Source organism: Hypanus sabinus, chromosome 1, assembly GCF_030144855.1.
Source record: "Hypanus sabinus isolate sHypSab1 chromosome 1, sHypSab1.hap1, whole genome shotgun sequence".
NCBI classification, from domain to species: Eukaryota; Metazoa; Chordata; class Chondrichthyes; order Myliobatiformes; family Dasyatidae; genus Hypanus; species Hypanus sabinus.
In genome coordinates, this window is record NC_082706.1 from 54045448 (window position 1) to 54117536 (window position 72089).

The 72089-nt window shown below is 44.1% G+C and overlaps 1 protein-coding gene across 7 annotated transcripts; it reads left to right on the forward strand.

Annotated features, from left to right (window-relative positions):
• Positions 1 to 5130: 5130 nt before the first annotated feature.
• Positions 5131 to 58543, forward strand: LOC132393843 (uncharacterized). 7 transcript variants are annotated; one of them, XM_059969238.1, is made up of 18 exons: positions 5131 to 5282; positions 5764 to 5916; positions 10430 to 10678; positions 10922 to 11047; positions 20475 to 20627; positions 21341 to 21592; positions 22136 to 22261; positions 23628 to 23753; positions 26895 to 27047; positions 27702 to 27953; positions 29878 to 30024; positions 33059 to 33205; positions 36245 to 36391; positions 37959 to 37976; positions 39421 to 39567; positions 42595 to 42741; positions 55885 to 56037; positions 56589 to 58542. In XM_059969238.1, the coding sequence occupies exons 1-18, from the start codon at positions 5264 to 5266 to the stop codon at positions 56837 to 56839; spliced, it is 2766 nt and encodes a 921-aa protein (XP_059825221.1). In that variant the 5' UTR covers positions 5131 to 5263; the 3' UTR covers positions 56840 to 58542. The 7 variants fall into 7 exon arrangements, with proteins under 7 accessions (XP_059825221.1, XP_059825231.1, XP_059825239.1 ...); XM_059969248.1 differs by having other exon boundaries at positions 22139 to 22261; XM_059969256.1 differs by lacking the exon at positions 23628 to 23753 and having other exon boundaries at positions 56589 to 58543.
• Positions 58544 to 72089: the final 13546 nt, after the last annotated feature.

Genomic DNA, 72089 nt, shown 5'->3' on the forward strand with positions numbered 1-72089 from the left:
TCGTGGCTGCAGAATCACATTTGGGAAATCCATTGTTTGATGTATCATGTTCTCCATGTTACTTGTTCATTTTTTTTGTTTGCTGGATTTGTTATTTTTTTTCAGGTGACTGTTATGTCGGGTTACTTTAAACGGGGTCTGTGGTCTCTCTTTGCTTTATGGCTGCTTGCAGGAAGATGAATATCAATGTCGTATGCTGCATGCATACTTTGAACTTTCATCAGCTGCATGGAGAGGGGGAGACTGATACATGGGCACAGTTTGCTCTCCATGTCTTACTGCCTTGCGTATCATGCAGACAGCTGCAATGTAACTTCTATGGTCGACTGCGAACAACAAAGGGGCTCAAGGACTCCATGGTGGAATGGGGTGGGTGGACATGAGTGTGGGGTGCCTGTTGAGATGTGTGCTGCCACAGCGATTCCTGTATGGCCTGGGGTGTTTACAAGATGAAGCACCTCTATCTAGTGAAACGAGCGAGCTTACTGAGTAAATCACAAAGCACTGGAAGAGCTCGGTGGGTCAGACAAAGCTTCAGTAAGGTCATCTCTGCATCGTTCTGCTTACCACCCCACCCCACTACTGTCTTTGTCTTCTGGTGTTTCCCATCTTGGCAACATTGGTTTTGTCAACAGATGTGACAGAGTCGAACAGAAAGTTTCCACAAGGGATACAACCAATACCTCACGCACAATAGTTAGCCTGGAATTAGTTTGCTTCTGTTGTACCTCATGTGGACCTTCTCCGGTACGTAACAGTAGATTAGGGCCAGAGATCCTCGCAGTGTTTCCAAGTCTAATCCACTTCACACCACCAGAGGATACAGAAGAGAATCACAGAAGCTCCAGCTGACTGGCGCTTCCATTGGATTGCTTACATGCCAATCAGGACTGACCAACCAATGGTGTCACGTATCATGAAAAGACCAAAAATTTTGATAGTGATGATTGGATCATATACTCATCTATCATTTGTTATTTGGCCAGCGAAGCCTGTTGCTGCCAATTGGATGATCATCCATTGGAGGGCGGGGCTTCACCTGGAGGCACGCTTACAGGTTCAAGGGCTACACACAAAATCCTAGCAGATCTCAGTTCTGGTTTTGAGAGTAATGTGACAGAGGTGTTACTGCCTCTCCCTACTGATTGTGATCTGTTAGTCAAGAAGTTACCGATCTAACAGAGGTGTTTATAACCAGCTCTGTTTGGAGATACATTTGATTGGAATTATGGTATTGAGAACAGAACTGTAATGACAACCAGTCTCTACAGTTGGTGTTCTTACCGTCCCGATGCTCCAGGGATGAGTACAGGACCGGGGAGATGGTGTTTACCAGAGAACATTTATGGTGGTAGGTAGGTGAGTTGCAGTCCGTTGAGGTTGTCTGGGAGACTGGAGACTGGAGTTAATGTGCATCATGACAAACCTCTCTCATAACGGTGGATGTCAGAGGCATGGGATGACAGTCCCAAATGTGTACAGAGAGTAGAGTAGGGGGCTGAGCATGCAGCCCTGTGAAGAACCAATGTTCTGAATAATCGTGGTGTCCGTGTTGCTGCCTGTCCTTCCTGAGTGTGGTTTGTTAGTCAGGAAGTCGAAGACCCAGTTGCTGAGGGAGGCATTGAATCCCAGATCTCCGAGATTGGTTAGGAGCTTGTTTGGAATTCTGGTACTGAAGACAGAATGGTAGACAACAAACAACAGTCTGGCATGGGTGTCTGTACTGTTAAAATGCCCCGGAATTGAGCATAGAATGGGGGGAGGAGGTTGGAGGGGGTGTTGTTACGGATTCAGCAACAATAAATATATAAATGAGGCAGGGTTTTTTTTTATAACAAATAGAACATTTATTAAACACTGAAAAACAAACAATCCACTAACGTAACCGGAAATCAGCTGCTGTGCGGCAGCTTAAACAGTTCTTAAAGGAATAAAGCGAAAACAGTTCTTAAAGCGATGTTGCAAAAACAGTTCTTCAAAGTAGTACTGAAGAAGTTCAAAATGCTTACAGTCCATTAAAGGAGAGGCTTTTTAGACGATTTAAATTCTCTTTCACGTTGTGTTGCTGCGGTTCCCAGTTGAACTATACTTTTCCCGGAGAATTTACAAAGATGAAAATGAAACGGCTTAAAGGCGCTGACCTTTCCTTTACAAAACTGTACCCAGCTGTTTCTGCTATTATTCGCAGGGGTTACCGGGGACAGCCAACAAATTCCTTCCGAATGAGGATCAAACAAGGTCGAACCTGTTTCACTGTCGAAATCGACTTTCCTTGATCTTTTAACTCCCGAACTTCGATCTTCACTCTCCACTGACATTTAACTGGCAGTATTATAAAGAAACTGCTGGCAATGTCCTTTTAAACTTTAAGCATTAAATAAAACTCCACCTTTCAACCAAACTGCATCATAATATTGGACCACGGAGTGGCATGGAGTCAAAATGGCAAATCCAGCCACGAACTGGGAGGGGTCCTCCTTTTATACCCTGTAAAAAAAACCTGTCACATGACCTCTACTAGCGGGAAAATGACATCACTCCACCATAACAAGACCACTACCTTAAGTTCAGTACAGCTTCAACACCACTGTCACATGACAAGTACAAGATACCCACGGGTACGTAACAGTGTAGACGTACACCATGGACATATGCATATGTTGCAGTGGTAGGCAAATCACAATGGGTTGAGATTGTCTGGAAAACTAGATTAGATTGAACCATGTCCAACACCATGAAGCGATTCATGATGATAATGTCAGAGCTACCAATAAGGGGCACATGACCTTGTTTTTCTTCGATACCAGTGGTCTTCCTAAAGTGGGTGAAAACATCAAATTGCAGCAGGAAGTGGTTAAAAATACCTCCAAATAACCCTGCCAGCTGATCCACACAGGATCTCAGGATATGGGCAGGAACACCATCCAGGCCGGACGCTTTCCGTGAGTTCACCCTCTGGAATACTGATCTTACGTGTACAATGGTGACTGTAGATTCAGGTACTCTGGAGTCTGTCAGTTGGGTGGTGACTTCTGTTCAAAGTGTGTATGGAGCATGTTAAACTCATCTGCAATGGAGGTGCTCTTGACACGATGCTGCCCACATTCATTTTGAAGTCTGTTCTAGTACGTAGGCCCTGATATAACAGACATCATGTCTGGAACTTGATTTTACACTGGCATTGTCTCATGGCATCACTGATTACTTTCCTGAGGTCATATCTCGGTTTCTTGTCAAGGTCAGGGTCACCTGCTTTGTAGTGTGTAATGGATCTCGAGGTTGATCCAATGGTTTCTGGTTTGGGAACACCAGATTGGCAAAAGGCTGTCCTGCCAAGAAAGACTAAAGAGTTTGTGTCTGCATTGCTAGACTTTAGAAGAATGAGGGGTGACCTTATTCAAAGGTCTAAGACTCTGTTTTGACAGGGGAGATGTTGGATGATTTCATCAGGGTCTGGAACAAGGGACATAACTATAGATAATGGGCTGATGGTTTCAAACTGATGTGTCAGAGCTTCTTTAGGCAGAGGGTAGTGAAGGTCTGGGTGTGGAGACTTGGATCATGGGGGGGGGGGAAGGATAAAGTGGAGGGAGAAGTGAACATTTGATGCTGGAGAAGTAGAGAAGATGGAGAAAGGTGAAAGAAGAGGAATGAAGACCAGCAGAGATCAATCCTGACCCAAATCTGCTGATATGACGGTGGTGGGGCTCATCACCAACAACAATGAGATGGCTACAGAGAGGAGGTGGAAGAGCTCGAGGCCTGGTGCCAGGCAAATAACCTCTTCGTCAATGTCAACAAGTCAAAAGAGATGGTTATTGAGGAAAACTCACACCTTCTTTATATTGGTTACACTCTGGTAGAAACTTGAGCAGTTTCAGAGTCCTGGGAATGCACATGTCACCTGGTCCCAGAACACATCCTCCACAGGAAAGCTCACCAATGCCTCCACTTTCTGAGAGGCTGAAGAGAGCTGGTCTGTGCTCATCTTACTCACATCCCTCTGCAGATGCACAGTAGAGATACACCAATTCTTCAATAGGTTTAACAATTGCCTTCTTGTCACACCAGCCCAAGGCACCCAATGCTCCCACAGCACCAATACCTCCCCTCCGCCTTCCTCCCCCCTATATTTCAACATATGAATGATCAACACAGGTTACCGCTGTCTACACCCCTCCTTCCCCTGCACCTCCCACCCACACCTCCACATACCACATGTCTTGTTCATTCGTCCATCCCCACTCATCTCCCTCCTGGCATTTATCCTTGCAAACGGGACAAGTGCTACACCTACCCCTACACCTCCTCCCTCACTACCATTCAGGGCCCCAAACAGTCCTTCCAGGTGAGACTACACTTCACCTATAAGTCTGTACTGTGTCTGGTGCTCCCGGTATGGCCTCCTGTTTATCAGTGAGACCCGACGTAGATTGTGTGACCGCTTCACTGATCATCTGCGCTCTGTCCACCGCAGGAACACCCATTTTTAATCCACTTCCCATTCCCATTCTGTCTCCACCACAGGTACACCCATTTTAATTCCACTTCCCATTCCCATTCTGTCTCCACCACAGGAACACCCATTTTAATTCCGGACACGTCCATCCACGCCTTACACTCCGCTTGGGTAGCCTCCAACCTGATGGCATGAACATCAATTTCTCAAACTTATGGTGATGCTCCCTCTCACCATTTCCCAACCCCTTTTCCCTCTCTCTCCTTATCTCCTTGCCCGCCCATCGGCTCCCTCTGGTGCTCCTCCCCGCTTTTTCCTTCTACCCCGGACTTTCACCAATCAACTTCCCAGCTCTTTATTCATCCTTCCCCCTCCAGGTTTCGCCTGTCGCCTGGGGTTTCTCTCTCCTGTCCCGCTGAAGGGTCTCGGCCTGAAACGTCGATCGTACTTTTGTCCACCGATGCTGCCTGGCCTGCCGAGTTCCTCCAGCATTTTGTGAGTTTCTCTCATTTGTGCCGAGACAACTCTCGTCCTGGACTCGATCACGTGCCGCTGTAACAGAACGCCTCGCGTCACGGGGCGGGGCTGTGACACACATCCGCCCTCTACGCATGACAGGCGGTCGGATCGACCAATGATAGGTGGTGGACGTTCAAAGTGTTGCTGTCCATTCCAGAGAGCTGTTGCGCTGACTGCCAGCTCCTCAGACGAATAGAATGAGAGTATGGTGGAAGGCCCCGCCCCTGTGTCCAAGTCCGGAAACACGGAAACGACTGAGCAGAAAGTGGAAGAACTTTGTGCAGGATGGAGAATCGGTGCAACGGTGGGTGAGGCTGATTTGTGGGGGTGACAGGGCGGCGGGTGAGGGGTAAAGGAGTCGGTGACTGTGGGAGAACAAGGCGGAGGGACGGGAAGAGGGGTTGGATGGGGTGGGGGAGAGGCGTTCGGGGAAGGAGAGGGAGGGCGGTGTGATGGAAATGGGATGGGGCGAGATAAGGATATTTGAAAGAGGGAGAGGGCTGAGACTGAGTAAGGACAGAGTTTGTGGAGAGAGCGTTGGGTGAGTGACAGCTGGGAGGGGGATGGGGGAGACTTGCCCTCACAACCCACATACCTCCATTCCCACGCTCCTCACCTCTCCATCCCAATCTCTACCATTCCCTTCTGCCCCCACACTTTCCACTCTTTTAACCCCACTCTCCTCCAATTACCCCAGTACACTCTCATCTACCCTTCTGTAACATCCTACCCCACATGTGGGAGAAGTGAGCCTGGGAGATGAACTCGCACTCTGTGTTTCACAGTGCAGTGTTACGGTCGGGGAGAGATCCATGAGAAGATTGTGAAGGAGCTGGACATCTCCTATTGTGAAGAGCCAGGGGTTCCCTGTGTTCTCTTTGTCTACAAAGTGTCTCATGAAATTCAGGATATTCGAAATGCCCTTCACTGGGTCACAGGTAAACGCTTAATAAGACACTTAATAGGAGCAGAATTAGGCCATTTGGCCCATCAAGTCTGCTCCACCATTTCATCATACCTGACTAATTTTTCCTCTCAGCCCCAATCTCCTGCCATCTTCCCGTGTATCACAATGCCCTGACTAATCAAGAACCTTAAATATACCCAATGACTTGACCCACAGCCACCTGTGACAATGAATTCTACAGATTCACCACTCTCTGGCTAAAGACAAGGTACCACACGGTAGACTTATTCAGAAAGTCAGAAGGCATGGGATCCAGTGAAGTTTGGCCAGGTGGATTCAGAATTGGCTTGCCTGCAGAAAGCAGGGGGTCATGGTGGAGGGAGCACATTCGGAGTGGTGTCCTACAAGGAGCACTTCTGGGACTTCTTCGTGATTTTTATTAACGACCTGGATGTGGGGGTAGAAGGGTGGGTTGGCAAGTTTGCAGACAATACAAAGGTTGGTGGTGTTGTAGATAGTGTTGAGGGTTGTCAAAGATTGCAGAGAGACATTGATAGGATGCAGAAGTGGGCTGAGAAGTGGCAGATGGAGTTCAACCTGGAGAAGTGGGAAGTGGTACACTTTGGAAGGACGAACTCCAAGGCAGAGTACAAAGTAAATGGCAGGATACTTGGTAGTGTGGAGGAGCAGAGGGATATGGGGGTACATGTCCACAGATCCCTGAAAGTTGCCTCACAGGTAGATAGGGTAGTTAAGAAAGCTTATGGGGTGTTAGCTTTCATAAGTCGAGGGACAGAGTTTAAGAGATGCGATGTAATAATGCAGCTCTATGAAACCCTAGTTAGGCCACACTTGAAGTACTGTGTCCAGTTCTGGTTGCCTCACTATAGGAAGGATATGGAAGCATTGGAAAGGGTACAGAGGAGATTTACCAGGATGCTGCCTGGTTTAGAGAGTATGGATTATGATCAGAGTTTAAGGGAGCTAGGGCTTTACTCTTTGGAGAGGAGGAGGATGTGAGGAGACATGATAGAGATGTACAAGATATTAAAAGGAATAGACAGAGTGGACAGCCAGCGCCTCTTCCCCAGGGCACCGCTGCTCAGTACAAGAGGACATGGCTTTAAGGTAAGAGATGTTAATACATTTAGAAATTTATAATTACTAAAAAATATAAAGATCTTTATAAAGCTAATATTGTTCCTTGAATATTGTTCCATGAAACAACTATTTTTTAGATGGAATCCACTTACTCTTTCTTTAATAGGTTGTATCCATGCGGTGAAAATGATGATTTTACCTAGATTTTTATATATTTTCCAAAATATACCTATCTTTTTAAGTAAAACATTTTTCGATCAAATTGACACTCTTATTTCTTCTTTATTTGGAACAATAAGAGACCAAGAATTAACAAGTATCATTTACAAAAATCCAAAAAAGATGGTGGACTTGCCCTTCCTAATTTCAGACTGTGTTATTGGGCTGTGAATATTAGACCATTGTGTTTTTGGTCATACTGGCTTGATAAGAGCCAAAAACCACTATGGGTTGATTTGGAATTAAAAGTTGTTAAACAATTTCATTTAACTTCAATTTTAGGAGCTCCATTACCTTTACAGCTCTCTAAAATTCCAAATTTAAATCTTTACCCAGTTTTTAATCAATCCTTACTGATTTGGGTTCAGTTTCACAATTTTTTAAAATTTTAAACAATTTAAGTTGTCTAGTTTTTAATATCAAAACTTTTCATTTAAACCATCAATAACTGACCCCATTTTTCTCCAATGGAGATTTATTTTGTGATGTCGATTGATGACTTTTGAAGAGTTAATTAACAAATATTCTCTCGCTCATGCACATTTTTTGCAATATTTTCAGGTTAGACATTTTTTACAATATTTACCCAAGTTTTCATATTTACAAGAATCTGATTTGTTGGATACCATTTTGAAATTGAATCCCTTAGTGAAAGGTTCCATTAGCAGAATTTATAATTTACTCTTGTTGCAAAAAGAGAACCTATCACTAACGATTAAACAAGATTGGGAGAGAGAACTTAATATGACCGTTGTGAATGAAGATTGGGTTCGAATTTTGAAAATCGTAAATTCTTCTTCTATTTGTGCCAATCACTGTCTAATTCAATTTAAAATTGCTCATCATTATTATTTAACAAAGGAGAGACTATTTAAAATATTTCCTAATATAGACTACTGCTGCGATAGATGTAAAGCTGAAGTAGCTACTTTGTGACATACGTTCGGGTCGTCCTTCATTAAAATTGTTTGGAAATCTTTATTTTCTGCAATTTCTAAACTCTGAGAATTAACTTGCAACCTAATAGATTGACTGTTCTACTTGGAATAGTTCCGCATCATATTCAGGGTATCAACATGTAATTGCATTTGTTACATTATTGGCAAGAAGGGCTATTCTATTAACATGGAAAGATATCTCTTCCCCTACATTAATTGAATGGTTTTCTCAAGTAATGTTATGTCTCAGTTTGGAAAAAATCAGAAGTAGAACTTTTGAACCCTGATTCGATTTTGAGAGAAGATGGGGTTCTTTTGCCAAGTATTACCATTTAATTTTAATTACCTTATATGGTTTCCATCCAATTTTATTTTTTTCAAATTTGAATTGGTGTTGATGACTCTTTTTCTTTATATATTTAGATGATGGTTAAACATATTGCTCCAGGGGGGTTGATTCCTAATGGGTTCTTTTTCTTTGTAGTTAGTGGGTTTTTTCCTAGTGAGATGGGGTTCTTTTTTTCCTTCCTTTTCCTTTTTTTTCCCATTTTTTCCCCATTTTTATATATTACGATCAGCTTTTTTTCCTTCAGCTCTATTAATTGTATACATATTAATTTGTTGAAGTTTTGTATCATTCTACAGCTGTAGAAGATTATGTACCAATAAAACATTTCTAAAAATGAAAATGGAAAGTTCAAGGGGGATATTAGAAGAAGGTTTTGCATGGAATGCACTGCCTGAGTCAGTGGTGGAGACAGATACACTAGTGAAATTTAAGAGACTACTAGACAGGTATATGGAGGAAATTAAGGTGGGGGGTTATATGGGGGGCAGGGTTTAAGGGTCGGCACAACATTGTGGGCCGAAGGGCCTGTACTGTGCTGTATTGTTCTATGTTCAACTCCATTCCACAAGGACACCCCTCAATTTTGTGGCTGTGTCCTTTGGTCTTAGACTCCCCCACCATAGGACACATACTCTCCACATCGACTCAATCAAGGCCTTTCAACATTCTGCAGGTTTCAATGAGGTCACCTCTCATCCTTTCGAATTCCAGTAAGTTCAGGCCCAGAGCCGTCAACTCTCTTCATATGAGAACCCTCAATCCTGGAATTGTTTTCATGAACATCCTCTGCAATGTCAGCACATCCCTTCTGATAAAAAGGCCCAAAACCATTCATAATTCTTCAAGTGAGGCCTCATGAGTGCTGTATAAAGCCTCAACATTACATCCATGTTTTTATATTCGAGTTCTCTTGAAATGAATGCTAACATTGCACCTGCCTTCCTCACCGATGACTCAACCTGCAAATTAACCTGCACAAGGACTAATTATGATTGGACCAAGTCCTCAGATTTTTTAATTTTCTCACTAGTTAGAAAATAGTTTACCTGTTTATTTCTACCAGCACAGGTGAAGTCATTGAGTGATAACATTTCCCTGAAAACCCTTCCCTTTGGGGGACTTCTGATCTCTGCTGGCCCTCCCCTACCTGAGGAGCACACTGACACTGTGTCTGTTCCTCAGGATTGATTCCTTTATGAGTCAGGGACCAGCACTGATGCAATGACTTTCTGAAGATGATAATATCCCGCCCAGTTGTATCTGTTGAGGGGACAGAGGTTACTATTGTGATGGGAGATGTGTATTGGTGCACAACAAGCTCCCACAGACAGCAGTGGGGCAATCTACCAGGTATTCTGATACAACATTGTCCGGGACACACTTGGGCTCCCTCGCTCTGTGTGAAATGGTGTATGTGGATCTTTCTGTGCACCTGACTGGGGAGCTGGTGGTTGGGCTGAAAATCCCTGTGCTGTTCCTCCTGTGGGACGTGTAGTGGGGGTGTGAGGACTGTCTTGTACACAGACAGCATCACCACAACACCACCCGGGCACATGGGGGGGCAGGAAGGTGGGCACAGCCCCAGGTGGAAGGTGCTGATGTACCCTGAGGGCTCCTGCAGTGGGTGGGACACACAGCATCACCCAGATCACTCTGTCACTCTGTGTTTCAGGAGGAGGGACGGTGTGGACACACAGCCCTCCCACAGCATCACCCAGATCACTCTGTCACTCTGTTTCAGGAGGAGGGACGGTGCGGACACACAGCCCTCCCACAGCATCACCCAGATCACTCTGTGTTTCAGGAGGAGGGACGGTGCGGACACACCCCCCTCCCACAGCATCATCCAGATCACTCTGTCACTCTGTGTTTCAGGAGGAGGGACGGTGCGGACACACCCCCCTCCCACAGCATCACTCTGTCACTCTGTGTTTCAGGAGGAGGGAGAGTGCGGAAGGAAGACATTTGTGCCGTGATTCTATTGCAGAAATCCCGAGCTGTCGGAGAGGAGAAGATAACAACAGATCCAGGGTTATTCCATAAGGGAACTAAAGTTTTTCGTGTATTTTGGATGGATTCCAGTAGCTGGTGGAGTATATCGAAGACGTACCAGTGCCCCACAGTGATTCAGACTGTCAAGCAGAGTCTCATCGACAGGACCCGATCCAGGGGAGGTTCCTGCTCTGGTGGGTAAAACCTGCTTCTTTATTGTCACACCTCATTTTGCAATGTAAACTTCCCACTAAAAACATAAGGGAGTGTCGGATGTGTGTCTGGGGTGGTGGGATGAGAGTGATGGGTCTGTACCCTAGTCAGTCAAAAGACACAATGGGACGGCGGGTGGGTCAGAGAAGGAATCCCCCATGGGTCCTGAGGTCAATTCAGTCCCAATCCCCAGTTAACAATATACTGTTTGTGTTGTGCAATAGGGTGGAGCGAGGGTTCACAGGACAGTGAGACCCTATCAGTGCCAAATGAAGAGTCGGATTCTCGGATTTCTTCAAGCTGGAGCCCAGAGACGAACAACAGTAGCTCGGAAAAGCTTAACTGTAATGGTGAGAGGGCAGGCTTGGGGCAGGACTGGGAGCTATTGAGAGTTAAGGGGCAATATGTTCCTATGAGGTGAATGGTAAACCTGGCAAGTGTGGGGAATTCTGGGTGATGAGAGATAGTCAAGTTCTGATCAGAAAAAAAGAATGAAACACACAGAGTGTTTTGGTCTGGGACTTGTGAATCCCTTGGATTAGAACGGCTCAGAATACTCTCAAGAGGAGGATCAGCAGAGAAAAGAGAGAGTAAAAGATGAATCTGGCGGGTGAGGTTAAGAAAATCCCAAGATGTTGAATCAAGAGTAAAAGAGGCTGGCGAGAGAGTAGGTCCCCTTAGATATCAGCAAGGCTGCCTCTGTCTTCTGCAGCTGGAGATGGGTGTGGTTTTAACATGTATTATGTTATGAGGAATATTAGTGGAGATTCTGCCAGAGATTGCAATGTCCTTCACCACATTGGTGACGTTGTGTAAGACTTGAGTGGGCTGAATTTGTTTGGTTGTTTAAGGTGAACAACAAGGACGAGCCAGGAGCTACAGACCGGTCAGACTGATATCCTCAGTAGAGAAGTGACTGGGGGGAATTCTGAGCGACTGGATCTAGCAGGAATTGGAATTGTGTGGACAGAGTCTGATCACAATCAGTCAGCATGGATTTGCGGTGCTTCTTAAATTTTCCTAGAGGTTTTTGAAGCAGTGATCTAAAAGGACGATGTGCGTAGGGCTGTGGCTAATGTCTATGTGGAGTTTAAAAGGCCTTTGACAAGGTCCTGCATGGTACGTTGGTCTGGAAGTTTACATCTCATGGAATCTAGGGTGAGATAGTTCAGTGGATACACGATTGGTTTGGACGTAGGAAGCAGAGGGTGGTGTTTGAAGGTTGTTTCTTGGAATGGAGACTGGTGATAAGTGGAGTTCTGCAGGGATCAGTGTTGGGTCTATTTTTGATTACTGTTTATAGAAATTATTCGAATGCCAATGCACAAGGGTCAATCAGTAAGTTCATGGATGACAGACAATTAAAGGTGCTGTTGATAATGAAGAGTTTGCCATGGAAACTTTTTGATTTGGAACAAGAAGGCAGCGGGAGAGCACTTAATGATTTCCAGCAGGAAGACGTTTTGAATTCTCGGGGTAAGAGAGAGGGCAGACTGCGCAGGCGCGTGACATGCCAGTTGAGCACGAACACTTTAAAAAGAAGGCAGCCATATCCAGCGGGCAGTGGAGTGAGAGGCAGCTGAGTGAAAGGGCTTTGGCTTCACGGGCTTCGGCGGCAAGGGGACGAGGTGAGGCAGTTGTTGATTGCAAAGGGAGGTAGTATGTGTGCGAGGCCTGTTTTCTGTGGTCAGTGTCAGATGTGGGAGGTCCTGGAGCTCCCGGCATCCCGGACAGCCAAATCTGCACCCGGTGCATCGAGATGCAACTCCTATGGGACCATGTTAGGGAACTGGAGCTGCAGTTTGATGACCTTTGTCTGGTCAGGGAGAGTGAGGAGGTGATAGAGAGGAGTTACATGCAGGTGGTCACTCCGGGGCCACGGGGGACAGAGAAATGGGTCACAGTCAGGAGAGGGAAGGGGAATAGTCAGGTACTAGAGAGTACCCCTGTGGCTGTACCCTGGACAATAAATACTCCTGCTTGAGTGCTGTTGGGGGGACAGCCGACCTGGGAGAAGCGACAGTGGCCATGCCTCTGGCACAGAGTCTGGCCCTGTGGCTCAGAAGACAATAGACAATAGGTGCAGAAGTAGACCATTCAGCCCCTCGAGTCTGCACCGCCATTCTGAGATCATGGCTGATCATTCACTATCAATACCCAGTCCCTGCCTTGTCCCCATATCCCTTGATTCCCCTATTCATCAGATATCTATCTAGCTCCTTCTTGAAAGCATCCAGAGAATTGGCCTCCACCGTCTTCCGAGGCAGTGCATTCCACACCTCCACAACTCCCTGGGAGAAGAAGCTCTTCCTCAACTCTGTTTTAAATAACTGACCTCTTATTCTCAATCCATGCCCTCTGGTACTGGACTCTCCCAACATCTGGAACATATTTCCTGCCTCTATCCTATCAAATCCTTTAATTATCTTAAACGTTTCAATCAGATCCCCTCTCAATCTCCTCAATTCCAGCATGTACAAGCCCAATCTCTCCAATCTCTCTGCGTAAGACAGCCCTGCCATCCCAGGAATCAACCTAGTGAATCTACGCTGCAGTTCCTCAACTGCCAGAATGTCCTTCCTTAAACCTGGAGACCAAAACTGTACACAATATTCCAGGTGTGGTCTCACCAGGGCCCTGTACAAATGCAAAAGGACATCCTTGCTCTTGTACTCAATTCCCCTTGTAACAAAGGCCAACATTCCATTTGCCCTCTTCACTGCCTGTTGCACTTGCTCATTCACCTTCATTGACTGATGAACTAGGACTCCTAGGTCTCTTTGCATTTCTCGCTTACCTAACTCTACACCGTTCAGACAATACTCTGCCCTCTTGTTCCTGCTTCCAAAGTGGATAACTTCACATTTATTCACATTGAATGACATCTGTCAAGTATCTGCCCAGTCACCCAGCCTATCCAAGTCTCCCTGTATTCTCCTAACGTCCTCTTCGCATGTCAAGAGTAGGGAAAGGAAGAGGAAGGCAGTAGTGATAGGGAACTCTATAGTCAGGGGTTCAGACAGGTGATTCTGTGGATGCGGGAAAGAAACTCGGATGGTAGTTTGCCTCCCAGGTGCCAGGGTCCGGGATGTTTCTGGTCGTGTCCAAGATATCCTGCAGTGGGAGGGAGAACAGCCAGAGGTCGTGGTACATATTGGTACCGATGACATAGGTAGGAAAAAGAAACAGGTTCTGAATGAAGACTACAGGTAGCTAGAAAGGAAGTTGAAAAGCAGGACCTCAAAGGTAGTAATCTCACGATTACTGCCTGTGCCACGCGACAGTGAGAACAGGAATAGAATGAGGTGGAGGATAAATGCGTGGCTGAGGGGTTGGAGCAGGGGGCAGGGATTCAGATTTCTGGATCATTGGGGCGGGTGTGACCTGTACAAAAAGGACGTGTTGCACTTGATTCCTAGTGGGACCAATATCCTGGCGGGCAGGTTTGATAGAGCTGTTGGGGATGGTTTAAACTAGTTTGGCAGGGGGGAGGGAATCAGACTGTGAGTGCAGGGATTAAGGTAGAAGGACAAGGGCATGATGCTAAGAGTTCTGAGTTGATGAGGAAGGACAGGCGGGGGACAGAACATGATTGTAGCCAGATAAAGGGGTTGAAATGTGTCTATTTCAATTGCAGGAGTATTAGGAACAAGGAGGATGAACTTAGAGCATGCATAGCACATGGAACTACGATGTTGTGGCCGTTACTGAAACTTGGTTGGAGGAAGGGCAGGATTGAATGATGCAGGTCCCGGGGTTCAGGCGTTTTAAAGGGAATAGGATGGGAGGTAGAAAAGTGGGGTGAGTGGCATTGCTGGTCAGGGATAGTATCTCGGCTACAGAAAGGGAGGGCGCTGCAGAAGGAGAGTCCATGGAGTCAGTCTGGGTGGAAGTCAGAAATAGGATGGGATCAATCACTGTGCTGCGAGTAGTCTATAGGCCCCAAAATAGCCCTCGGGACACCGAAGAGCAGATAAGCAGGCAGGTTTTAGAATGGTACAGGAAATACAAGGCAGTAGTTATGGGTGATTTCAACCTCCCTCATATTGACTGGCACCTCCTGGGTGCAAGGGGGATAGATGGGGCTGAATTTGTCAGGTGTGTTCAAGAAGGATTCCTGACACAGTACGTGGACCGGCCAACGAGAGGAGAGGCTATACTGGATCTAGTTCTGGGTAATGAACCTGGTCAGGTGACAGACCTCTTGGTGGAGGAGCATTTTGGTGAGAGTGACCACAACTCACTTGGCTTCAGTATAGCTATGGAAAGAGATAAAAACAGACCAAATGGTAAAGTGCTTAACTGGGGAAGGGCTGACTTTGAAGGGATGAGGCAGGAACTAGCGAGAGTAAATTAGAAACAGATGTTCAAAGGGGAAAGCACAGAAGTAATGTGAGAGAAGTTTAGGGACCACTTGAGCTGGGTTCAGGATAGGTTTGTCCCACTGAGGCAAGGAAAAAATGTTTTGGAATGGAGGGATCTCAGATTCATTTATTTATCATATGCACAGTGGCATGCAAAAGTTTGGGCACCCCGGTCAAAATTTCTGTTACTGTGAATAGCTAAGCGAGTAAAAGATGACCTGATTTCCAAAAGGCATTAAGTTAAAGATGACACATTTCTTTAATATTTTAAGCAAGTCTTCTAGTTCTGTGAGATTCTTGGGCTATCTTGCATGCTCTTCTCTTTTGAGGTCTATCCACAGATTTTCGATGATGTTCAGATCGGGCGACTGTGATGGCAAAACCTTCAGCTTGTGCCTCTTGAGGTAGCCAATTGTGGATTTTTTGGTGTGTTTAGGATCATTATCCTGTTGTAGAAGCCATCCTCTTTTTATCTTCATCTTTTTTTTTTACAGACGGTGTGATGTTTGCTTCCAGAATTTGATGGTATTTGATTGAATTCATTCTTCCCTCTACCAGTGGAATGTTCCTCATGCCACTGGCTGTAACAAAAGCCCAAAATATCGTCAATCCAACCCCGTGCTTAACAGTTGGAGAAGTGTTCTTTTCATGAAATTATGCACCCTTTTATCTCCAAACATACCTTTGCTCAATGCAGCCAAGACGTTCTGTTTTAACTTCATCAGTCCTCAGGACATGTTTCCAAAATGTATCAGGCTTGTTTAGATGTTCCTTTGCAAACTTCTGACACTGAATTTTGTGGTGAGGCTGCAGGAAAGGCTTTCTTCTGATAACTCTTCCATGAAGGTCATATTTGAGCAGGTATTGCTGCACAGTAGAACACTGCACCACCACTCCAGATTCTGCTAAATCTTCCAGAAGGTCTTTTGCAGTTAATCGGGAGTTCTGATTTGCAATTCTACGAGCAGTTCTCTTGGAAAGTTTTCTTGGTCTTCCAGACCTTAACTTGACCTCCACCATTCCTGTTACAGTCAGACATACTTTATTTATCCCGAGGGAAATTGGGTTTCATTACAGCCGCGCCAACCAAGAATAGTGTAGAAACATAGCAGTATAAAACCATAAATAATTAAATAATAATAAGTTAGTCATGCCAAGTGGAAATAAGTCCAGGACCATCCTATTGGCTCCGAGGGAGGAGTTGTAAAGTTTGATGGCCACAGGCAGGAATGACTTCCTATGACGCTCAGTGTTACATCTCGGTGGAATGAGTCTCTGGCTGAATATACTCCTGTGCCTAACCAGTACATTATGGAGTGGATAGGAGTTATTGCCCAAGATGGCATGCAACTTGGACAGCATCCTCTCTTCAGACACCACCGTCAGAGAGTCCAGTTCCACCCCCACAACATCACTGGCCTTATGAATGAGTTTGTTGATTCTGTTGGTGTCTGCTACCCTCAGCCTGCTGCCCCAGCACACAACAGCAAACATGATGGCACAGCTTCATGGAACATCCTCAGCATTGTCCGGCAGTTGTTAAAGGACCTCCGTCTCCTCAGGAAATAGAGCCGGCTCTGACCGTTCTTGTAGACAGACTTTGTGTTCTTTGACCAGTCCAGTTTATTGTCAATTCGTATCCCCAGGTATTTGTAATCCTCCACCATGTCCACACTGACCCCTTGGATGGAAACAGGGGTCACTGGTGCCTTAGCCCTCCTCAGGTCCACTACCAGCTCCTTAGTCTGTTTCACATTAAGCTGCAGATGATTCTGCCCCCACCATGTGACAAAGTTTCCCACCGTAGCCCTGTACTCAGCCTCATCTCCCTTGCTGATGCATCCAACTATGGCTGAGTCTTAATTACTGTCATTTCTTAATTACGTTACAAACTGAGGAAACGACTATTTGAAAACGCTTTGCGATCTTCTTATAGCCTTCTGCTTTGTGGGCATCATTTATTTTAATTTTCAGAGTGCTAGGCAGCTGCTTAGAGGAGCCCATGGCTGCTGATTGTTGGGACAAGGTTTGAGGAGTCAGGTTATTTATAAAGCTTTGAAATTTGCATCACCTGGCCTTTCCTGACATTGAATGTGAACAAGCCATAGCCCAAACAAGCTAAGTAAGGTCTGAGACCTTGGTAAAAGTTGTCTGAGAGCTCAAATCTCTTGGTTTGCCCAAACTTTTGCATGGTGCTCCTTTCCTTTTTTCACTCTAAAATTGTACAAAACAAAAATAATACACTAATCTTGTTTAAAATGTTGAAAGAAATGTTTCATCTTTAACTTTATGACTTTTGGAGATCAATTCATCTTCTACTCACGTAACTATTCACAGTAACAGAAATTTTGACCAGGGGTGCCCAAACATTTGCATCCACTGTACATCAAAACATGTCTGTGTTGTTTGTATTAGTAACTGGGAGAAGCTAAGGATGTGCTGGGGCAACACACAAGTGTCACCACAGATTCTGGTGTAAACATAGTAAACCCACAATCTTCAGCGGAACAACACAGAACAAAGTAACAACATCAAAAATTTCCTCCCAATGCACAAAGACGGCCCTCCAACCTGAGGTCAGGCCTCTGAGTCAGTAGACAATAGGTGCAGAAGTAGACCATTCGGCCCTTCGAGCCTGCACCGCCATTCTGAGATCATGGCTGATCATCTACTAACAATACCTGGTTCCTGCCTTGTCCCCATATCCCTTGATTCCCCTATCCGTAAGATACCTATCTAGCTCCTTCTTGAAAGCATCCAGAGAATTGGCCTCCACTGCCTTCTGAGGCAGTGCATTCCAGACCCCCACAACTCTCTGGGAGAAGAAGTTTTTCCTTTACTCTGTCCTAAATGACCTACCCCTTATTCTCAAACCATGCCCTCTCGTTATGGACTCTCCCAGCATCTGGAACATATTTCCTGCCTCTATCTTGTCCAATCCCTTAATAATCTTATATGTTGCAATCAGATCCCCTCTCAATCTCCTTAATTCCAGCGTGTACAAGCCCAATCTCTCTAACCTCTCTGCGTAAGACAGTCCGGCCATCCCAGGAATTAACCTCGTGAGTCTATGCTGCACTTCCTCTACAGCCAGGATGTCCTTCCTTAACCCTGGAGACCAAAACTGTACACAATACTCCAGGTGTGGTCTCACCAGGACCCCGTAAATATGCAAAAGGATTTCCTTGCTCTTGTACTCAATTCCCTTTGTAATAAAGACCAACATTCCATTAGCCTTCTTCACTGCCTGCTGCACTTGCTCATTCACCTTCAGTGACTGATGAACAAGGACTCCTAGATCTCTTTGTATTTCTCCCTTACCTAACTCTACACTGTTCCGATAATAATCTGCCTTCCTGTTCTTACTCCCAAAGTGGATAACCTCACACTTATTAACATTAAACGTCATCTGCCAAGTATCTGCCCACTCACTCAGCCAATCCAAGTCACCCTGAATTCTCCTAACATCCTCATCACATGTCACACTGCCACCCAGCTTAGTATCATCAGCAAACTTGCTGATGTTATTCTCAATGCCTTCATCTAAATCACTGATGTAAATCGTAAACAGCTGAGTCCCCAGTGGATCACAGATAACGAGCTTCTGACTTCTCCTGTGTTCTTCAGAGTCGTTGACCAGTGCATCAGACATCAGGCTTCAAATTGCATGTGTCTGTTCAACCCTTGAGCTTCAAACTTTGGTATTAACCCGAATGACGGCACTAGAACTCCAGTCCTTGATCTCTGGAGTCACTGTCTCACATACCTAGGTGCTTGTTCCCCTGCTCACACAGACATCAGATCCAGGGACCTACTGACCTGTGGTGGGGTTGTGCTAGTGACCCAATGGGCCTACAGCCCTTCTTATTCTTCTTCAGGGTGTTTACTAGCCCAAGGTTCATGAATGTCCTTCATTGCACATCCATGTTATTGGCCCTCGAACAAAGTGGAGGTGTAGTCTTTGGCCTGACTTTATAATTCCTCAGCATCTCTCTCCCTAAACCCGACACTGACCCCTAACTCCCCAAAACCATCCCTATGAACTCAAAGAGCCAGCTTTATCTGAACAGTTCAGAAACAACTTGAAATCGATGCAAAGATGCATAGTTTATCGAAAGTGGAATCGTGGCTGTTAACAAAGGTGAACACACTGGCCTTGATTGGTTAAGGGACTGAGTAGAGGAATTGGGACGTTACGATACAGTTGTATAAATCATTGGTGAGGTCACATTTGGAGTACTGAGCACTGTTTGGGAAAACCTGTGACAGGAAAGAACTGGAAAGAGCAGAGAAGATTTACCAGGATGTTGGATGTCTCGTAGTCCTGAGGAATAGGGATAGGCTCACTAAGCTAGGTGTCTATTCCTTGGAACATAGGAGAATAGGGGGTGAACAAATCGAAGTATACAAGATCATGGGGGTGCAACAGTTGTTCTCCAGGACAGGGGGAGGCAATACTAGAAGACAGAGGTTCAGGGTGAGGGGAAAACTAAAGATAGCTTGAGGGGCAATGATTTCACCCAGGGGGTAGTGAGTCCATGTAACCAGCTGCCATGGGAAGTGGTTGAGACAGCTACAATGATATCATTGAGGAAACCCTGAGCAGATACACAGATGGGTGAGGCTCGGAGCAATGCAGACTGAGTGTAGGAAATTTAGAATGCCTGGGTGGGGGCCGTGGTCAGCGAGCGCTCATTGTGCTGAGGGGTTTGTACTGGGCTGTACTGTTCTGTGTTCTGTTGTGCTGTATTGCTCTCTGATTCAATGGGTTAAAGCACCTCCTCAGTGAACATCTCGCAGTCTCCTGGTGACTGACTCCCAGCCCTCAGCTCTGGCTTCACAGCAGTGGTCCCTCTGTTTTCAGTGAGGGGATTCTGTGGCATGTGAGAATCGTGGGACTCAGTATCACCTCCAGGTCCGTACCTCGCCCTCTAGGTACAGTATGTCCGTGTTACCCTCCAGCCCCTACACCATTTTCACTCATTGTAACCACCCCCAGTCCGTGCACACCTCCCATAATCTGTGACCCTCTGGTGTCTACACCCCTACTCGTCTTTGTGACCACCTCTGGCATCGACATTCATTCCCTTCTCCGTAACCTCCTCCTCCTGTTGTCCCCTCGCCGTGTCTCTGTCCCCTCACGATTTTATACACTTCCTTGTCTCCGAGAACCACTCTGGCACCTACTCTCCTCTCCGTCTCTGTAAACCACCAGCAATTCTCCGTCACTCGCACATCCCTCAGGATCTACCATTGCCCTGACTGATCCGAATTGTACAAACCTGGTGGGTGTCCATCTCTGAGATCAGAAAAACATTAATTCACCCCCTCCCTTTCCGTTACTGAGAATCACCCTGAGTGAAATGTGCTGGTGTGAGGCAGGAAGAGTGAGCACAAGTTCTGTGTTTTACAGTGCAGTGTTACGGTCGAGGAGACGCCCATGAGAAGATTGTGGAGGAGCTGGACATCTCCCATTGTGAAAGGCCAGGGGTTCCCTGTGTTCTGTTTGTCTACAGAGTGTCTAATGAAATTCAGGATCTTCAGGATGCTCTTCACTGGGTCACAGGTAGATACTCTCATCGTTTTTCACAGGGGAAATGATCCAGTGGCATTTTCTCCCGAGAGTCCCCTTCCCTTGTGGGGACTTCTGCTGACTGCTGGCTGTTCACTCCCTCAGGGAGGAGGCAGGAGAGTGGGGTTGAGAGGGATAGTAAATCAGCCAAGGTGGAATGGGAGAGCAGACTCGATGGTCAAATCACCTAATCCTATGTCTTATGGTCAGTGTGATACAGGTGATTAGTTAATTGTAGGAGAAGGGGACGAGCTTTCCTGTAATGCCTTCCTGGTCCATAACATGTTCTGCCATTAAGCACACAGTCGTTATTGTGATGGGAGATGTGTATTGCTGCATAGCAAGCTCCCACAAACAGCAGTGAGGAGATGGATTGGAGATCCCGTTGTCTGGGGCACAGGGCTTCCCTTGCTCTGTTTCAAATGGTGAGTGTGGACCTTTCTGTGCAGCTGAGTGAGGGAGGGGCTGAAAATCCCAGTGGAGAAATGGTGCCTCTGACAGTACTGTGTGTCCTTTGGCCTAGTAATGCCAGTAGTGGGATGGGAGGGCTATCTTGTGCACACAGAGCATCAACTGGACACAGACGGGGCAGGAAGGTGGGACAGCCCCAGGTGGAAGGTTCTGAGCTGAAAACTGATGTACCCAGTGGGTGGGACGCACACCCATCCCACGGCAGCACCCAGACACTCTGTTACTCTGTGTTGCAGGAGACGGAAGAGCGCGGAAGGAAGACATTTGTGCCGTGATTCTGTTGCAGAAATCCCGAGATGTGGGAGAGGGGCAGATAAGGACCTATCCAGGGTTATTCCATGAAGGAACAGCAGTTCATCGAGTACCTTGGAGAGAAACCAGCGATATTCTCAAAAGGAGAAAAACTGACTTCCAATGTCCAAATACGATTCGGGCCATCAGACAGAGTCTCAGTGACAGAACCAGATCCAGAGAACATCCCTCCCCCGGTGGGTAAAACCTGTCTCTCCCTATCACGCCTCACGCTTCACTGTAACCTTCCCACATGGAATGTGAGGGTTGTGTCCAATGTGTGTCTGGGGTGGGAAAATGATGGAACCAACTATAGTTGGTCAGGCAGTGACTGCTACGGGAGGGAGGGAGGGAGGGAGGTTCACAGTCCAAAATGTCTGTGGGTCCAGAGTTCAATTTAGCAACAATTCCAAGCTTACAGGCTTTTGACTGATGTGTGTCCTCTCCACTGGGGCGGGGTGATGAGACTTCGGTGTTGAATGAACAATTGGATTGTTCCTCCCCCGGTGGGTAAAACCTGTCTCTCCCTGTCACGCCTCACGCTTCACTGTAACCTTCCCACATGGAATGTGAGGGATGAGATCGATGTGTGGGAAAATGTAGGAACAATAGCCGGTCGGTCAGTCAGTCAGTGACTGCTGCGGGAGGGAGGTCCGGAGCACAAACGTCCTTTGGTACTGAGGTCAGTTTAGCACCAACTCCCCGTGTACACGTTTCTGACTGATGTGTGTGCTTTCCAGTAGGACAGAGCGAGGATCCGCCAGGCGGTGAGACTCTGGTGCTGAGTGAACAATCGGCTTCCTCGATTTCTTCAGGATGGAGCCAAAGGAAGAGCAGCTGGAACTCGGAGAGGCTTCAGAGTAACGGTGAGAATGCAGGATTAGGGCTCGACCCGAGAGACTGGGGTAGTATGTTCTGTCTGCAGAGGCAGTATGTTCCTGTCGAGGTGGAGGGTAAACCTGTCAACAAGAGAGATACTCAAGAGATATTCAAGCTTTGGTGAAGAAAAGTATGGAAGGACAAGGTGAAATTAGGTTATTTTTCAGTGAATCCCTTAACATCAAATGACTAGGAATACTATCAAGAGGGAAATCAGGAGGGCAAAGAGAGAGGGTGTGAGATGGATCTAGAAGATAAGGTTAAGGAAAATCCCAAGAAGTTCTTTAGTGATTCGTGTAAACTTTACAGTGACAGCCATGTGTGTTGAATTCCCTCTGCTGTCATTAAGGAGTTTGTGCTTTCACCCCATGACCACAGTAGGTTTCCACTACATATTCCAGTTCCCTGCCATCTTGCAAAGGTTTAGTGTTGGTAAGTTGTGGGCATGCTGTGTTGGCAGTGGAAGCATAGTGACACATACGGGCTCCCCTGAGTTCATCCTTGTACTGTGTTGTTCATCGAGGCAAACGAGCATTTCACTGAATGTTTCAATGATTCAATGGAGATGTACAAAAAAACCAAATCTTTATTCTGATCCGTCACTATTTTCAGATTAAAATGATAACTAAAGAGAAATATCTCACTTTAGAGGCTCAGAAGGTCTGCTTATATCCTGAACCGCAGGAACATGTTGGGAGAAAATAACATTTAGTACGTTGACGTTCATTAGTTGGGCATTCAGTATGGAACTAGGGCATTATGTTGCTATTGAATATGCTTAAGGTGCTGATGTACCCTGAGGACTTCTGTGGTGGGTGGGACACATAGCCCTCTCACAGCATCACCCAGATCACTCTGTGTTTCAGGAGGAGGGACGGTGCGGACACACAGCCCTCCCACAGCATCACCCAGATCACTCTGTCACTCTGTGTTTCAGGAGGAGGGACGGTGCGGACACACAGCCCTCCCACAGCATCACCCAGATCACTCCGTCACTCTGTGTTTCAGGAGGAGGGACAGTGCGGACACACAGCCCTCCCACAGCATCACCCAGATCACTCCGTCACTCTGTGTTTCAGGAGGAGGGACGGTGCGGACACACAGCCCTCCCACATCATCACCCAGATCACTCTGTCACTCTGTGTTTCAGGAGGAGGGACGGTGCGGACACACAGCCCTCCCGCAGCATCACCCAGATCACTCTGTCACTCTGTGTTTCAGGAGGAGGGACGGTGCGGACACACAGCCCTCCCACAGCATCACCCAGATCACTCTGTCACTGTGTGTTTCAGGAGTGGGGACAATTCAGTACCAATCTCCAGGTAACAATATACTGTTTGTGTTGTACAATAGGGTGGAGCGAGGATCCAAAGGGCGGTGAGATCCTATCAATGCCAAATTTACGATCGGATTCTCGGATTTCTTCAAGCTACAGCCCAGAGATGGATGACAGTAGCTTGGAAAAGCTTAACTGTAACGGTGAGAGGGCAGGCTTGGGGCAGGACTGGGAGATATTAAGGGGCAATATGTTCCTATGAGGTGAATGGTAAACCTGGCAAGTGTGGGGAATTCTGGGTGACGAGAGGTAGTCAAGTTCTCATCAGGAAAAAGAATGAAACACACAGAGTGTTTTGGTCTGGGACTTGTGAATCCCTTGGATTAGAACGGCTCAGAATACTCTCAAGAGGAAGATCAGCAGAGAAAAGAGAGAGTAAAAGATGAATCTGTCAGGTGAGTAAGAAAATCCCAAGATGTTGAATCAAGAGTAAAAGAGAGGCTGGCGAGAGAGTAGGTCCCCTTAGATATCAGCAAGGCTGCCTCTGTCTTCTGCAGCTGGAGATGGGTGTGGTTTTAAAATGTATTTTTCCTCAGTGTTTACTGAGCATGCTCAAGAAATAAGGGAAACATGGAAATGTTTTGGTGGATGGTCTTATGACCAGGGAGGTGGTATTAGCAGCCTCACAGAGCTATAAGGTAGATTAACCCCCAGGGCCTGTCCAAGTCTCTCCTGGGACTTTATGCAAGGCCAGAGGAATATTAGTGGAGATTCTGCCGGAGATTGCTATGTCCTTCACCACATTGGTGAAGTTGTGTAAGACTTGAGTGGGCTGAATTTGTTTGGTTGTTTAAGGTGAACAACAAGGATGAGCCAGGAGCTACAGACCGGTCAGACTGATATCCTCAGTGGAGAAGTGACTGGGGAGAGTTCTGAGGGATTGGATCTACCAGGAATTGAAATTGTGTAGACAGAGTCTGATCACAATCAATCACCATGGATTTGTGTGTGGAAAGTGGTGCTTCTTGAATTTTTTCGTGAGGTTTTTGAAGCAGAGAGCTAAAAGGACGATGTGTGTAGGGCTGTGGCTAATGTCTGCATGGAGTTTAAAAGGCCTTTGACAAGGTCCTGCACAGTACGTTGGTCTGGAAGTTTACATCTCATGGAATCTAGGGTGAGATAGTTCAGTGGATTCACAATTGGTTTGGATGTAGGAAGCAGAGGGTGGTGCTTGAAGGTTGTTTCTTGGAATGGAGACTGGTGACGAGTGTAGTTCTGCTGGAATCAGTGTTGGGTCTATTTTTGATGACTATTTATAGAAATTATTGGAATGCCAGTGTACAAGGCTTGATCAGTCTATCTGTGGATGACACAAAATGAAAGGGTGCTATTGATAGTGAAGAAGGATGTTGTGGAATACAGAATGGAGGAGTAAATAAAATCATAGGGGCAAGATAAGGTGCTTGGTTACAGTCTTTTCCCCAGGTCAGTGGAGCCTACAATTAGAGCTGGGTTAAGGGTGAGAGGGAGATAATTAAAGGGGGCCTGAGGGATAACTTTCTCACCCAGACCGTGGAGAGTATACGCATCTATTATGGTTACTATTCTATTATGGATTTAATGGATATGCCAGCAAGGAAATGAATCTCAGGGTTGTGTATGGTGATATATGTACTTTGTACTTTGGTCCCTGGCCTTTTCCTCAAGGAAAGTGGCTGAGGCTGTGTTACATACCCTGTGGGTATCTTGTGACTGTCACATGACCATGATGTGATTGAGGCTCTGCTGGGCATGATGTAATGATGTTATGATGGTGGAGTGATGTAATTTTCCCGCCAGTGAGAGGTCATGTGATGGCCTTTTTCAACAGCTATAAAAGGAGAACACCTTGCTGTGATGCAGGTCAGTTTGTGGCTTAGTTCGTCAGTGACTCCGTTATGCTGCGTATTCGTCTCATGACGCAGTTTTGCTTTAAAGTCGAGTTTTACTTTCTGCCTTAAGACTCAAAAGTTATTACTGGCAGTTTCACTACAATACTGCCAGTCTAGTCCAGTTGGAAAGTGAAGAATTTATTGAAGTACGGAAAACCCGGAGGATCGAGGAAAGTTGGTGTTGGCGGCGGTAAAACAGGTTCAACCTTATTTAATCTTTAGTTCAAGGAATTAGTAACCTGCATCCAAGAAAGCTCCTGCATTGTGACGCAGCGTTTCGTCAAGGAAAGGTCAGTGCCTTGAAGCCGTTTTATTTCCTTCATTGTAAATCCTCCGGGCAAGGCATATTTCGGCTGGGATCAGCAGTAATGTCGCGTCGTCAAGGAATTCGTTACTTCTAGGAAAATCTCTCTTAATTGACTGTGTAAATCATTTGGACTTTTGCATTTACTACTTTTAAAGACTGTGGTCACATTTCTTGTTTTAAGAACTGTTTGAGCTGCTGTACAGCAGTTAACTTCCAGTTAAGTTAGTCGTTTGCTTACTTTTGTTTTTTTTGCGAGGAGTGTTTAGTAAAGGTTTTATTTGTTTATAAAAAAAAACCTGTCTCAATTCTATATTCATTGTTGCTGTATCATAACAGGCAGGTACAGGAGTATCTTTTCAGAAGCACCTGGATAGGGACATGGAGGGTTTGGGACTTGGAGAGATGCAGTTGTAATGCAGACAGTTTGGACAATCTGGATGGTCACCATGGCCAGTGAGGAGAGGTTCGATCCAAAGGGCCTGAATCCTGCTGTATTGTTCAATGTCTCGATGGGCTGAAGGGCCTCCATAGGGCACATCCTGCAGTCTACCGGTGACGGGTCCCTGTAGATGGACGTGGCTCTGTATCTGTGGACCCAATGCTTCCAGGGATGGTATTCTGTGTGTTGTGAGGGTCAGGGTGCTTGCTGTCTCCCCCAGGTCAATACCTCACCCTGTCGGTGTGTCTGTTTTCCCTTCCCCTCCGTTGCCTACACACATCCCACTCTCTGAGCCCAACTGGACCCTACAGCACTTCCATTCTCCGTGACCCTCAGCAACGCCTACAAAACTCCAGTATCTGTGACCCCTCCCCATCTCTCTGACCCACTCTGAGACCTGCACTCCTTATCATCTCTGCGGTCTCCAACGCTCCTCCCTGCCTCTGTAAACCTGCCCACTTCACCTGCTGCTTTCACACCCCTTGAGAACTCACATTTGCTGACAGATTTACAGTGAAACAGAGCCCGTTCCCATGCTGGTGGGTGTCCGTCTCTGAGCTCAGAGGAACATTAAATCAACCCCTTCCCTTCTGTTACTAGGAATCACCCTGAGTGAAATGTGCTGGTGTGAGGCAGACTGAGTGAGCACAGGTTCTGTGTTTTACAGTGCAGTGTTACGGTCAAGGAGATGTCCATGCGGAGATTGTGAAGGAGCTGAATATCAACCAGTGTGAAGAGCCAAGGATTCCCTGTGTCCTGTTTGTCTACAAAGTGTCTCGTGAAACTGAGGATTTTCGAAATGCCCTGCAGTGGGTCACAGGTAGATACTCTCGTCCCCTCCACAGGGGAAGTCATGAAGTCAATTTGCTTCCCTGGTATCCCCTTCCCCTCGGAGACTTCTGCTGAACACTGGCTCTTGCCGTCCTCTGAGGTACAGTAATTATGACTGTGTGTCATCCTGGATTTGGTTCACAGTAGGAGAGTGGCACTGCATTGACGTGGCACCTTCCTTATCCTTGTCATGTCCTGTGCTGCCCTGCCACCAAAGCCCACAGTAGTTATCATTGTGATGGGATGTGTAACGGTGCACAGCAAGCTCCCACAAACAGCTGTGAGGTAATGGACTGTGGATCCCGATGTGACATTGTCCAGGACACGGGTCAGTTCCCTTCCTCTGTGTGTAATGGTGTGTGGAACTTTCTGTGTCCCTGAGCGGGGAGAGCATTCCTGGGATGAAAGTCCCAGTGGGACAATGATGCTACTGTCAGTGCTGTACCTCCTGTGGGGAGGGGAGTGCCAGTAGTGGGATGGGAGGCTGTCTTGTACATAGTCAGCGTCAACTGGACACAGACGGGGCAGGAAGGTGGGACAGCCCCAGGGGGAAGGTGCTGAGCTCAAAACTGATGTACCCAGTGGGTGGGACGCACACCCATCCCACAGCAGCACCCAGACACTCTGTTACTCTGTGTTGCAGGAGGCGGAAGAGTGCGGAAGGAAGATATTTGTGCCGTGATTCTGTTGCAGAAATCCCGAGATGTGGGAGAGGGGCAGATAAGGACCTATCCAGGGATATTCCATGAAGGAACAGCAGTTCATCGAGTACCTTGGAGAGAAACCAGCGATATTCTCAAAAGGAGAAAAACTGACTTCCAATGTCCAAATACGATTCGGGCCATCAGACGGAGTCTCAGTGACAGAACCAGATCCAGAGAACATCCCTCCCCCGGTGGGTAAAACCTGTCTCTCCCTGTCATGCCTCACGCTTCACTGTAACCTTCCCGTATAGAATGTGAGGGATGTGATCAATGTGTGTTTTGGGTGGGAAAATTTGGACTGTGAACCCTCCCTCACTCCCTCCGGCAGCAGTCACTGCCTGACCAACTATAGTTGGTTCCATCAATGTCTTTGTGTCCAGAGGTCAATTTAGCAACAATTCCGAGCTGACAGGCTTCTGACTGATGTGTGTGCATTCTAGTAGGGCAGGGAGACAATCCGCTGGTTGACGAGACTTCAGTGAATGAACAATTGGATTCTTCGATTTCTTCAGGATGCAGCCAAAGGAAGAGAAACAGGAATTCGGAGAAGTGTAACAGTGAGAATGCAGGCTTGGGGCTCAAGCTGAGCAATTGGGGCAGGAGTTGAGAAATATCGAGTCTGCAGAGGCAGTATGTTCCTGTCGAAGTGGAGGGTAAACCTGGCAAGACGAGAGATGGTCAAGCATTGCTCCAGGAAAATATGGAAGGACAAGGTGTAATTCGTCATTTCCCAGTGAATTCCTTAACATCAAATGACTAGGAATACTATCAAGAGGGAAATCAGGAGGGCAAAGAGAGAGGGTGTGAGATGGTTCTAGAAGATAAGGTTAAGGAAAATCCCAAGAAGTTCTGTAGTGATTCGTGTAAACTTTACAGTGGTAGCCATGTGTGTTCAATTCCCTCTGCTGTCTTTAAGGAGTTTGTACCTTCTCCCCGTGACCACAGTAGGTTTCCACTGCATGTTCCAGTTTCCTGCCATCTTGCAAAGGTTTAGTGTTGGTAAGTTGTGGGCATGCTATGTTGGCAGTGGGAGCAGAGTGACACATACGGGCTCCCCCCAGCTCATCCTTGTACTGTGTTGTTCATTGAGGGAAACGAGCATTTCACTGAACGTTTCAATGATTCAATGTAGATGTAACACAAAAACTAAACTTGAATCTGATCTTTCACTATTTTCAGATTAAAATGATAACTAAGGAGAAATACCTCACTTTAGAAGCTGAGAAGGTCTGCTTATATCCTGAGCTGCAGGAACATGTTGGGAGAAAATATTATTGACCACGCTAACATTCAATGGTTGAGTGAGGAACTAGGGCATTATGTTGCCGTTGAATATGTCATTCGTGAGGCTGCAATTCAATTCGAACTTGGTGTGGAGTTTTGGTCACCCTTTTATAGGAAAGATGTGGTTGAACTGGAAATTGGGCTGAGAACTGCAAGACTGTTGCCAGTGCTGAGTAATAGGGAGGGGTTTTCCACTCTAGGTCATTATTCCTTGTAACGCAGGAGGTGAGGATTATATAGAAATATATAAAATCATGGTGTGGCAAGGAGAAGGTGGATGCCAACAGTCTCCCACACTTCAGGAGAGTCAAAATCTTGGTGCATATGCATAGAGTGAAGAGGAAAGGTCTAAATAGGACCAGAGGGGCAATTCTTTCACCCATAGGGTGGTGAGAAGAGACCGAGCTGCCAGAGAAAGTGAGTGCAGCAGGTACAATGGTATCATTGAAGGGGCACCTGGATAGGTGCATGGAAAAGCAGGGTTAGAACGGATAAAGTTGACTGCAGGTAATTGGGATTATCCAGCTGGGCATATTGGTCATCACAGACTCATTGGGTAAATAACCTCGTTCTTGGTGTATTAAACGATTAGCTGAATAACCTCATTATGTACATCCCTCTGTCTCCAATTACATGGCCAAGGGCAAGTGTGTCTGGGGTGGTTGTGATGGGAGACTGTCAGAACTGTACCCCAGTCTGTCAGTGACACACTGGGATGAGGGCATGGGAGAAAGTAAGGGTCAGAACATAAAATCCCTGTCAGTTCTAAGGTAACCTCAAGACCAATTCCCAGGTTACAGGTTTCTGATTGATGTGTGTGTTGTGCCCTAGGGTCAAGCGAGGATCCACAGGGCAGTGAGACTCCCTCATTGTACAGTGCGCCCACCTCGACATGCAGCGAGCAACCACATCATTCGACATCTTCAACCTTCACGCAAGAGAAGAGCGAAAAGAGCTCAGAGCAACTTCAGTGTAACGGTGAGAAGCAAGGATTGGGGCACGACTCGTGGCATATCAAGGGTGTAGATGTATTATGTTCCTCTTGTGTACAGAGCCTGGAGCGTTTCGGAACCCTGGCTGATGAGAGAGATGGAAGTTCCAGTCAAGATGCAAGCATACATTGTGTTTACAAACAGGAGTCTCGAAGAAGAGTCTCAGTCTGAGGCATCGGCTCTCCTCTTTTCCATTGATGCTGTCCGGCCTGCTGAGTTCCTCAATCAATTTGTACATAAAGCATTGTCTTTAATTTGAGAACAAGTTAACCTCATGCTGACTATAAAATTATCAAGAATGCCCTTGAAATAAATCTGGAGGGCAAAGTGAGGGTATGAGATGGATCTGACCGATAAGATTAAGAAAAGTTCTAGGAGGTTCTATAGCTCAGTAAAGATTAAAAGGATGGTTAGTTAGAGAGCAGTTCCTGTTGGGGATCAGCAAACTGTCTATAACTTGAGGGGGCAGATAGGTTGAAATTATAAGAAATATATCTCCTCAGTGATTGCTGAACTGATTTACTGAAAATCACATTTGCTCAAGAGATGAGGGAAACAGGTGAAGACAGATTGGGTACATTCATATTCCTAGTGAAAAGGTATTTGCAGCCTTACAGTGCATTAGCGGATAAATTGTGGAGTCTCCTGCTGAGATTATTGCTTCATCGTTTGCCACCAGAGAAGTTGCAGAAGACTGGAAGGAAGCTCATGTTTGGTTGTCTGAGAAGAGCAGGAGGGTCATGCCAGGGAACTAAACACCAGTCAGTGTGAAATCAGAGGTGGGGAGGTTACCTGCGGGAGTTCTGAGGGACAGTGTGTACCAGCATTTGAGTGGACGGAGTCAGATTAAATGGAGTCAGTTTTGCTTATTGAACATGTTCCACGCTATTTGAAGAGATGACTGAAAAGGCAGATGAGGAGAGGGCTGTGGACGTTGTCTATTCGTAGTTCAGTGAGGCCTTCAACAAGGTCTTGCAAGGTAGGGTAATCTGGATGGTTAGAAATCTAGTCCAAGTTGGTGGATTCCAAATTGGTTTGGACGACGAAAGCAGTGTATGTTGGTTGAGTGTTATTTTTTGGAATGGAGGCTGTTAATGAGCGGTGTTCTGCAGGGATCAGTGTTGGGTCTCTTTCAATTGATATTTTGAGAAACGATTCGAATGCCATTGCTCAAGGCTTGATCAGTAAATCTGTGGATGACACAAAATTAAAGGGTGCTATTGATAGCGAAGAAGGGTATTGTGGAGTAGAAAATGGTGGAGTAAATAAAATCATTGGGGCAAGATAAGGTGCATGGTAACAGTCTTTTCCCCAGGTCAGAGCCCACAATTAGAGTCCCTGGGCTGAGAGTGAGGGAGAGAGAGTTAAAAGGGGCCAAAGGGATAACGTTCTCACCCAGACAGTGGAGAGTATGTGAAACGATTATGGTTATTATTTAATACGGATTTATTGAGTATGCCAGCAAGGAAATGAATCTCAGGGTTGTGTATGGTGGTATATATATACTTTGATAATAACTGTACTTTGGTCTTTGGTCTGTTCCACAGGGGATGTGGTCGAGGCAGGTACAGGAGTATCCTTTCAGAAGCACCTGGATAAGTAAATGGAGGGGGTGGGACTTGGACAAGGTGCAGTTAGGTCAATTCCCAGTGAATCCCTTAACCTCAAATGACTAGGATACTATCAAGATGGAAATCAGGAGGGCAAAGAGAGAGGGTGTGAGATGGATCTAGAAGATAAGGTTAAGGAAAATCCCAAGAAGTTCTGTAGTGATTCATGTAAACTTTACAGTGGCAGCCATGTGTGTTGAATTCCCTCTGCTGTCTTTAAGCAGTTTCTACTTTCTCCCCATGACCACAGTAGGTTTCCACTGTGTTCCAGTTCCCTGCCATCTTGCAAAGGTTTAGTGTTGGTAAGTTGTGGGCATGCTATGTTGGCAGTGGAAGCATAGTGACTCGTACGGGCTCCCCCCCAGCTCATCCTTGTACTGTGTTGTTCATCGAGGCAAACGAGCATTTCACTGAATGTTTCAATGTAGATGTAACACAAAAGCTAAACTTTAATCTGATCTTTCACTATTTTCAGCTTAAAATGATAAGTAAGGAGAAATATCTCACTTTAGAGGCACAGAAGGTCTGCTTATATCCTTAGCTGCAGGAACATGTTGGGAGAAAATATTATTGACCACGCTGACATTCAACGGTTGAGTGAGAAACTAGGGCATTATGTTGCCGTTGAATATGTCATTGGTGAGGCTGCAATTGAATTCGACCATGTTGTGAAGTTTTGATCACCCTTTTATAGGAAAGATTTGGTTAAACTGGAAATTGGGCTGAGAATTGCAAGACTATTGCCAGTGCTGAGTAATAGGGAGGGGTTTTGCACACTAGGACATTATTCCTTGTAACGCAGGAGGTGGTGATTATATCGAAATATATAAACTCATGGTGTGGCAAGGATAAGGTGGATGCCAACAGTCTCCCACACTTCAGGAGATCGAAATCTTGGTGCATATGCATAGAGTGAAGAGGAAAGGTCTAAATAGGACCAGAGGGGCAATTCTTTCACCCATTGAGTGGTGAGAAGAGACCGAGCTGCCAGAGAAAGTGAGTGCAGCAGGTACAATGGTATCATTGAAGGGGCTCCTGGATAGATGCATGGAAAAGCAGGGTTAGAACGGATAAAGTTGACTGAAGGTAATTGGGATTATCCAGCTGGGCATATTGGTCATCACAGACTAATTGGGCAAATAACCTCGTTCTTGGTGTATTAAACGATTAGCTGAATAGCCTCATTATGTACATCCCTCTGTCTCCAATTACATGGCCAAGGGCAGGTGTGTCTGGGGTGGGTGTGATGGGAGACTGTCAGCACTGTACCCCAGTCTGTCAGTGACACACTCGGATGGGGGCATGGGAGAAAGTGAGGGTCAGAACATAAAATCAATGTCAGCTCTAAGGTAACCTCAACACCAACTCCCAGGGTACAGGTTTCTGATTGACGTGTGTGTTGTGCACTAGGGTCGAACAAGGATTCACAGGGCAGTGAGAGTCCCTCATCGTGCAGTGTGCCCACCTCGACATGCAGTGAGCAACCAGACCATTTGGCATCTTCAACCTTCATGCAAGAGAAGAGCGAAAAGAGCTCAGAGAAGCCTCAGTGTAACGGTGAGAAGCAAGGATTGGGGCACGAGTCGTGGCATATCAAGGGTGTAGATGTATTATGTTCCTCTTGTGTACAGAGCCTGGAGGGTTTAGGAACCCTGGCTGATGAGAGAGATTGAAATTATAGTCATGAGGAGAGGCAAGCATACATTGTGTTCATCAACAGGAGTCCTGAAGAAGAGTCTCAGTCCGAAGCATCGGCTCTCCTCCTTTCCATTGATGCTGCCCGGCCTGCTGAGTTCCTCAATCATTTTGTAAATAAAACATTGTCTTTAATTTGAGAACAAGTTAACCTCATGCTGACTATAAAATTATCAAGAATGCCCTTGAAATAAATCTGGAGGGCAAAGTGAGGGTATGAGATGGATCTGACCGATAAGATTAAGAAAAGTTCTAGGAGGTTCTATAGCTCAGTAAAGATTAAAAAGATGGTTAGTTAGAGAGCAGTTCCTGTTGGGGATCAGCAAACTGTCTATAACTTGAGGGGGCAGATAGGTTGAAATTATAAGAAATATATCTCCTCAGCGATTGCTGAACTGATTTACTGAAAATCACATTTGCTCAAGAGATGAGGGAAACAGGTGAAGACAGATTGGGTACATTCATATTCCTAGTGAAAAGGTATTTGCAGCCTTACAGTGCATTAGCGGATAAATTGTGGAGTCTCCTGCTGAGATTATTGCTTCATCGTTTGCCACCAGAGAAGTTGCAGAAGACTGGAAGGAAGCTCATGTTTGGTTGTCTGAGAAGAGCAGGAGGGTCATGCCAGGGAACTAAACACCAGTCAGTGTGAAATCAGAGGTGGGGAGGTTACCTGCGGGAGTTCTGAGGGACAGTGTGTACCAGCATTTGAGTGGACGGAGTCAGATTAAATGGAGTCAGTTTTGCTTATTGAACATGTTCCACGCTATTTGAAGAGATGACTGAAAAGGCAGATGAGGAGAGGGCTGTGGACGTTGTCTATTCGTAGTTCAGTGAGGCCTTCAACAAGGTCTTGCAAGGTAGGGTAATCTGGATGGTTAGAAATCTAGTCCAAGTTGGTGGATTCCAAATTGGTTTGGACGACGAAAGCAGTGTATGTTGGTTGAGTGTTATTTTTTGGAATGGAGGCTGTTAATGAGCGGTGTTCTGCAGGGATCAGTGTTGGGTCTCTTTCAATTGATATTTTGAGAAACGATTCGAATGCCATTGCTCAAGGCTTGATCAGTAAATCTGTGGATGACACAAAATTAAAGGGTGCTATTGATAGCGAAGAAGGGTATTGTGGAGTAGAAAATGGTGGAGTAAATAAAATCATTGGGGCAAGATAAGGTGCATGGTAACAGTCTTTTCCCCAGGTCAGAGCCCACAATTAGAGTCCCTGGGCTGAGAGTGAGGGAGAGAGAGTTAAAAGGGGCCAAAGGGATAACGTTCTCACCCAGACAGTGGAGAGTATGTGAAACGATTATGGTTATTATTTAATACGGATTTATTGAGTATGCCAGCAAGGAAATGAATCTCAGGGTTGTGTATGGTGATATATATATACTTTGATAATAACTGTACTTTGGTCTTTGGTCTGTTCCACAGGGGATGTGGTCGAGGCAGGTACAGGAGTATCCTTTCAGAAGCACCTGGATAAGTAAATGGAGGGGGTGGGACTTGGACAAGGTGCAGTTAGGTCAATTCCCAGTGAATCCCTTAACATCAAATGACTAGGATACTATCAAGATGGAAATCAGGAGGGCAAAGAGAGAGGGTGTGAGATGGATCTAGAAGATAAGGTTAAGGAAAATCCCAAGAAGTTCTGTAGTGATTCATGTAAACTTTACAGTGGCAGCCATGTGTGTTGAATTCCCTCTGCTGTCTTTAAGCAGTTTCTACTTTCTCCCCATGACCACAGTAGGTTTCCACTGTGTTCCAGTTCCCTGCCATCTTGCAAAGGTTTAGTGTTGGTAAGTTGTGGGCATGCTATGTTGGCAGTGGAAGCATAGTGACTCGTACGGGCTCCCCCCCAGCTCATCCTTGTACTGTGTTGTTCATCGAGGCAAACAAGCATTTCACTGAATGTTTCAATGTAGATGTAACACAAAAACTAAACTTTAATCTGATCTTTCACTATTTTCAGCTTAAAATGATAAGTAAGGAGAAATATCTCACTTTAGAGGCACAGAAGGTCTGCTTATATCCTTAGCTGCAGGAACATGTTGGGAGAAAATATTATTGACCACGCTGACATTCAACGGTTGAGTGAGAAACTAGGGCATTATGTTGCCGTTGAATATGTCATTGGTGAGGCTGCAATTGAATTCGACCATGTTGTGAAGTTTTGATCACCCTTTTATAGGAAAGATTTGGTTAAACTGGAAATTGGGCTGAGAATTGCAAGACTATTGCCAGTGCTGAGTAATAGGGAGGGGTTTTGCACACTAGGACATTATTCCTTGTAACGCAGGAGGTGGTGATTATATCGAAATATATAAACTCATGGTGTGGCAAGGATAAGGTGGATGCCAACAGTCTCCCACACTTCAGGAGATCGAAATCTTGGTGCATATGCATAGAGTGAAGAGGAAAGGATAAAATAGGACCAGAGCGGCAATTCTTTCACCCATTGAGTGGTGAGAAGAGACCGAGCTGCCAGAGAAAGTGAGTGCAGCAGGTACAATGGTATCATTGAAGGGGCTCCTGGATAGGTGCATGGAAAAGCAGGGTTAGAACGGATAAAGTTGACTGAAGGTAATTGGGATTATCCAGCTGGGCATATTGGTCATCACAGACTAATTGGGCAAATAACCTCGTTCTTGGTGTATTAAACGATTAGCTGAATAGCCTCATTATGTACATCCCTCTGTCTCCAATTACATGGCCAAGGGCAGGTGTGTCTGGGGTGGGTGTGATGGGAGACTGTCAGCACTGTACCCCAGTCTGTCAGTGACACACTCGGATGGGGGCATGGGAGAAAGTGAGGGTCAGAACATAAAATCAATGTCAGCTCTAAGGTAACCTCAACACCAACTCCCAGGGTACAGGTTTCTGATTGACGTGTGTGTTGTGCACTAGGGTCGAACAAGGATTCACAGGGCAGTGAGAGTCCCTCATCGTGCAGTGTGCCCACCTCGACATGCAGTGAGCAACCAGACCATTTGGCATCTTCAACCTTCATGCAAGAGAAGAGCGAAAAGAGCTCAGAGAAGCCTCAGTGTAACGGTGAGAAGCAAGGATTGGGGCACGAGTCGTGGCATATCAAGGGTGTAGATGTATTATGTTCCTCTTGTGTACAGAGCCTGGAGGGTTTAGGAACCCTGGCTGATGAGAGAGATTGAAATTATAGTCATGAGGAGAGGCAAGCATACATTGTGTTCATCAACAGGAGTCCTGAAGAAGAGTCTCAGTCCGAAGCATCGGCTCTCCTCCTTTCCATTGATGCTGCCCGGCCTGCTGAGTTCCTCAATCATTTTGTAAATAAAACATTGTTTTTAATTTGGGAACAAGTTAACCTCATGCTGACTATAAAATCATCAAGAATGCCCTTGAAATAAATCTGAAGGGCAAAGTGAGGGTATGAGATGGATCTGATCGATAAGATTAAGTAAAGTTCTAGGAGGTTCTATAGCTCAGAAAAGATTAAAAAGATTGTTAGTCAGAGAGGAGTTCCTGGCGGGGATCAGCAGACTGTCTATAACTTGAGGGGGCAGATAGGTTGAAATTATAAGAAATATTTCTCTTCAGTGATTGCTGAACTGATTTACTGAAAATCACAATTGCTTAAGAGATGAGGGAAACAGGTGAAGACAGATTGGGGGACATTCATATTCCTAGTGAAAAGGTATTTGCAGCCTTACAGTGCATTAGCGGATAAATTGTGGAGTCTCCTGCTGAGATTATTGCTTCATCGTTTGCCACCAGAGCAGTTGCAGAAGACTGGAAGGAAGCTCATGTTTGGTTGTCTGAGAAGAGCAGGAGGGTCATGCCAGGGAACTAAACACCAGTCAGTGTGAAATCAGAGGTGGGGAGGTTACCTGCGGGAGTTCTGAGGGACAGTGTGTACCAGCATTTGAGTGGACGGAGTCAGATTAAATGGAGTCAGTTTTGCTTATTGAACATGTTCCACGCTATTTGAAGAGAACACTGAAAAGGCAGATGAGGAGAGGGCTGTGGACGTTGTCTATTCGTAGTTCAGTGAGGCCTTCAACAAGGTCTTGCAAGGTAGGGTAATCTGGATGGTTAGAAATCTAGTCCAAATTGTTGGATTCCAAATTGGTTTGGACGACGAAAGCAGAGTATGTTGGTTGAGTGTTATTTTTTGGAATGGAGGCTGTTAATGAGCGGTGTTCTGCAGGGATCAGTGTTGGGTCTCTTTCAATTGATATTTTGAGAAACGATTCGAATGCCATTGCTCAAGGCTTGATCAGTAAATCTGTGGATGACACAAAATTAAAGGGTGCTATTGATAGCGAAGAAGGGTATTGTGGAGTAGAAAATGGTGGAGTAAATAAAATCATTGGGGCAAGATAAGGTGCATGGTAACAGTCTTTTCCCCAGGTCAGAGCCCACAATTAGAGTCCCTGGGCTGAGAGTGAGGGAGAGAGAGTTAAAAGGGGCCAAAGGGATAACGTTCTCACCCAGACAGTGGAGAGTATGTGAAACGATTATGGTTATTATTTAATACGGATTTATTGAGTATGCCAGCAAGGAAATGAATCTCAGGGTTGTGTATGGTGATATATATATACTTTGATAATAACTGTACTTTGGTCTTTGGTCTGTTCCACAGGGGATGTGGTCGAGGCAGGTACAGGAGTATCCTTTCAGAAGCACCTGGATAAGTAAATGGAGGGGGTGGGACTTGGACAAGGTGCAGTTAGGTCAATTCCCAGTGAATCCCTTAACATCAAATGACTAGGATACTATCAAGATGGAAATCAGGAGGGCAAAGAGAGAGGGTGTGAGATGGATCTAGAAGATAAGGTTAAGGAAAATCCCAAGAAGTTCTGTAGTGATTCATGTAAACTTTACAGTGGCAGCCATGTGTGTTGAATTCCCTCTGCTGTCTTTAAGCAGTTTCTACTTTCTCCCCATGACCACAGTAGGTTTCCACTGTGTTCCAGTTCCCTGCCATCTTGCAAAGGTTTAGTGTTGGTAAGTTGTGGGCATGCTATGTTGGCAGTGGAAGCATAGTGACTCGTACGGGCTCATCCTTGTACTGTGTTGTTCATCGAGGCAAACGAGCATTTCACTGAATGTTTCAATGTAGATGTAACACAAAAACTAAACTTTAATCTGATCTTTCACTATTTTCAGCTTAAAATGATAAGTAAGGAGAAATATCTCACTTTAGAGGCACAGAAGGTCTGCTTATATCCTTAGCTGCAGGAACATGTTGGGAGAAAATATTATTGACCACGCTGACATTCAACGGTTGAGTGAGAAACTAGGGCATTATGTTGCCGTTGAATATGTCATTGTTGAGGCTGCAATTGAATTCGACCATGTTGTGAAGTTTTGATCACCCTTTTATAGGAAAGATTTGGTTAAACTGGAAATTGGGCTGAGAATTGCAAGACTATTGCCAGTGCTGAGTAATAGGGAGGGGTTTTGCACACTAGGACATTATTCCTTGTAACGCAGGAGGTGGTGATTATATCGAAATATATAAACTCATGGTGTGGCAAGGATAAGGTGGATGCCAACAGTCTCCCACACTTCAGGAGATCGAAATCTTGGTGCATATGCGTAGAGTGAAGAGGAAAGGATAAAATAGGACCAGAGCGGCAATTCTTTCACCCATTGAGTGGTGAGAAGAGACCGAGCTGCCAGAGAAAGTGAGTGCAGCAGGTACAATGGTATCATTGAAGGGGCTCCTGGATAGGTGCATGGAAAAGCAGGGTTAGAACGGATAAAGTTGACTGAAGGTAATTGGGATTATCCAGCTGGGCATATTGGTCATCACAGACTAATTGGGCAAATAACCTCGTTCTTGGTGTATTAAACGATTAGCTGAATAGCCTCATTATGTACATCCCTCTGTCTCCAATTACATGGCCAAGGGCAGGTGTGTCTGGGGTGGTTGTGATGGGAGACTGTCAGCACTGTACCCCAGTCTGTCAGTGACACACTCGGATGGGGGCATGGGAGAAAGTGAGGGTCAGAACATAAAATCAATGTCAGCTCTAAGGTAACCTCAACACCAACTCCCAGGGTACAGGTTTCTGATTGACGTGTGTGTTGTGCACTAGGGTCGAACAAGGATTCACAGGGCAGTGAGAGTCCCTCATCGTGCAGTGTGCCCACCTCGACATGCAGTGAGCAACCAGACCATTCGACATCTTCAACCTGGATGCAAGAGAAGAGCGAAAAGAGCTCAGAGGAGCTTCAGTGTAACAGTGAGAAGCAAGGGTTGGGGCACGACTCGTGGCATATCAAGGGTGTAGATGTATTATGTTCCTCTTGTGTACAGAGCCTGGAGGGTTTAGGAACCCTGGCTGATGAGAGAGATTGAAATTATAGTCATGAGGAGAGGCAAGCATACATTGTGTTCATCAACAGGAGTCCTGAAGAAGAGTCTCAGTCCGAAGCATCGGCTCTCCTCCTTTCCATTGATGCTGCCCGGCCTGCTGAGTTCCTCAATCATTTTGTAAATAAAACATTGTTTTTAATTTGGGAACAAGTTAACCTCATGCTGACTATAAAATCATCAAGAATGCCCTTGAAATAAATCTGAAGGGCAAAGTGAGGGTATGAGATGGATCTGATCGATAAGATTAAGTAAAGTTCTAGGAGGTTCTATAGCTCAGAAAAGATTAAAAAGATTGTTAGTCAGAGAGGAGTTCCTGGCGGGGATCAGCAGACTGTCTATAACTTGAGGGGGCAGATAGGTTGAAATTATAAGAAATATTTCTCTTCAGTGATTGCTGAACTGATTTACTGAAAATCACAATTGCTTAAGAGATGAGGGAAACAGGTGAAGACAGATTGGGGGACATTCATATTCCTAGTGAAAAGGTATTTGCAGCCTTACAGTGCATTAGCGGATAAATTGTGGAGTCTCCTGCTGAGATTATTGCTTCATCGTTTGCCACCAGAGCAGTTGCAGAAGACTGGAAGGAAGCTCATGTTTGGTTGTCTGAGATGAGCAGGAAGGTCATGCCAGTGAACTACACACCAGTCAGTGTGCAATCAGAGGTGGGGAGGTTACCTGCGGGAGTTCTGAGGGACAGTGTGTACCAGCATTTGAGTGAACAGAGTCAGATTAAATAGAGTCAGTTTTGCTTATTGAACATGTTCCACGCTATTTGAAGAGATGACTGAAAAGGCAGATGAGGGGAGGGCTGTGGACGTTGTCTATTTGTAGTTCAACGAGGCCTTCAACAAGTTCTTGCAAGGTAGGGTAAACTGGATGATTAAAAATCTAGTCCAAGTTGGTGGATTCCAAATTGGTTTGGACGACGAAAGCAGTGTATGTTGGTTGAGTGTTATTTTTTGGAATGGAGGCTGTTAATGAGCGGTGTTCTGCAGGGATCAGTGTTGGGTCTTTTTCAATTGGTATTTTGAGAAACGATTCGAATGCCAGTGCTCAAGGCTTGATCAGTAGGACTGTGGATGACACAAAATTAAAGGGTGCTATTGATAGTGAAGAAGGGTATTGTGGAGTAGAAAATGGTGGAGTAAAAAAAATCATTGGGGCAAAATAAGGTGCATGGTAACAGTCTTTTCCCCAGGTCAGGGGAGCCCACAATTAGAGTCCCTGGGTTTAGTGTGAGGAGGAGAGAGTTACAAGAGGTCTGAGGGATAACGTTCTCACCCAGACAGTGGAGAGTATGTGAAGCTATTATGGTTATTTAATACGGATTTATTGAGTATGCCAGCAAGGAAATGAATCTCGGGGTTGTGTATGGTGATATATATGTACTTTGTTAATAACTGTACTTTGGTCTTTGGTCTGTTCCACAGGGGATGTGGTCGAGGCAGGTACAGGAGTATCCTTTCAGAAGCACCTGGATAAGTAAATGGAGGGGGTGGGACTTGGACAAGGTGCAGTTAGGTCAATTCCCAGTGAATCCCTTAACCTCAAATGACTAGGATACTATCAAGATGGAAATCAGGAGGGCAAAGAGAGAGGGTGTGAGATGGATCTAGAAGATAAGGTTAAGGAAAATCCCAAGAAGTTCTGTAGTGATTCGTGTAAACTTTACAGTGGCAGCCATCTGTGTTGAATTCCCTCTGCTGTCTTTAAGCAGTTTCTACCTTCTTCCCGTGACCACAGTAGGTTTCCACTGAGTGTTCCAGTTCCCTGCCATCTTGCAAAGATTTAGTGTTGGTAAGTTGTGGGCATGCTATGTTGGCAGTGGAAGCAGAGTGACTCATATGGGCTCCCCTCAGTTCATCCTTGTACTGTGTTGTTCATCGAGGCAAACGAGCATTTCACTGAATGTTTCAATGTAGATATAACACAAAAACTAAACTTTAATCTGATCTTTCATTATTTTCAGCTTAAAATGATAACTAAGGAGAAATATCTCACTTTAGAGGCTCAGAAGGTCTGTTTATGTCCTGAGCTGCAGGAACATGTCGGGCGAAAATATTATTGACCACACTGACATTCAACGGTTGAATGAGGAACTAGGGCATTATGTTGCCGTTGAATATGTCATTGTTGAGGCTGCAATTCAATTTGAACATGGTGTGGAGTTTTGTCACCCTTTTATAGGAAAGATTTGGTTAAACTGGAAATTGGGCTGAGAATTGCAAGACTTGCCAGTGCTGAGTAATAGGGAGGCTTTTTCCACACTTGGACATTATTCCTTGTAACGCAGGAGGTGGTGATTATATCGAAATATATAAACTCATGGTGTGGCAAGGATAAGGTGGATGCCAACAGTCTCCCACACGTCAGGAGAGTCGAAATCTTGGTGCATATGCATAGTGAAGAGGAAAGGATAAAATAGGACCAGAGGGGCAATTCTTTCACCCATTGAGTGGTGAGAGGAGACTGAGCTGCCAGAGAAAGTGGGTGCAGCAGGTACAATGGTATCATTGAAGGGGCACCTGGATAGATGCATGGAAAGGCAGGGTTAGAGCGGATAAAGTTGTCTGCCTGAAATTGGGATTATCCAGCTGGGCATATTGGTAATCACAGACTCATTGGGTAAATAACCTCGTTCTTGGTGTATTAAAAGATTAGCTGAAGAACCTTATTTTGTACATCCCTCATGTCTCAAATTACATGCCCCAGGGCATGTGTCTGTGGTAAGCGTCATGGGAGCCTGTCAGAACTGTATCCTAATGATCACCGTGATGGGGGCCTGGGTGGCGTGGAGGGTCAGTACAGGAAATCCCCATCGGTTCTAAGGTAACCTCAACACTAACTCCCAGGTTACAGGTTTCTGATTGATGTGTGTGTTGTGCCCTAGGGTCGAGCGAGGATTCACAGGGCAGTGAGAGTCCGTCATCGTGCAGTGCGCCCACCTCGACATGCAGTGAGCAGCCAGACCATTTGACATCTTCAACCTTCATGCAAGAGAAGAGCGAAAAGAGCTCAGAGAAGCCTCAGTGTAACGGTGAGAAGCAAGGGTTGGGGCACGACTCGTGGCATATCAAGGGTGTAGATGTATTATGTTCCTCTTGTGCACAGAGCCTGGAGGGTTTAGGAACCCTGGCTGATGAGAGAGATTGAAGTCCTGGTCAAGAGGAGAGGCAAGCAGACATTGTGTTCACAAACAGGGGTCCTGAAGAAGGGTCTCAGTCCGAAGCATCGGCTCTCCTCTTCATTTTTTTTTTATTTTCACTCTTTTTTTTAATTGATTTTCCAGCAGAAATAAAGATAGAAATCAGAGAAGTTTTAGCAAACATATGATACAAAAAAAGTGGAAACAACAGAAGAATATATACTGTCAGTCAATTAAATATAATATTAAGCTATTGTATATAAACAAGATACGACAACTCCTCTTGGCAAATTGTAGAGAGAAAAATAAGATCGGAAATATTATTAATAAGGAGGAAAAAAAACTCGCTAACCTAATCTAAAACAAAAAAAAGAAAAATTGGGCAGCCCATTTGAGGATAAAATTAGAAAAAAATAAGAAAGAAATCATCCTTCTAGTTATCTCTGAACCTTCATGGATAAGGAGGAACAAAAAAAAAAGAAAGAAAAACAAATTTTCCTTAAATATATAGAAGAGAGAAAAAATTAAAACTTCTGGTCGCCGGACTTCCTCAAAGTTAAAAGATGTGTCACAGGTTCGGCTTCTAATTTTTTCCAAACTTAAACATGACATAATGGAGGAGAGTCAGTTAAAAACAATAGGTGGATTAGAATCTTTCCAGTGTAACAAGATAGGTTTCCTAGCCAGCAAAGCTGAAAAGGCTGTCACATGTTGAGCGGAAGCAGGAACACTTCCTGTTTCCTCTGGAATAATCCCAAAGATTGCCGTAAGTGAATTGGGTTGTAAATCCACACCTATAACTTTTGGTAACATTCTAAACACATCTCTCCAAAAATTATTTAACTTTACACAGGACCAAAATATATGAGTTAGAGTAGCCACCTAAGCATTACATCTGTCACAGGTGGGGCTTGTATTAGAAAAAAATGCACTAATTTATCTTTTGACAACTGGGCTCTGTGCACTATCTTAAACTGAATTAGGGAGTGACGTGCACAGATAGATGAATTATTAACTAGATAATAAATTTTACTCCATTGATCATCTGAAAGTGAATGTTGAAGTTCCATTTCCCAAGTACGTTTAACCTTATCATTAGGCATTATAAGTGCATTCATTAACTGTTTATATATAATAGCTGTTAATAGTTTTTTAAATGGTTTAAGCTGAAAAATAACAGAAATCAAATTTGGTGAATAAGACAATGGATAATTCAGTAAAAAATCACGTAAAAAATTCCTAATTTGAAAATATCTAAAAAAAATGTGCACTAGATATATCATATTTATCCACTAACTGTGAAAAAGACATTAAACAATCCTCTGAAAACAAATCTAAAAAAGTTTTTATTCCCTTGGTTTTCCATATTAAAAAAGCCTTATCCAGAGTTGATGGTTTAAAGAAAAAGTTAGAATGGATATTACTGGAGAGTACAAAGTTATTTAATTCAAAACATCTACAAAACTGAAACCAAATTTTTAAAGTATGTTTAACAATAGGACTAAAACCTTGTCTACCTAGCCTGGAGAACGAAAAAGGAAAGGGAGTTCCCAATAAAGAAGCTAAAGAAAAACCCCTTACCGAATTCTCTTCCAAATGTTACCATGAAGGGCAGTCCTGATTATCTACACCGTGAATCCAGAAGGTGATATAATGAATATTAATTGCCCAATAATAAAATCTAAAGTTTGGTAGCACCAGTCCTCCAGCTTTTTTTGATTTTTGCAATAAAAATGTATTCACTCTGGAGCCTTTATTATTCCACATGTAAGACAAGATCATAGAATCTATTTTATCAAAAAAATTTTTGGAACAAAAGATGGAACTGCTTGAAAAGTATATAAAAATTTTGGTAAAATAACCATTTTTATAGCATTTATTCGACCAATTAATGACATGGACTCAGGCGACCATTTAGAAAGCACTTGAGTATATTCAAATAGAAGGGAAAATTATACTTATATAGGTCTTTAAAATTTTTAGTGTTTAATTTTAATACCAAGATAAGTAAAATACTTTTTAGCAATATTAAAAGGTATTTGATCATAATAATTAGGATAATTATTAATAGGAAATAGTTCACTTTTCTGTAAGTTGAGCTTATATCCAGAGAAAATACTAAATTCCATAAATATAGATAACATAAAAGGAATAGTTTTCCTAGCGTCTGAAATGAAAACTAATAAATCATCTGCATATAACAAAACCTTATGTAATTTATCCCCTCTCTTAATACCCTGCACAGAATTAGAATCCCTAAGAGCAATAGCAAGCGGTTCTAACACCAAATTAATCAATAAAGGACTAGGAGTACAACCCTAACGGGTTCCTCTATATAATATGAAATAAGGAGACTTATGATTGTTAGTTGTAATCGCAGGCACTGGGGCTTGATAAATCAGTTTAATCCAGGAAATAAATCCCGGACTAAAGTTAAACCTCTTCAAAACCTGAAACAGATAAGGCCACTCCACTCTATCAAAAGCTTTCTCTGCATCCAGAGACACAATACATTCAGATTCCTTAACTGAGGGGGAATAAATGATATTTAACAGTCTTCGAATATTAAAATGTGAGTACCTATTTTTAATAAATCCAGTTTCATCATTTGAGATAACAGTAGGCAAAATATTCTATTTTGGCTAGAACCTTAGAGAGAATTTTAAATTCTACATTCAGTAAGGAGATAGGTCTATAGCAGGGGTCAGCAACCTTTACCACTGAAAGAGCCACTTGGACCCGTTTCCCACAGAAAAGAAAACACTGGGAGCCGCAAAACCTGTTTGACATTTAAAATGAAATAACACTGCATACAACGTTTTTTTTTGCCTTTATGCTATGTATAAACAAACTATAATGTGTTGCATTTATGAAATTGATGAACTCCTGCAGAGAAAACGAAATTACATTTCTGCATGCAACAAAAACATTTTGAACTCCAAAAAAAAGACGTTGGGTTGAAGGTTACTTTGAAGTAAAATACTCAACGTCTATTTGAGTCCTTCTTGTATTTATGAAAAACGCCAAACTTAAATTTGCCGCCAGCAGCAAACCAAAAATAATGTCAGCCAGCTGTCAACCTGAAAAATAAAAGGACTATTTCACTGAACAATGAAAACGTATGAATATACGTAAAATAATAGGCAATTAAAATATTTATCATACTTGGTCAGGTTGACTCACACCTGACAATGCAGTCGTATTCAGTAGGGATGGATCGATGCTTAGGGGAGTGACCGGGAAGGATAATGTGTTTTTTTCCTCTCTGAACTCACAGAAGCGTTTCCCAAACGATGTTTGCATTGCGATGATTGCAGAATGTAAATACTTTGAATTTATCATGTCGTGACCTTGTTTGAACTCTCTCAAATTGGGGAAGTGAGACAAAGTGCCTTTCTGTAAATCTCTGGCAAGCACTGTCAACTTGCGCTCGAATGCCAAAACATCCTCCAACATGTGCAGGGCTGTACGTCCTTACCCCTGAAGAGCTGTGTTCAGCGTGTTCAGGTGCGCTGTCATGTCTACCATGAAGTGTAGCTTTTCCAGCCACTCTGGCTGTTCCAGCTCAGGAAAGGTGAGCCCTTTGCTGCCCAGGAAAGTTTTCACTTCTTCCAGACATGCGACAAAGCGTTTCAGCACCTCCCCTCTGGACAGCCAGCGATAAAAACACATTGTAGCGGTGTGCTACACGCAGTCAGTAAACTGCAGTCAAAGATAGCTTTATTCGAACTAAACAGCCTTGCTTTTAAGCCTCCCTCAACCCGCCCCCCATGGGCGTGGATGCTGCAAAAGACACGTACTCACAAACCCCCGTAGGCTATCTCCCTTAGCCTGAATGCTGGCTAATTGTGAGCCGGTTCGGATGTGTCAGGAAATGGGTCGCCACAACGTCTTATTTAGATTGTACAAGATCACCATAATCTTCGAATTTAGAATTACATTTCAAAAACTAACAAACCTAACATAAAATACATTTTAATTAAATACTGACCAATTATTTCCCAAAGCAACAGGGAGCCGCAGCACAGACGTAAAAGAGCCACATGTGGCTCCGGAGCCGCGGGTTGCCGACCCCCGGTCTATAGGATGCACATTCCAATAAATCTTTTCCTTTTTTAGAAATCAATGAAATTAATGCCTCATAAAAGGTTTTTGGAAGATTCCCAGAGGAATTAGTTAAAGTTTGAAGAAGATATTGTATAAGCATTTCATAGAAAGTCTTCAAAAATTCCACCATATAACCATGTGGTCCCGGAGCTTTCCCTATTTGCATAGAGGATATAGCTTCAGCTATCTCCTTTTGTTTAATAGGTGCATCCAATATATCAATATCTTGAGTTGAAATTTTGGGTATATTTAATTTTTGCAAAAATCTATTTATAATAAAAGTATTGTCAGAGAACTTAGATTTATAAAGATTGGAGTAAAAATCCATAAGTATCTTATTAATTTCATAAGGATCTATGGTTTCAGTTCTATCTGGTCTACATATTTTTAAAATCTGTCGTCTAACCATACCAGCCTTTAACTGACCAGCCAAAAGTTTCCCTGACTTATCTCCATGTATATAAAATAAACTGTTAGATTTAAGAATTTGCTGTTCAATGGGAAAGATCAGAAGCAAATCATATTGTGTTTGAAGTTCAACCCTTTCCTTATATAGATCTTCAGTGGGTTTAACTGAATACGCTTTACCTATCTCTCTTATTTTATTAGTAAGCATTGACAATTTCGCTTTAGTTTTCTTTCTTAAAGCTGCTCAGAAATTATCTGTCCCCTAAGAAAAGATTGCATTGTGTCCCATATAACCAAGTTTGACATTCCTTCAGTTGTATTAAATTCAAAAAATATAGAAATTTGCTTTTTAATAAAACTAACAAAAGCTGGATCATGTAACAATACGGGGTTCAGTTTTCACTGTGAGATTTTCAAAAACCTATCCGAGAGCTTCAGGGTTAATTTCAAAGGCGCGTGATCTGACAACGGAATGATGTCATACGCACACTCAACAACGGAGTGTAGCAAACATGTGTCTAGAAAAAAGTAATCAATTCGAGAATACTTATGATGAATGTGTGAGGAAAAAAAAGAAAAATCTTTGTCATTAGGGTGTTTATATCTGCAGATATCGACCAGGCCATATTCTAGTAGAAAGGAATTAATACAAGCTGCCACTTTATTAGGAAGTGACAGATTGGTTGATGACCTGTCAATCGTCGGCTTCAGACAACAATTAAAATCACTGCCCATGATCAACTTATATTCATTCAGATTCAGTATCTCAGAAAATAGCTTCTTAAAAAATTCAGGACTGTCTGAATTAGGTGCGTATACACACACCAAAGCTACATTTTGCTCGCATAATAAACCAGTAACAATTAAATATCTTCCAATCGAATCAGTAATAGTATTCAAATATACAAAAGGGATTTTAGAGTTAACAAAAATAGATACCCCTCTAACTTTATTAGTCGATAAAGAATGAGATAAAGGACTTTTCCAAAATTTGAAAAACTGGTCCTCATCCTGACTCCATATATGATTTTCTTGCGCAAAACTAATATCTGCTTTGTGTTTTTAATTTTTTTAAAATCTTTTTACACTTAAGGGATGATTCACACCATTCAAATTCCAAGAGATTATATTAATTTTATTAACATCCATATCTAAAATTTAATTTAATATTTTATAAAGAAAACTACAGGTAGTCCCTGAGTTACGAACGTCCGACCTACGGACAACTCGTACTTACGAACCAAGGAAGGAGAACGCCGTCTACCATTTTAAGTCAGATCGCGACGCCGTCCACCTTTAAGTTGGATCGCGATGCCATGCGCCATTTTAAGTTGTTACCATTGACACTGTGTTAAACGTTTAACTTTGTATTTGGCTTAAATTTTTCTTAGTAAGATTCACCGTGACCCCACCCCCATTCCGGTCCGCTGGTGGTGCAGTGAGATCAGTGAGGGTTACCTCAAGCGGAGCAGCCTGTGGAAAGTGACCAGTGAATGAGTGGAGCTTTGAGGCTTTGACTCGAGAGGCTTCGACGAGAAGAGGCAGAGGATGAGCTTGTTCCCAGTTAGTCTTTGCAATGCCTCCTGAGACGGTGATGTGACTCTCCTGTGAGATGTGGCAGTCTTAGGGGAACTCCCCTCTCCCACAGGGTCACATCTGCCAGAAGTGCTTGCGGCTGGGCGATCTGGAAGACCTTGTGAGGAATCTGGAGCAGCAGCTGGATGACCTTTGACTCATAAGGGAAAATGAGGCAGTCATAGATGAGAGCTACAGGGAGGTAGTCACACCAAGGCTGCCAGAAGCAGGTCGTTGGGTGACAGTCCGAGGGGGGAAAGTGAAAGAGAGTAGACAGGTAGTGAAGAGCACCCCTGTATCCATTCCCCTGAGTAAAAAGTTTACCATCCTGGATACTGTTGGCGGGGACGACCAACCAGGTGTGAGCCACGGTGGCAGGGCCTCCGGCACTGAGTCTGACCCTGTGATGCAGAAAGATGGAATGGAAAAGAGGAGAGCTGTCATCATTGGAGACTGTATAGTCAGGGGAGCAGACAGGAGATTTTGTGGACGTGAGAAGGAAACCCGCATGGTTTGTTGCCTCCCGGGTGCCCGGGTCCGGGATGTCTCTGACACCGGGCAGGAAGAGGGATGAGGTCCTGAAGTGTGAGTTTCAAGAACTAGGCAAAAGGCTGAAGAACAGGACTCAAGGGTGGTGTTCTCAGGATTGCTGCCAGTACCTCGTGATAGTGATGGTAAGATTTGGAGGAGATGGCAGTTGAATGGGCGGCTGAGGAGTTGGCGCAGGGTTTTAGATTTTTGAATCATTGGGATCTCTTCTGGGGAAGGTGGTACCTGTACAGATTGGATGGGTTGCACCTGAACTCGAGGGGGAGCAATATCCTTGCTGGTAGGTTTGCTAGCATGGTTCGGGAGGGTTTAAACTAATTTGCAAGGGGGATGGGACCCGGAGCGATAGAGCAGTGAAAGAAGTGCATGGGGTAAAGCCAAATGTAACATATAGAGAGGCTTTGATGAAAAAGAAACAGAATAAAGGGTGTAAAGGTAGTAAGGTAGAAGAGCTAAAGTGTGTGTACTTCAATGCAAGAAGCATCAGGTACAAAGGTGATGAACTGAGATCTTGGATACATACATGGAACTATGATGTAGTGGCCATTACGGAGACTTGGCTGGCGCCAAGGCAGGAATGGATTCTCAATATTCCTGGATTTCAGTGCTTTAAAAGGGATGGGGGGGGGGAAGGGGAGGAAGGGTGGCATTACTAGTCAGGGATACTATTACAGCTGCAGAAAGGGTGGATAATGTAACAAGATCCTCTTTTGAGTCAGTATGGGTAGAAGTCAGGAACAGGAAGTGAGCAGTTACTCTACTGGGGGTATTCCATAGGCCCCCTGGTAGCAGCAGAGATACCGAGGAGCAGATTGGGAGGCCAATTTTGGAAAGGTGCAAAAATAACAGGATTGTTATCATGGGTGACTTTAACTTCCCTAATATTGATTGGCACTTGATTAGTTCCAAGGGTTTAGATGGGGCAGAGTTTGTTAAGTGTGTCCAGGATGGATTCCTGTCACAGTATGTTGACAGGCCGACTAGGGGGAATGCCATACTAGATCTAGTATTAGGTAACGAACCGGGTCAGGTCACAGATCTCTCAGTGGGTGAGCATCTGGGGGCCACTGACCACCGCTCCCTGACCTTTAGCATTATCATGGAAAAGGATAGAATCAGAGAGGACAGGAAAATTTTTAATTGGAAAAGGGCAAATTATGAGGCTAGCAGGCTGGAATTTGCGGGTGTGAATTGGGATGATGTTTTCGCAGGGAAATGTACTATGGACATGTGGTCGATGTTTAAGGATCTTTTGCAGGATGTTAGAGATAAATTTATCCCGGTGAGGAAGATAAAGAATGGTAGGGTAAAGGAACCATGAGTGACAAGTGAAGTGGAAAATCTAGTCAGGTGGAAGAAGGCAGCATACATGAGGTTTAGGAAGCAAGCATCAGATGGGTCTATTGAGTAATATAGGGTAGCAAGAAAGAAGAACGGGCTAAGAAGAGCAAGAAGGGGGCATGAAAAGGCCTTGGCGAGTAGGGTAAAGGAAAACCCCAAGTTATTCTTCAATTATGTGAAGAACAAAAGGATGACAGGAGTGAAGGTAGGACCGATTAGAGATAAAAGTGGGAAGATGTGCCTGGAGGCTGTGGAAGTGAGCGAGGTCCTCAATGAATACTTCTCTTCGGTATTCACCACTGAGAGGGAACTTGATGACGGTGAGGACAATATGAGTGAGGTTGATGTTCTGGAGCATGTTGATATTAAGGGAGAGGATTTGTTGGAGTTGTTAAAATACATTAGGATGGATAAGTCCCCGGGGCCTGACGGAATATTCCCCAGGCTGCTCCACGAAGCGAGGGAAGAGATTGGTGAGCCTCTGGCTAGGATCTTTATGTCCTCGTTGTCCACAGGAATGGTACTGGAGGATTGGAGGGAGGTGAATGTTGTCCCCTTGTTCAAAAAAGGTAGTAGGGATAGTCCGGGTAATTATAGACCAGTGAGCCTTACATCTGTGGTAGGAAAACTGTTGGAAAAGATTCTTAGAGATAGGATTTATGGGCATTTAGAGAATCATGGTCTGATCAGGGACAGTCAGCTTGGCTTTGTGGAGGGCAGATCGTGCCTAACAAGCCGGATAGAGTTCTTTGAGGAGGTGACCAGGCATATAGATGAGGGTAGTGCAGTGGATGTGATCTACATGGATTTTAGTAAGGCATTTGACAAGGTTCCACATGTAGGCTTATTCAGAAAGTCAGAAGGCATGGGATCCAGGGAAGTTTGGCCAGCTGGATTCAGAATTGGCTTGCCTGCAGAAGGCAGAGGGTTGTGGTGGAGGGAGTACATTCAGATTGGAGGGTTGTGACTAGTGGTGTCCCACAAGGATCTGTTCTGGGACCTCTACTTTTTGTGATTTTTATTAACGATCTGGATGTGGGGGTAGAAGGGTGGGTTGGCAAGTTTGCAGATGACACAAAGGTTGGTGGTGTTGTAGATAGTGTAGAGGATTGTTGAAGATTGCAGAGAGACATTGATAGGATGCAGAAATGGGCTGAGAAGTGGCAGATGGAATTCAACCAGGAGAAGTGTGAGGTGGTACACTTTGGAAGGACAAACTCCAAGGCAGAGCACAAAGTAAATGGCAGGATACTTGGTAGTGTGGAGAAGCAGAGGGATCTGGGGTACATGTCCACAGATCTCTGAAAGTTGCCTCACAGGTAGATAGGGTAGTTAAAGCTTATGGGGTGTTAGCTTTCATAAGTCGAGGGATAGAGTTTAAGAGATGTGATGTAATGATGCAGCTCAATAAAACTCTAGTTAGGCTACACTTGGAGTACTGCGTCCAGTTCTGGTCGCCCCACTATAGGAAGGATGTGGAAACATTGGAAAGGGTACAGAGGAGAATTACCAGGATGCTGCCTGGTTTAGAGAGTATGGATTATGATCAGAGATTAAGGGAGCTAGGGCTTTACTCTTTGGTGAGAAGGAGGATGAGAGGAGACATGATAGAGGTGTACAAGATATTAAGAGGAATAGACAGAGTGGACAGCCAGTGCCTCTTCCCCAGGGCACCACTGCTCAGTACAAGAGGACATGGCTTTAAGGTAAGGGGAGGGAAGTTCAAGGGGGATATTAGAGGAAGGTTTTTCACACAGAGAGTGGTTGGTGTGTGGAATCCACTGCCTGAGTCAGTGGTGGAGGCAGATACACTAGTGAAGTTTAAGAGACTACTAGACAGATATATGGAGGAATTTAAGGTGCAGGGTTATATGTGAGGCAGGGTTTGAGGGTCAGCACAACATTGTGGGCCGAAGGGCCTGTAATGTGCTGTACTATTCTATGTTCTATGTAGAAATGGTAAAAGGAATTCACAAGAGATTTTGCAGCCATATCATGAGTAAAAGGGTGGTTATTAAGTGAGTAGATCCCTTTAGACATTAGCAGGGCTTCACCTGCAGGACATGGGTGAGATAACGAATATTTCCCATTTTTCACTGAGGGGATAATCACGATTATTTAAGGGAATTAAGTCAAGATGTTTTGGAGACTGGTCGTATTTCCAGAAAGGATGATATTTGCAATCTCCCAATATATTCATGGACATTACTAATAATACCATCAGGAGACCAAAGAGAGACGGTTTTTGATGGATTTGGCAGATAAAGTTAAGGTAAAACCCAACACGTTCTGCAGTGGTTAGCATAATCTTTACCGTGGCAGTCATCCCACGACTGTCATTGAGGAGTTTGTACTTTCTCCCTGTGACTGCAGTAGATTTCCACTGAGTATTCCAGTTTCCCACCACAGTGCAAAAACCTTAGTGTTACTAAGTTGTGGGCATGCTACATTGACACTGGAGAAAGGGTGATACTTCTCATCCTTGCACTGTGTTGTTCATTGAGGCAGATGAGCTTTTCATTGAATGTTTCAATGATTCAATGTAGATATAACACAAAAAACAAATCTTTAATCTGATCTGTCACTATTTTCAGATTAAAATGGAAAGCAGGGAGGATTTGCTCACTTTAAAAGCTAAGAAGGTCTGCTTATCTTGAGCCGCAGAAACATGTTGGTAGAAAAGAAGCTTTAGCACGTTGAGTAGCAGTTGGGCATTGAGTATGGAACTAGGGCATTATGTTGCCGTTGAATAAGTTATTGGTGAGGCTGCATTTGGAACATGGTGTAGTCATTTGGTCAGTCATTGATCGAAAGATGTGGTTAAACTGGAAATTGGGCAGAGATTTACAAGACTTGCCAGTGCTGAGTTTTGCACTTTAGGTGATAAATTCTTGTAACGTAGGAGGTGATTATAATATAGAAATATATAAAATCATGGTGTGGCAGGGTTAAGGTGGATGTCATTCCCAGAATTCAGGAGAGCCCAGAGCTTGGGGCATATGTGTAGGGTGAAGAGGAATATTTACATAGGACGTAAGAGGCAATTCTTTCACCATTGGGGTGGTGAGTTTCTAGACCGAGCTTCCAGAGAAAGTGGGAGCAGCGGGTGCAACGGTATCATCGAAGGGGCACTATATGGAAAGGCAGGGTTAGAACGGATAAATTTAACTGCAGAAATTGGGATTATCCAGCTGGGCATAGAGATCATTACAGACTCATTGGAATGAATGTCCTAAATCTTGCTGGATCAAGCAATGGGGTGAATGGCCTACATTATGTACATTTCTCTGTCTCCGAATGGCATTCCTTAGGTCGTTGGGTATGGCCTCATAATTAGAGTCCCCAACACTTCCAATGATAGGATTTAGTGGAATGTGATTTGAAGTTCTAACTTTCTTCCCTGAGGTCCTTCCCTCATCTGTAGCTTTGTCAGTTTCACCTCTGACCCCTACGACCTTTAATCTCTCAGGAACCCCCCTCCCCTGGAACCCCGAGACTCCTCCCCGTCTCTTTGACTCCTAACCACTCCTATACCACTCCCTGCCACTGTGAACCACAATTAACTCCTGCTTTCATTTCCCTCTGGATCTCCTGCGATCCTCACTCGTTCATAGCCTGCTCTCGGGACACAGGATATCCATGCCGGAGGGTGTCCATCTCTGAGCTCAGAGGAACATCAAATCACCTCCCTTCCTTTCCGTTATGGAGAATCTCTCTGAGTGAACTGTGCCTGGTGTGTGGCAGGATGAGTGAGCACAGGTTCTGTGTTTTACAGTGCAGTGTTGCATCGAGGGGACGTCTATGAGAAGATTCTGAAGGAATCAGCGATATTATGAAATGGACCTCAGCTGACTACCAGTCCCCAAATGACATTCTGGCCATCAGACAGTCTCAGTGACAGAACCAGATCCAGAAGACGTTTGTTTCCCGAAGGGGAAAACCTGCCTCTTCCTGTCACACCTCATGTTTCATGGTAACCTTCCCCCTTGGAACGTGTCCGATGTGTGTCTTGGCTGGGAAAATGATGGGACTATAGCCAGTCAGTCAGTGACTGCTGCAGGAGAGAGTGAGGGATGAAGTTTCACAGTACAAAACATCCTTGGGTCCTGAGGTCAATTTAGCAACAATTCCCAGTTTCCATGCTTCGGAATGATGTGTGAGCTTTCCAGAATGGCAGAGCGAGACTTCAGTGTTGAGTGAACAATTGGATTCTTCGATTTCTTCAGGATGCAGCCAAGGGAAGAGCAGCTGGAACTCGGAGAGGCTTCAGTGTAACGGTGAGAATGCAGGCTTGGGGCTCGACCTAAGAGACTGGGGCAGGAGCTGAGAAATATCAAGTCTGCAGAGGCAATATGTTCCTGTCGAAGTGGAGAATAAACCGGGCAAGATGAGGGATATTCAAGAAAAATATGGAAGGACAAGGTGCAATTAGGTCATTTCCCAGTGAATCCCTTAACGTCAAATGACTAAGAATACTATCAGGAGGCAGATTTGGAGGGCAGAGAGAGAGGGTGTGAGATAGATCGGGAAGATAAGGTTAAGGGAAATCACAAGATGTTCTGCAATGGTTAACATAAACGTTACAGTGGCAGCCATGTGTTCAATTCATTCTGCTGCCTTTAAGGAGTCTGTACTTTCTCCCAGTGACTGCAGTGGGTTTTCACTGGTTATTCTAGATCCCTGCCACATTGCCAAAACCTTAGTGTTAGATGGTTGTGGGCATGCTACGTTGGCACTGGAGGCAGGGTGAACCTTACGGCTGCCCCCAGCTCATCCTTGTACTGTGTTGTTCGTCGAGGCAAACGAGCATTTCACTGAATGTTTCAATGACTCAATGTAGACGTAACACAAAAACCAAATCTTTAATCTGATCTGTCACTATTTTAAGATTAAAATGATAAGGAGAAATATCTCACTTTAGAAGCTCAGAATGTCTGCTTATGTCCTGAGCTGCAGGAACATGTTCGGAGAAATTTTCCGTTACAGAGAGTCACCCTGAGTGAAATGTGCCTGGTTTGGGGCAGGCTGACTGAGAACATGTTCTGTGTTTTACAGTGCAGTGTTACGGTCCAAGAGTCGTCGATGAGAAGATTGTGAAGGAGCTGAAAATCTGCCAGTGTGAAGGGCCAGGGGTTCCCTGTGTTCTGTTTGTCTACAAAGTGTCTCATGAAAATCAGGATCTTCGAGATGCCCTGCAGTGGGTCACAGGTAAATACACTCGTCTTCTGTCAGTCTGTGACTCCACCTAATGAAACCTTACCCTAGAGCCCCTTGTCTTTTGGTGACCTCTGGACCACTCTCTCTTGCCCCTCCCTGAGGCACAATAATTATTGTGTGTGACCCTGTGTATCTTTCCATTGTAGTGGAAGGCACGTGCATTGTTCTACCCGGTTTTACCACTACAGTACACAAGAGTTTTCATTGTGATGGGAGATTGGTGCACAGCAAGCTCCCACAAGCAGCAGCGAGGCAATGAACTGAGGTCATGGTGGGATTTCCTTGTCTCTGTCCAAAATTATGTTTGTGAATCTTCTGTCCACCTGAGTGGAGAGCTGATCGAATGTCCCAATGAAGAATTGTTGCCTCTTTCGGTGCTGTACCTGAGTACCAGGAGAGGGGGTGGGAGACACACACACACACACACCCAGATGGGAGGTGCTGATGAAGGGGATGACAAACCCTGTGGGTTCCTGCAGTGGGGGGGGGGACACACCCCTTCCACAGCAGTACCTAAATCGCTCTGTTACTCTGTGTTTCAGGAGACCGGACAGTGCGGAAGGAAGACATTTGCTCTGTGATTCTGTTGCAGAAATCCAGAGATTTCGGAGTAAACAAGATGACGACTGATCCAGGGTTGTTCCATGAGGGAACCAATGTTTTTCAGATATTTTGGACAGAAGCGAGTGACACGTGGACAAGTACTGATGAAGGCCACGCAGTGATTCAGTCCGTCAGACAGAGTCTCGTCAACAAAACAGAATCCAGAGGAGGGTCCTGTCCCGGTGTGTAAAACCTGCCTCTCCCCAGCCGCACGTCACATTTCACCATATGGAACGTGTGTGTCTGGGGTGGGGATGATGGGAGACTGTCAAAACTGTACCCCAGTCAGTCAGTGATACACCGGGATGGAGGGTATGGGAGGGAGGGAGGGTCAGAACAGAAAATCCCCATCGGTTCTAAGGTAACCTCAACACCAGCTCCCAGGTTACAGGTTTCTGATTGATGTGTGTGTGAGACCCCTCAGTGAGCAATTAGACCCCCTCAGTGTGCAGTGAGACCCTCTTGGTGGGCACTGAGACTACTTCAATGTGCAGTAAATTATGTTTTTGCAACAATTATGTTTTTGGTTATACTGGCTCAATAAGAACCAAAAACCATTAAAATTCCAAATTTAAAACTTGTCTAGTTTTTTATATCAAAACTTTTCATTTAAACCTTCAATAACTGACCCCATTTTTCTCCTATGGAGAAATAAAGGGATCTGTACTTTTACAGATTTATTTTGTGATGGTCGATTGATAACTTTTGAAGAGTTAATTAACAAACATTCTCTCGCTCATGCACATTTTTTGCAATATTTTCAGGTTAGACATTTTTTACAACAATTTTTACCTAAGTTTCCATAGTTTCCATAGTTCCTAAGTTTCCATAGTTTCCATAGTTCCTAAGTTTACAAGAATCTGATTTGTTGGATACCATTTTGAAGTTGAATCCTTTAGTGGGATGTTCCATTGGCAGAATCTATAATTTATTTTTGTCAAAAGAAGAGAACCTACCACTAAAGATTAAACAAGATTGGGAGAGAGAACTTAAAATGACCTTTGTTAATGAAGATTGGCTTTGAATTTTGAAAAATGTAAATTCTTCTATATGTGCCAACCACTGTTTAATTCAATTTAAAATTGTTCACCGTTATTATTTAACAAAGGAGAGACTATCTAAAATATTTCCTAGTATAGACAACTATTGCGATAGATGTAAAACTGAAGTAGTTACTTTGTCACATATGTTCTGGTCATGATCTTCATTAAAATCGTTTCGGAAATCTTTATTTTCTACAATTTCTAAAGCTATGAAAATTAATTTACAAACTAATGGGTTGACTGTTCTATTTGGAATAGTTCCGCATCATATTCAGGGTATTTCATCTTCAGATCAACATATAGTTGCATTTATTACACTACTGGCAAGAAGGGCTATTTTATTAAAATGGAAAGATACCTCTGTCCCTACATTAATTGTATGGTTTTCTCAAGTAATGTTATGTCTCAGTTTGGAAAAAAATTAGAAGTAGAACTTTTGATCCTTGATTTGATTTTGAAAGAAGATGAGGTTCTTTTGCCAAATATTATCATTTAATTTGAATTATTCTATATGGTTTCCTTACAATTTTGTTTTTTTATATAAATACAAATTGGCAGTGATGACTTTTTTATATATATATATATTTAGATGATGGTCAAACATATTGCTCTGGGGGGGTTGATTCCTAATGGGTTTTTTTTCCCTTTTTTTGTAGTCAGTGTTTTTTCTTCCCCTAGTTAGACGGGTTGCTTTTTTTAAATCCTTTTTCCTATATATTAAAAAAAAATCCATTTTTATATATTACGATCTGCTTATTTTTCTTCAGCTTTATTAATTCTATACATATTAATCTGTTGAAGTTTTGTATCATTTTATAGCTGTAGAAGACTATGTACCAATAAAAAGATTCTAAAAAATGATGTGCAGTAAACAGCTAGATCCTTTGATATCTTCAACCTGCACGCAAGAGAAGAGTGAAGAAGAGCTCAGAGAAGCTTCAGTGTAATGGTGAGAATCAAGGATTGGAGCACAACTCCTGGCATATCAAGGGTGTAGATGCCTTTTGATCCTCTTGTGTCCAGTATCTGGAAGGTTAAGGGAACCCTGGCTGTACTGAGGGAATGTCGCACAGTCAGAGGGACAGTACTAAGTGAGTGTCACACTGTCAGAGGGACAGTACTGAGTGTGTGTCACACTGTCAGAGGGACAGTACTGAGTGTGTGTCACACTGTCAGAGGGACAGTACTAAGTGAGTGTCACACTGTCAGAGGGACAGTACTGAGTGTGTGTCACACTGTCAGAGAGTTTGAAGATCTTGTCGAGAGAAGCAAGTGTACATTGTGCTTACAGAGCCCTGATGAAATGTCTTAGCCGAAAACATCAACTGGTTACTCTTCCACAGATGCTGCCTGGCCTGCAGAGTTCCTCCAGCATTTTGTGTGTAATACATTGTGTAGTCGCCTGGTAAGCCTCAAGCTCACTCAGCGCTTCCGTCTAGGGGAAGCAGCCTTTGGCCCCACCAAACTGGGTAACCAGCTTGTGTGGATGCTGTGTGATGTCCCCACCCCGCCAAATAACAGACAGTACACCATATGCGATTAAATGATTAGACTTTATAGATCTTACTGGAACTATGTATTTAATAGAGATACAATATAAAAGGAAAAGTAAAAGGCGCCAAACTTATCAAAGTCCAAACCACTTTGTGCACAACCGTTCAAGCTCAGTTAACGAAGTCTTCTGGCCACCATTCGATACCTTCAGACCTCCTCGACTCGTAGCTCCGGACCACCCGAAGTGATCAACCCCCGGCACTTCTGTCTTCGTCTCCTCTCCTCGCCGAACCTCCTGGCCTAGGACCCCTGCTCGGGGTCTGTTCCGTTGCCCAGTTTACAGCATCGCGTCCTCTCTCTCTCTCACCCCCTCACGCCGACTCCTCAAATGCCGGCCAACAATAGCTTACAAACCCAGAAGAGAGAATAACACCTATCCCAATTAGTTAACAAATGAATACAATTCTCGTTATCAGTAATTTATCTCGTTATCAGAGAGAAAACAGCACTCACCGGTTAGCATAACAAAGAAGCATTCTTACTTTTAACAAAACAAAGAAGCCATTTTGATTAACATACGCAGTAAGATAAAGAAGAAATCCCTTACAATTGTGTTTATGTTGGGAACAAGTCAACCTCAGGCTGACTATAAAATATCAAGAATGCACTTGAGGAAATCTGGAGGGCAAAGCAAGGGTATGAGATGGATCTGACAGATAAGATTAAGGAAAATCCCAGGGGATTCTACAGCTAAATAAAGATGTAAAAGATCATTTGCCAGAGAGGAGTTCCTGATACAGATCAGTTGAACTGTCTGTAGTTTGAGTCGAGCAGATAGGTTGAAATTATAACAAATATTTCTCCTCATTGTTCACTGATTGCTGAACTGATTTACAGAAAATCACAATTGCTTCAGATGAGGGAAGCTGGTGAAGACGGATTGGGGGACATCCATATTCCCAGGGAGAATGACAGGCCGGTGAATCTGACGTCAATTGTGGGGATGTTACTGGCAGGCAATCTGACGGATAGGATGTCCCAGTATTTGGATAGACAGAGTCTGATTAGGAGGAATTCGTATGGCTTTATGTGTTGAAAGTTGTGCTTGTTGACCCTCTTCAGAGCTGTTTGTTCAATGGTTGAAATTGTAGATGAGTTTTGGGCAGAGAATGTTGTCCACTTAGCAGGGCCTATGATAAGACCTCACATGGTGAGCTGATCTGATAGGATAGGTCTCATGAAATCCTGGAGAGATAGTTACATCGATTCAAAATTGACTCGAAAGTAGGAAGCTGTCATGGTCGCATCTGGCAAATTCCCATCTTGTTGTTACCTCCTTAATTGGGTCTTAATCCCCTTGTTTGATTTCCAATCATTCCCAGTTCCACTAATTACAGCACAGCTGGTTCCCATTAATGAACAGAGGATAAAACTGGGGCATCAGAGCCATGCTTCGCCAGTATGAATAAACCTCGTTTCCTGGTTCCTTAGGACTGTCGGTCCTAAGCTCGGCATCATTTCCTGGATACTCTACGTAATCCTTGTCTCCATGTAAAGACTTTCCTGGATACCGGTTCCCTGTTTGCGACGGTGCTAACGCCTCATGGCTCTGCCTCCACGCCAGTGTCCTGCACTTAGTTTGTCCTCTGCCTCGTCCTTGCAACAGAACAGAATGAACCCAGTGTACATGGACCCTGTGCAACAGGCCCTCGCCAGCCAGGCCCACCTACTGGGTGCCCACTACCAGCTGCTCAGAGAGGTCATGGAAAAACTTTGTGCGCTGTCAACAAGTGTGAGTAAGGTCAGTGAGCAGGTTGACCCGGTATCCGCTATTCCTACTCCGTCCCTTCCAAGAACCCCGACTGACCAAACCTCACAGCTTTGGATGGCTACACCCCTTGGATCGGCAACACAATCCCCTCGAGAGCTGTACGTACCGGAAACAGAACCCTAGGTACACTGGGTACCTAGGGAAGTGCCAGGCCATCTTATTACAATGTGCTTTGGTCTTGGAGCAACAGCCATGTACATACACCTCGGACAGATCAAAGATTACGTATGTCATGGGGCTGTTATGAGGGGATGCCTTGGCATGAACCACTGCGATCTGGGACAACCGACCAAAGGTTTGTTCCTCCTTTCCCTCCTTCATCTCCGAAATGAGGAAGGTCTTTGAAAAGTCCATTCACTGTGAGGACGATGCTAAACACTTGCTGACTCTCTCAGGGTTCGAGAAAAGTAGCAAAATACTCCATCGAGTTCCAAACATTAATGACGAGGCGCTACGGGCAGTGTTCTGACAGGGCCTCTCAGTTAAGATAAAAGATGAACTGGCAGCGAGGGATGATGCAGACAGCCTGGACTCTGATCTCTCTAGCTACCAGGCTTGATAATCGACTTTGAGAGCATCTGAGAGAAAAGACCAGTCGCCCCACTGCTCGGGTCAGCCCCTTACCATCCCTTTCCCAGCCACTCCAAGTGTAGCTCCTGCTCCAACCAACCCAATACCCTGGAGGAGGAACCGATGCAGCTGGGCGGAACCATCCCTCTCCTGCCAAACAACTTCGGTGGCAGAGAGCTGGGGATTGTTACTATTGCGGCCAGCCGGGACATTTCGGGGATACCTATCCTCTGCGGCCAAAAGGGAGTGCTCAGCAGTTCAAAAGCGACCCTGGTGAGCCGGTCAACACTCCCTTCAGTCCCCCAGACCCGGATGCAGATCCCGGCTACCGTGAACTGTCACCAACAGTTCCTGTCCCTATCCGCCTTGGGGGATTCCATTAACTGGTGGACGAGGACAGAGCCACATGGGCGCAATACCTCAGCAGCCATTAAATACTCATCTGGAGGTCCGGGCACTGGACGAGAAACTGCTGGCTCGGGTTACCCACTATATGCCACCCCTGACCTTGATTTTGTCCGCAAACCATTGACAGGAGGTACGATTTAATCTCATCCATTTTTCTCAAGCCTCTGTAGTTCTAGATTAACCCTAGCTGAAACACAACACTTGCATCGACTGGTCAAATGTGATGGCAGGATATAGTATTAATGGTATAGTATAGTATTATAGACTCTTAGCTGTGTGGAGGATCAGAGGGATCGTGGGGTCTGAGTCCATAGGACACTCAAAGCAGCAGCGGCAGGTTGACTCTGTGGTTAAGAAGGCGTATGGTGTATTGGCCTTAATCAATCGTGGAATTGAATTTAGGAGCCGAGAGGTAATGTTGGAGCTATATAGGACCCTGGTCAGAACCCACTTGGAGTACTGTGCTCAGTTCTGGTTGCCTCACTACAGGAAGGATGTGGAAACCATAGAAAAGGTGCAGAGGAGATTTACAAGGATGTTGCCTGGATTGGGGAGCATGCCTTATGAGAACAGGTTGAGTGAACTTGGCCTTTTCTCCTTGGAGCGACAGAGGATGAGAGGTGACCTGACAGAGGTGTATAGGATGATGAGAGGCATTGATAGTGTAGCTAGTCGAAGGCTTTTTCCCAGGGCTGAAATGGTTGCCACAAGAGGACACAGGTTTAAGGTGCTGGGGAGTAGGTACAGAAGAGATGAAAGGGGTAAGTTTTTTTTTAACTCAGAGTGGTGAGTGCATTGAATGGGCTGCCAGCAATGGTGGTGGAGGCAGATAAGATAGGGTCTTTTAAGAGACTTTTGGATAGGTACATGGAGCATAGAAAAATAGAGGACTATAGGTAAGCTTCATACTTTCTAAGGTAGGGTCATGGTTGGCACAACTTTGTGGGCCGAAGGGCCTGTATTGCGCTGCGGGTTTTCTGTTTCGATGGTCTACTGGGAGGATAGCCAGCTGGAGCCCATTTTGCCATGCCAACTGTTTGCCGTCGGCCCCATCTCCCAGGGAGACTACCACGACCTTGCCTGTCTTGGAACCCCTTGACTTGTTCGTCCCCACAGAATACCATGACCTGGGACAGGTATTCAGCAAACAGCAGGCTCTTTTCCTGCCTCCACACCGCCCATATGATTGTGCTATCAACCTTCTCCCTGGGGCCTCGTTACCCACCTTTTTAACTTATCCTGACCAGAGAGAGAGACCATGGAGAAATACACTAGTGAGTCCCTTGCGGCGGGCATTATTCGACCTTTAGCCTCCCTGGTGGGCGCCAGTTTCTTCTTTGGAGAGAAGATGAGTCGCTTTGTCCCTGTATTGATTACCAAGTCTTAAACAAAATAACTGTTAAAAGTAAGTACCCACTTCACCTCATTAACTTCACAGAGCCACAATCTTCTCGCAGTTGGACCTTCATAGTGCCTACCATCTAGTCAGGATGAGGAAGGGAGAGGAGTGGAAGACAGCCTTTAACACACCTTCTGACCACTTCAAATACTTGGTCATGCCATTGGGCCTCACCAATGCCCTGACCATTTTTCAAGCCCTAATCAATGATGTGCTGTATTAATTGCTTTGTGTTCGTCTACCGAGATGATATCTTAATATTTTCTAGCATCCCCCAGAAACACATTCACCATGTCCATCAAGTCCTCCAGAGACCGTGGGAGAACAAGTTATTTGTGAAGGTGGAAAAATGTGAGTTACACATCCGTTCGGTCAGCTTCCTGGGCTACATCATCGAGAGCGGGCGGGTGAGGGCAGATCCCGAGAAGATCCGGGCACTGGAAGAATGGCCCAGACCCACGACCGGCAAGCAACTTCAGCGGTTTTTAGGGTTTGCAAACTTTTATCGCCGATTTATCATGGATTACAGTCAGGTGGCAGAGCCCCTCACCCGACTTAGCTCCCCACGACACCTTTTTGTTGGGTCTCCGAGGCTGATTCAGCATTCACTGGCCTGAAGAGGCAGTTCGCAACCACTCCCATCCTGGTCCAACCGGACCCCTCCCATCAATTCATTGTTGAGGTCGATGCCTCTGACTCTGTGGTAAGAGCAGTCCTGTCACAACGATCAAGTCTGGAAGAAAAGCTTAATCTCTGTGCCTTTTCCCGCCGACTGTCCCCTGCTGAGTGGAATTACAACGTGGGGAGTCGGGAACCAGTGGCAGTCAAGCTAGCTTTGGAGGAATGGAGGCACTGGCTGGAGGATGTGGAACACCCGTTTGTCATGTGGACTGACCATAAGAAACCGGGATATATTCAGACCGCCAAATGTTTGTACTCCCGCCAGGCCCGTTGAGCATTATTTTTTGGATCAAGTTTTCCCTCATGTACCGTCGAGGATCCAAGAATGGGAAGCCGGACACGCTCTCCCACCAATACGTCTCCAAGGAGGACACTTCCAGTCCAGAGACCATCCTCCCACCATCCTGTGTAGTGGCAACCCTCAGTTGGGAGATTGAGTCCATAGTAAAGGAAGCCCATTGGGATGACCTTGACCCTGGCAATGGACCTTCTGATCGCCTTTTGTGCCACCCCATCCAACACACCCCTCACTGTCCTTCTAATTCCTCCATATCTGATTATCAAGCCGCTCCCAGTGGGGGTGGGGTTAGTTCCACCTTCTTCTCTCTCTCTCTGGGGGAGGTTTCCCCCGAGTTCTTTCTGATCTCTCAGTGATTACCCTGTATTAATGACCCTGTGTCCAGTTCCAGACACAACTGGAGGTATCTTCTCCCCATCAAACATGTCTGTAACCTTCTGTCCCACAGGACCTCCCTGAGACTTCCCTTTCCCAGTCAGTGCTGTGATTCTGATCTGTGACTATTCAGTGTGAACCCAAAATTCACCACGGTGACCAGAACCATGTGTAGTCTCCCAAGGATTGTCTGAACAATGTTCTTTACAAAGTCAACATAATCCCTCCACTTTCCATTCTGTCCCACTGGACAGGATCCTGGGGTTCTGCTGAATTCTGTGTGGCCTTATTAATCTCCGTCGGTGCCGGTGTCACTGAGCACAGTGGGTAGGCTTGGAGTGGGGAGGTGTGTACCATCTCCGTGTTCTCACACTGAGCAGTGTTCCTGCACTGTGCTCCCACTCCTGCAGGGAGGAATGTCAGTTAGTGTACAACTGATAGAGACCGTCTGTATTTCCTGTTCCAGGAAGCCCTGCCGGAGGAGGCCGGTGATGCTGGAGGAACTCAGCAGGCCAGGCAGCAGTAATGGAAAAAAGTACAGTAGATGTTTTGGGCCGAGACCCTTCTACAGGACTGGAGAAAAAATGATGAGGAATACATTTAAAAAGGTGGGGGGAGTGGCGAGAGAAACACAAGGTGTTAGGTAAAACCGGGAGGGGAAGGATGAAGTAAAGTGTTGGGAAGTTGATTGGCGAAAGAGATACAGGGCTGGAGAAGGGGGAGCCTGATAGGTGGGAATAGAGGACCATGGAAGAAAAGGGGGGAAAGCATCAGAGGGAGGTGATGTGCAGGTAAGGAGATAAGATGAGAGAAGTAAAAGGGAATGGGACTGGTGAAGGAGATGGCGGGGGTGGTGGTAGAGCCATTACCAGAATTTGGAGAAATCGATGTTCATGCAAGGTTGCAGGTTACGAAGATGGAATGTAAGGAGTTGTTCCTCTAACCTGAGTGTAGCCTCATGGTAACAGTACAGGAAGCCATGTATTAATGTATTGGAATGGGAAGGGGAATCAAAATGGGTGGCCACTGGGAGATCCCGATTCGTCTGGCGGATGGAGTGCAGGTGCTCAGTGAAATGGTCTCCCAATCTACTTTGGGTCATCCTAATATACAGGAGCCCACACCAGGAGCACCAGATACAGTGGACAACCCCAACAGACTTGTAGGTGGTGTCACCTGACCTGAGAGGACTGTTTTGGGTCCTGAATGGTAGTGAGAGAGGAGGTGTAGGGGAAGGTGCAGCTCTTGTTCTGCTTGCAAGGATAAGTGCCAGGAGGGGCAACAAAGGGGAGTGGCGAAAGGTCAAGGGAGTTGTGTAGGGAGCAATCTTTGGAAAGCAGAAAGTGGGGGGGAGGGAAAGATGTGTTTGGTGGTGGGATCCTGTTGGAGATGGCAGAAATTTTGGAGAATTACGTGCTGGATACAGAGGCTGGTGGGCTTGTAGGTGAGGACAAGAGGAACCCTAGCCTTGGTAGGGTGGCAGGAGGATGGGTGAGAGCAGATGTGCATGAAATGGCGGAGATACAGTTGAGGGCAGCATTGCTGGTGGAGGAAAGAAAGCCCCTTACTTTGAAAAAGGAAGGCATCTCCTTTGTTTTACAATGAAAAGACTCATCCTGAGAGCAGATGCAGTGGAGACGGAGGAATTGAAAGGAAGGGATGACATCTTTAAAAGGTGGGAAAAGGTACAGTCAAGGTAGCTGTGGAAGTCTGTGGGTTTATAATAGACATCAGTAGATAAGCTGTTTTCAGAGATTGAGGAAGGGGAGAGAGGTGTGGAAATGGGCCAGGAAAATTTGAGGGCAAGGTGGAATTTGTGCAGGAATATATTATTTCCCTGAATTCCGAACTTAGAGGTGAAGCATCAAATCACAGAGATTTCAGCTTGCTTGGAAAAGTCTCAACTTAAGATTATCGATTTGGAAGCAAGATCTCGTCAGAATAATATTCGAATTGTTGGATTGAAGGAAGGATCTGAGGCTGGAGATTTGTTTAAGACTATTTTGCTAACTTGTTTCATTCTCTGTTTCTGGATATTTTACCTCAGCCTTCTGACATCGAAAGAGCACATAGAATTTTCACTGCAAAATATCAGGATTAACAAAGGTCCGTTTTGGTCTGCTTCCTTCATTTTAAAGTTAAAGACCAAATCATAAAATATGCAAGGAATCAGAGTTTTTAAACTTAAAGGTTCCAGGATTCATTTTTATGAAGATTATCCATGGGAAGTTATGGACCTGTGGTCTAAATTCATTCCAACCATGAGTATAGCCTATGAAAAGGGATTCTTCCCATCACTTCAGTATCCAGCCCAATTAAAATTATTTCCCAAAGATTTCCCAAAGACTCCACATGTTTTTCTGGACCCCAAAGAGGCATTGGATTATGGTAGCATTAATCCAGTTGTAGCTGAGGTTTGAATGGTTTTAGGTCTGCTGAATAATTGTTATTTCTGAAAGAAGATAAGCTTTGAATATTTCTGTTTGCGTAAGATGTCCTTTCATTGATCAACCACTTAAAGAAGATGTGAACTTTTTGATGTGAATGATAAACGACTTTTTCGAAATCTGTTTGATCTACTGAGTGAATTACCATAACAGACAGATTGTTTGATTATTTGTTTCTATCCTCCTTTTTTTCATTAATTAAGTGATAGTTTCCATAGTTCATAAGGTCTTTCTCTTATGTATATATAGTTGGGAGTGCTTAGTTGATAGATAATTATTTTTTTTAAGTTTTTCATTGGGTGTGTCAGTTAAATAGAAAATGGTGCTGATTTTTCTTCACTAGAGATTACAGAGGTATTTTTCTCTTTGTTTAATTTTATTGTTTTGGCATCTTTGGAGTTTGTTTCTGCATTCCCCAGATTGTTTTTAAGGATTAAGTATAAACATTTCTTTCTCTGAACTTTTATGTTGGATATGGGGAGCTAGATGTTGTAGAGAAAAACTGAACAGTGCTGGCATTTTGGCCATGACGTTCTGCTTATCTTTCAGTTTATTTTATGATTAATTTATATTTTATTTTATGAGAAGTCCAATGCTTCTGTCCTCTAGAGAATTCTATTTGTCTTTCTTTATGAGCCTATCTAGGAGTTTCTTGAATGTCCTTGTTGTGTCTGCCTCTATGACTACCCATGACGGATCTTTTCACGTACACACTGGTCTATAAAAAAAATCTCTGAGATCCCTATACTTTCTTCTGAATACGGTAAAATGATGCCCTCTTGTATTAACTATTTCAGCTGGGAATCTGTTCCATGTTTTAATGATTACTCAGCCTCACCAGTGTCCATTGTTCCAGCACAATAATACTCTGTAAAGTAATGGAAGGCATCAAAACAAATTGATATTTAAATTTTGCTTATATATCAGTTAGAAGCAGGGCCTGTAAGTGGGCAGAAGAACCAGTTAACATGACTTGATATGGTGATGTGTTGCTTTGTAATGTTTGGCTTTTTATATTTAGCAAAATATTTTATTCCTTTACAGGGCTTTTCTACTTTAGAGCCATACGTTGTCTTTTTTTGTAACTGGGGGGAGGAATTAAGGCAAGCTTTTTAAAACCACTATTATTAAATAGGCAGCTCACGGAGACTCTCTCATTTTGACTCTATGGGGATGCATTTCGGCTTTTGTTTTAGCTGAATTTCAAGCTTTTTGGGGTGGTGGTTGGATTGGGGATAGTTTTGATTTATAGGATTAATTGTAAGATTAATTTTATTTTTCTTTTATTTTTTTCCCATTACATAGTTCTGGAGCATGCATATTTTGTATATGGTTATACTTATCACCGCCAGTTTTGATTGGCCCGCGCTGGTATGCATGTATTTATGTGTTAAATAAAATAAATTTTTGATGGCAATTTAACAGATAAATGTTGTAAGTTGGAATGTACGTGGTTGGAATCATCCTATTAAGCAAAAGAAGACTTTTAAAATCATTAATTGATTCCAACCCAGTATAATTTTTGCTCAAGAAATGCATGTCAAAACGGGCGATTAAAGTAGATATTTTTAAATGCAGAAGGGCCTTCAATATCACGCTACTTGTCAAAATAAAACAAAGGGAGTATCTATTTTTATTAAATCTAATATTTTATTTATAGAAGAAGACATTGTATCAGATATTAATGGTAGATTTTTAATTGTTAAAGGAACAATTTGTAATAGAAATATTGTTCTGGTTAACCTATATGGACCTAATGTAGATGATCCTTTTTTTAAAAAATGGATTTGCTTTATTGCTGGATTTAAATGAATATATGTTGCTAATGGGTGGTGATTTCAACTGTTGTTTAAATCCATTGATTAACAAGAGTTCAACTAATCAGCGGCTTCCAAGTTGTTCTGCATCACTTATTAACTCTTTTTTAATTGATTTTGGCCTGGTTGAAATTTGGAGACATTTATATCCCAATGACAGAGATTATTCTTTTTTTTCACACATTCACAAAAAATCTTCGAGAATCGATTACTTTATAGCTGATCCCCGATTTTTGTCCAAAGTCCAGAAATGTAAATATGATGCTATAGCTCTCTCGGGTTATGCGCCTTTAAGCTTAGCTTTTGAATTGAACAATGTTGTTATTGCAAATTTGCCTTGGGGTTTTCCAGAAAATTTATTACAAAGTCCAGGCTTTGTCAAATTTCTTGAGACTCAGATTAAAGATTTTTTTCTTTTTAATAATACAGGAGATGTGTCAAAATTGATTATATGGGATACACTTAAAGCATATTTGCTCAGTCAAATAATCTCCTGTTCAGCTAAACTTAAGAAACAAACAACAACAGAGTTAGATAAGATTTTCAAACAAATTGAAGACTTGGATCATACTTATGCAATCTCTCCTAACATTGACTTACTTAAACAAAGAGTTGCACTCCAATCACAATATGATTTATTATTAACTTACCCTGTTGAAAGAAATTTGCTTAAATTGAAAAGTCAATTTTGTGTGTTTGGAGATAAAAATAATAAGCTATTAGCATCTCAATTATAAGCAGCTAGGGCTAAAAGATTATTAAAAATTTATAAGGGAGATGGTAGTTTAGCATGTAATTATGAAGATATTAATAAAATTTTTCAAGACTTTTATATTGAACGTTATAAATCTCAGTTTCCAGTTGATTCTTCTAAAATGAATGTCTTTTTACGAAAGATCGATTTTCTTTGAATTTCTGTTGAAGATCAACGAACTCTTGATGCCCCTATTACTGAAAACAAAATTCAGAAAGCTATTTTTTCAATGCAATCTGGTAAAGCTCCTGGTTATTCTGTAGGATTGTATTTAAAAAAATTGAAAGATTGCTCTCTTCATATATGTTGCAAATGCTTAAAGATTCTTTTTTGATAGGAGAGTTACCACCCACATTTTATGAAGCTTCTATTTCTTTAATTCTTAAGAAAGATAAAGACCCTACTGACTGTGCTTCATATAGACCTATTTCATATTTAAATATGGATGCTAAGATTCTTTCAAAAATAATGGCTTATCGGCTGGAGAATTTTCTAGCTAAAATTATCTCTCAATACCAAACAGGTTTTGTAAAGGGCTGTCATTCCTTCTCTAATGTTTGGAGACTGTTAATTGTTATATAAGACTCCCCAATGTGTTGTCTCTCTTGATGCTGAAAAGGCATTTGACAGATTTGAATAGAAATACTTATTTAATGTTTTAGAGAAATTCGGCGTTGGTATTAATTTTAATAAGTGGATCAGAATGATATACAAAAGTCCTATTGCTACTGTTATTTCTAATAATTGCAGATCTCCTTTCATGAAGCGTGAGAAAAGTAGGGGATGGACACCAGTGTAGACTTGGAACATGGACTGTTCCATGTAGCCAACAAAAAGGCTGTGATCCATACCAGAGCCCATGGCCTCACCCTCTGTTTGGAGGAAGTGGGAGGAGCCAAAGGAGGAATTATCAAGAGTGAAGTTCCACTAGATGGAGGAGAGTGGTGTCCAGAAATAAATGGAGAGCTTTGAGGCCTTCTTGGTGGGGTATGGAGGTGCATAGGAAACCTACATCCATTGTGAAAACAAGTTGCTCAGGGCCAGGGAACTTTGAAAAATCTTTGAAAAAATCCAGAGCATGTGAGGTGTCAAGGATGTAGGTAGGAAGGGACTGAACTAGGGGGGATAAAACAGAGGCCAGGTATGCACATATGAGTTCAGTGGGGCAGGAACAAGCTGAATCAATGGGTCTACCTGGGCAAGTGGATTTCTTGGATTTCCAGCATCAGCAGATTCTCTCATTTGTGACAAGGAACTGATTATTAACTTAAAGAGGAAGAAACCAGAAGTCAATGAGCCAGTCTTCATTGGGGCTCAGAGTCGGAGATTATCTGCAAATGGAAATTACTCAATGTTACTATTTCAGAGCACCTGTTCTAGATCCAAAAGTTATGTGCAAATATGAGCAAAGCACCTCTACTTCCTTAGAAACTTGCAAACATTTGGGATGACATCAAAAACTTTGACAAACTTCTATAGTTGTGTAGTGGCAAGTATGCTGCCATCAGAAAGAAGGTAAGGGAGCCCCAAGACTCACACCACCAAGTTCAGGAAGTTGCTACCCCGTAATCATCAGGCTCATGAATTAAAGTGGATAACTTTACTCAATTTCACGCCCCCTTCATTGAGATGTTCCCACACTCTCCCAATTCACTTTTAGAGACTCTTTATCTCATGTTAAATTGGAGTTAAGGATGATGTTTTTTAGCCAGAGAGTATTGAATCTGTGGTTAGAGTGCTGTGGAGGCCAAGTCTGTGGGTATATTTAAAGCAAAAGTTGATAGTTTCCTGATTGGTCAGGGCATCAAAAGTTATGCAAGAAGGTAGGTGTATGAAGTTGAATGGAATCCGGGATCAGCCATGATGGAATGGCAGAGCAGACTCAATGCGCTGAATGGCCCAATTCTGCTCTTACGTCAAATGGTCTTGTGGTCTAATGTTCTTGATATTTATTGGTTGGTTATTTATTTTATTATTATTTCTTTCTTTTTGTATTTGCACAGTTTGTTCACTTTTGCACACTGTCTGAGTACCCAAGTTGGTGCTGTGATTCATTGATCCTATTATAATTAATTTTCTATGGATTATTGAATATGCCCACATGAAAATGGTTGTATATTGTGACATTTATATTCTCTGATAATAGACATACTTTGAACTGACATTTCTCCTGTGGTTATAAATACAATGCCATGGAAATGATGATTCACTGTTACCCATCTGAGTCTGATCAAGGATGGACAATAAATGGTAGCAGTGTCTGCACACTCAGAAAGTTACACTGTAAAAATACCACTTCTCCGATTCTACAGATTATTACCTT

Coding starts and splice junctions, on each gene's coding strand:
- LOC132393843 (XM_059969238.1), top strand. Junction 5,917..10,429: donor TGCCCTTCACTGGGTCACAG/GTAAACGCTTAA, acceptor TCTGTGTTTCAG/GAGGAGGGAGAGTGCGGAAG. Junction 21,593..22,135: donor CAGAGAACATCCCTCCCCCG/GTGGGTAAAACC, acceptor TGTGCTTTCCAG/TAGGACAGAGCGAGGATCCG.